The following is a 72,089-nucleotide window of genomic DNA, read 5'->3' as shown; positions in this document are numbered from 1 at the left end:
GGCCATGAGTGCAGGACATGAATTGATGATGATGATCAAACAAGGCTGCAAGTCGACTTGGCATATGCAGGGCAAAGCAATGTTCATGGTCAAGGTTTGTGAGCTACTGCAGGGCGTTTCCATGGCTTCATTGCAACCTCTGATATGGTTTTGGACATAATTATCACTTGCTGCAGATTGAATGCAGGTTTGACATGTGGTTTGGCAAGAATGTGCATGGTGTCGTTACAAGACCATTTGGTGAGTGAAACCTCTGTTGTACACAACTCCTTCCATTCTTCCATGCTAACTGGGACTTTGGTGGTTGCATTTGGCCTGGGCAAGGTTTCATCTAGCAGTAGGCACTTTTTGTAGCACACTCCTCATGCCTTTGTCCAATAGCAGCAAGGCAAAACAAAAAGGCAATGGGGCTAGTGGATCAAACATGTATCGTGAGCTATTTCTTGGTTCAAGCCAAGGGTGATAAGCACTGACATGGTTGGATTGTTAGAGGATTCCTTGGTCATTCGTTAAGGGCAGACCAATGGCAAATGGTTAACGGTCCAAAAGCTACAAAGTCATGGTGCACCATATGTGTTACTTGTAATGGAAGCTACCAAGAAAACATCAATAAACATGAGGATGGGATGTACATTGAAGCAAAAGGGTCATGCCAAGTTTGGATGGGCAAAAGCAAGTGAGGGTTGACTTTGGTCAAAGTTGACCCAAAAGTCAATTGTTGACCAAAGTCAACAAATTGGTCAAAGTTCATTTTTTTTTGTATTTTTCTTGTAAATGGAATTCAATGGACTATTATGGGTGAATTTAGGGTTTAATGAATTTGGGTTGACTTTGGTCAAAGTTGACCAAAAAGTCAACTGTTGACCAAAGTCAACAGTTGGTCAAAAATGCCAAATTTTGTATTTTCTTGTATGGACTCACGTGTAATGGTTTACAATGACATGAAATGGATTGAAATGGATTAACAAATGGTTTGAAGTTGGTTTCTAAATTGTTTTGTCTTATGACTTGAATGTTTGACTTTTGAAAAATAACTTGACTGATAATGCACATGAACAAGGCCATGAAATGACACCATAAGGTCAGGATTTTGACATAGTATCCATGAACCAATAACATGACTAGCAAGTGGCTTGAAACACAAGAAGCTTGATTGTTCAGATGACCAAGACCATATGTGCATTAACAATCACATGAACAAACACCATGACTTTGGACCAAGACCAATCCTCATATAAACCAAAGTAAGGTTAGGCCAAGCATGCTAAACAAACATAAAAATTTAGGACCAAAATCGGGGTATGACACTTTCAAACTTAATTTTTGTTAAAAGTAATGCACCCAATTTAAAATTTGTATCACGAACTACGATGTTTTGATCCCTCATTTTTATGTTGGTATATAGGCACAAGTCCGAAGGTCTTGTCAAACACAAAAATATAATTAATGAATTCTTTTCTCATCCCCCCATTCTATTTGTTTGTAAACATCACTTTGTCCAAAATACATATGCACACAAGAAAGGGCTCCCTAGGAGTACCTAGAACACTTTGGGTGCTAACACCTTCCCTCTGTGTAACCAACCCCCTTACCTATAATCTCTGACATTTTATTAGTTTTGATTTGAAAACTTCTTACTTTTGGGTTTTGTTCGTACTTTTTCCCTTTTTCCTTGGAAACAATAAAAGTGTGGTGGCGACTCTTGTTATTTGATATCTTGTTTATCCATAGCTTGATGATCATGAATTTACCACTACAGATAGAGCGAGAGTGTGAGACGAGACCTTTAAGTCAATATTTTCTATATAACGCAATAGAATCATATTTAGTGCCCAAATTCTACCTAATCCCTTAGGAACACAGTATCCATATTTCGGACTGGTTTTTATCATAATTTTTAAACCGTTAGAAATTAGTATTTTCATTCTCGTTCATAACCTTATAACCTTTAGCCTTAGCTTTGCACTGCAATAATAGATAACATTAGCTTGACCATTAGTCTTTGTGGGTTCGATAATCTTTTAAAACTACACGATAGATTGTGCACTTGCAGTCATCATCTGACAGACACGTCTGAATGGGATCAAGTTTTTGGCGTCGTTGCTGGGAATAATTAGTCAATATTGTGATTCCTCTGTTGCGCAATATAGACTAAGGCAACAAATTTTCTCTTTTTTTCTTTGTCGATTGTATGTCAGACACTCGCTCTCAAAGCAAGGAGTTATAGCAACCAATTGAGGATATCAAACATAATCTTAATCTAAAATTCCGAATCAACAATTTTCATATTAAATACGATCTTCTAGATCCTAATATCCCATTTTCATAACCATAACCAATTATGGCCGAAAGACCACAAAATTGTCCATTGGAGTATTATGTTGTTCCATCGCAAGCAGAACCACATAACAGCATTGTTGCCCCTGCCATTAATTGAAACGATTTTGAGTTGAAATCTTCGTCGTTATCAGCCATTCAACAAAACCAATTCTCAGGTAGTCCTACAGACGACCCTAACTTACATTTATCAGTGTTTGTGCAGTACGCAGTGTCGCATTACGCGAAAAACCGGCGGGAAAACAAGAACAACAGAGTCGCCACCGTGCGTTATTTATCCCAAAAGAGGGAAAGGAAACGCTCAGAGTAAACCTGGAACAGACATGGTCTCGCGACCAAAGAGAATGGGATCGGGAGTCGGTTATGCGAAGGGAAGGTATTAGCACCCCTACGCATCCGTCGTACTCGACGGGATCCATGCACAATAGAAAGGAAAATGGTTGCTAAACACTGCTCACACTCACACACACTGGCTGAAAGAGACACAAGAAAACAGACTGAAACGGACTCGGCAGGATACCGCATCCTGGGCCTACTTAGTCTATCAGGCATAGACATCAGAGTCGAAGTAGTTCGGACTGGGGAAACGACACATGCTCGCTAGGATATCGCATCCTATGCATACGTATCTCCTTGGACGAAGGAGAATCAGAGCATTCGTAGCTCGGCTGACACGCACACAAACAAACACAGGCAAAAGCAAACGTGGAGCCCGAATGCCAATCACTGGACTTACATCAGCATCCGAACCAAAACACACACAGGAAACCAACTGCCAATCGCTGGACTTACGTCGGACTCCAACCAGAACACACACAAGGATGGTTAAGACACAAAGGGTTGACAAAGAAAAAGGGCGCCCGGAGAGATCAGCTCATCTCCTGCCTACGTACCTCATCTGGTATGAGGATCAGGGCGACGTAGTTCCCCTACGCAGGGAAAAAGGACTAGCCTAACCAGATAACAGAGGGAGACACAACACTAGGGAGACTACGACTCGAGCCTAGATGTTGTCATGCAAAATCATCCCTAAGTTAAGGTTTCTAGCTAACTGGCACAGGGAGCCAGCCTATCCTAAACATGACTTGCACAGGAAGCAAGCCACACCTAACCTAACTTGCACAGGAAGCAAGTTTAAACTAAACCTAACTTGCACAGGAAGCAAGTCTAAACTAAATCTAACTTGCACAGGAAGCAAGTCAAACAAACACACAATCACAAGTAGCACACACTATATACAAGCAATGGGCTCAAACAAGGTTAGGTTTTAGTCGAGGGGTCATATCAACCTCAACAAACAAACCACTGGAATCGGGTTAAAAGTGCTCTTAACCTTGCCATTGAGGGGCTAAGGTGAAGCAGATGAAAGGAGATGAGGGGTGTGCCTCATTGCTTTTATCCCTGGTCAGGGAGAGCATTTGAATATCAGAAGGTGTGGGAGTTCAGAAAGTAGGAACTTTATCCACAAGTTAGACTCTATAGATCTTGGGTTCTTACTCACTATGCATCAACACAGGTAGTGTGAGCAAGGTGAGTGACACACAGACTAGCAGGGGATAGATTGCATATCCCTTGGGTTCTGCCAATTGCCTCTTCACTTAGGAGGTCTTTGCATATGTACAAGGACAATTTTAAACAATCAAAAACATTTCCTCTTAAGGAGGACTTCAGACAGTTGCCTGGCCAAGTAACAGGCCAGGTCTTCCAGACTACATGAAGATAGAAAGGTATACCTCAATGCAAATTGCTTATCAAGCAAAGCAAAGCAAAAGTTCACAAGGAACTGAGCAACTAAAAGTACCTGAAACCAGTTAGACAACATTAGTACACAACTTCAAAATTAAAGCAAAAGGAAACAGATATCAACCAGTCAACACAAACAGGCTAAGTGTGCAATGCACAAAGCTCAAGGCATGTGAGCCAAGCAACCTACAAAACAAATGGATTAGTCATGATAAACAAGCATACACAATCAATTTGAATTGGTCTCATTGGATAATTGTTGGTTAACCTGAAAAAATGAGCTCAAATGTGAGTAACAGGACCACTAGGACAAGCCTAGGGTCAAAAGGGGATGAGAAAAGCAAAACAGCAAATGGCAAGTGTCCAAAATCAAGTTCAAACAATCAAGAAACAAACCCAATTGGTTTTACATTCATATCAATCATCATCATCATTTCATGAACAAATTAGGTCAAGGCATGGCATTTAGAAGCTCATAGAAGTCAACAGCAAGACTTGAATCAAAAGCAAACCCAAACATTTCAAAAAATCATCAAATAAATCATGATCAATCACAACCCACAGCATGGTAAGCATGTCAAATTTCAACTCATTTAGACAAGTAGAAAGTGGTCAATGAAAATCAGAAAGGCAAAGCAATTCTAAACATGCTCAAAGAAGTCAAACAAACATACATCAACTTAAAAAAATCATAAATCAGGGATGGCATATGAGAAATGAATGGGACTAAAACCATGGCAAAGCTTAAGATGTCTAGTAATCACATGTCAAATTTCATGTCCATCTAATAAAGTATGAGGATTTCACAAATGAAATGGTAACAAGTGTCACAAAAAGTCAACATATGACCAAACAGGGGAGAAAAATCTCAAACAATTAGGAAATGCCACAAATAAATCCAAGAAAAATCAAATGTAAACTAGACATACTCAAGTGAATTCATGCAAAAAATCAAAGCATTTTGAGGTCAAGAGGCATGGTAATGAAAAATCATCAAGTTGCACATCAATGGTGTGACACAAATTGTCACACCCTACTTCAAAAAATCATAACTCAATGACCAGAGATGATAAATTCATAAACTCTATACCAAAATCACCAGGGATGTGTCTAGTTTATGCACAAAAAATTTGGGAGCCATTGGTCAAAGTTTCATCATTTCACAAATGTTTTGGTAAAAGGTACAAAATATTGTCACATGTCACAAACCCTAATACCAATTAAAATCCACTTATCCAAAAAAATCAGGAAAAAATATGATAATAAACTAGAGATTGTGATGAACACAATGCAAAAATTCCCATGAAATTTGGATTTAAAATGAAAGACTTATGAATTTTGCAAGTTTGTGTATCAAATTGAAATAAACATTGAAAACAAATATGATTTAATGGGTCAAGTGGCACGGGCGATGGCAAATTTGTAAATACCGGACCAACTAATCAAAACGCAGCGCTTCACACATGCAAATGGAATGTTCTGATTGGTTGAGGCAATGGCACAGTAACACGCCCATGCAATGCACGTGAACAGGAAGAAAAATCTGGGAAATTAGGGTTTAACGCTACAGTGCATTCATCATCTTTATCCAAATTCGTGAATTTTTAATGTGCCCAGAAAATCAAATTGGATACATCATTGGACTCAGCAAACATCACACAACACGAATCCATCATTCATTTGCATTGAATCAAGCCAAGCATCAAGAATCGAGCAAAAACAAATATGAACAACAAACTTTAAAACTAGATTTCTCTCAGCATAAGCAACCAAAATGCACGATTCAAAGCTTAATGAAACCAGCAAAGTGAGATCTATTAGAAGCATGTCATGGTTTAGCAAATGGTGGAAATCGAAATCTTACTTGTTTTTGAAGAAAATGTAGAAACAGTTGTTGTTTGGTGATGCAAGCTCAAAACAGATGCACACAAAGCTTCCAAATGCTGAATGGTGAAGGATGTTTAGCTCAGGAAAGCTTGGAATGACTTTAATCCCAATCTGCCATTGATGAGGGCTTCATGTAGCAGTATGCTTTTCTTTGATTACAGCTGGGAAAAGATGCTTGAAATGTGCTCAAAATAGATGTTGAATGATGAAGCAACCAAACAAGAACCTTGCTCCTTTGAGTTTTTTGGTCGAAAATTAAAAATGAAGGAAATGGAGATTTTGAGAGAAATGGATTTCTGTTGGTTTTCAGTGGCTGCTAGGGCTTCAATCAGAAAGAAAATGATCTTATATACTTCTGTCTTAAGTTGGTTAAGCAAGGTTAATGGAAGTTTAATCATGATTTGCTAAAAATGACAACTTTGCTAATTGGTCACTTTTGCTTAAATGGTGAGGTGCAAGGCCAAGGCTGCGAAATTGGGCTTTGTAACATGTCAAAAATGCAAATTCTGATCAATTCCAAATGGCCAAAATGATTGAAAATGGTTATTTCAAAAAGTCAAATTTCACCCTCACTTGAAATTAATTCAAGTAAGTTCAAAAATGCCATTTTGATCTATGATGTTTTGATGAATTATGGTTACATATTTGGAAAGAGGGGATCAAATGTGACTTGTTGCAAAAAACCCCACCCAATTTGGCCAAATGGTTTGAGAGATATGGCCTTTTGAAGTTCAAAAAGTTTTGAGAATGAATTGATCATAACTTGCCAACCATACATGGGAATTGAGTGTTCTTGGACTTTTTGGAAATGGGAGAACAAGATCTTCAACTTTCATGTTGGGCAAAAATTCATTTGAAGCTTGTATCATGATGTAAGTTTAGGATCAAGAAGTTTCCATTTTTGGCAAGTTTCAATTACAGGTCAAGTTTCTATTTTTGGAAATTTCTTGTCTGGCTTCAAATTCTTCCATGATGATGTTTGACATGTTATATGAGGCCTATATGGACATGAAGGAACCCTCTCAAACCAATTCCCACCTCAAAACCATAAAATCAAGCCCAGTTGACCAAGGTTGACTTTTTAGGGTTTCTGGCAAACTGTGCATTGACTGATGACTTCTGAACATCCAATCCTTGACCAAAACACTTCAAGAGGACCCCTAGGTCATATGAACATGTTGGACCAACCCTAGGGCCTTGGCTCAATGAAAATTGTCCTTGATTGCTTGATTGACTGATCTCCTGATCAGTTTGACCTAGTTCTCCTGACTGGCTTGTACTTGAGGCAAAGGGACAATGCAATGCTATGCAGTGGACCATATTATGTTATGACCTAATATGAGAATGTATGTACAATGATAGGTGCAAATTTGAGGTGCTACACGCAGACACAGTGAAAGTAAATGGTGTCAGTCAAGAAGAGATTAGACTATGCCTTTTCCCTTTTTCCTTAAGGGATAGAGCTAGAGCTTGGCTCCAGTCTCTACCTTCAAACTCAGTAACCACATAGGACGAGTTGAAGAAAGTCTTCTTAGCTCGATATTTTCCACCAAGCAAAACAGCTAATGCTAAGAGCTCAAATCAACGGATTTAAGCAAAAAGACAATGAGTCTCTTTCAGATGCTTGAGAGAGATACAAGGACATGACGCGACTTTGTCCATATTATGGACTTGAAGAATGGTTGATTATCCATACTTTCTACAATGGTTTGTTGTATAACACTAAGATGAATTTAAGCGCTGCCGCTGGCGGAGCTCTAATGGACAAACCATATGTCGAAGCTTATGAACTCATAGAGAATATGGCTCAAAATAATTTTCAATGGGGAGGAGAACGTGTTATTATAGAAAAACCAACTTAGAAAGGCGGAATGTACGAAGTTAATGGCATAGACTGCGTCAATGCTAAAGTGGATGCACTTACTCAAAAGATTAAAAGCTTGTCCATAACATCAGCAGCCTCTGTAGCTGCCATAACACCACACTGTGAATTATGTGGAACCCCTGTGCACACTAATGCTGATTGTCAGTTATTGGCTGGTGTTTCCATCGACCAAATAAACTATGCTCAAGGAAAATTCAAACACTTACAATCCTGGTTGGAGAAACCATCTGAATGTTTCCTATAAAAGTAACAATGCTTTGTTTCCACCAAACCCAACATCTGTTATTCCACCTGGCTATCAGAAAGGAGCCTCAGTTGCTCCACAAGCACCTAGAAAGTCAAATCTAGAGATCATGATGGAAAACTTCATAAATGCCCAAGCTCAACAAAATAAAGAGTTTGCAAATCAAAATGCTCATACGAGTGAGCTGATGAAACAATTGTCAAATAAGTTTGATCATATGGATACCTATAACAAAATGTTAGAAACCCAGATCTCCCAAGTATCCCAACAACAAGCCGCATTAGCATCCCCAGCTAGAGCATTTCCTGGTAAACCAAACCCAAAAGGTCACGCTAATGCTATCACACTTCGAAGTGGAACTGAACTAGATGAACCAGTTGACCCCAGAATCCAAAATCCGGTCATGTATCAAAGTTCTGGTAAGGGATCCAAAAAGGTAAATGAACCAACCAATGATGGAAAAGAAGACGAAAGTGGAGACGTAAAAGACAAAGAACCACCTTATGTGCCTCTGCCACCATACAAACCACCAATCCCTTGCCCCTAAAGTCTTGTTAAGTCTAAAATTAAAGTACAATTCAAGAAATTCGTAGGACTTCTGAAGCAACTTAATATAACTATACCATTCACAGAAGCCATTAAGAAAATGCCTTCATATGCTAAACTCCTTAAAGAGATTCTATCCAACAAGAAAAAGATTTAGGATGACGAAACAATTATGCTTACTGCCGAGTGTAGTGCTATTATTCAAAACAAATGTTAGCTGGCAAATTTCGTCCAAAAGAGTGGAAAGCTTGGTCGACCATAAGGGTTGTCGGAGGACGAGATCGACGAGGGAAAAAATCATGGCACAAGGTGGACATAGAAAGAAACATGTCGAAGTCAAAGACCATGATGGAAGTTAAGCATGGGTATCTAAACGTGGGAAGTTACCTGACGTGAGTAGTTACCTCGAAGACGCGTGGGAGGTGCTCCGACACATGTCATCTCGTAAGTAGGTTGTAACCTCCCAGTGGTTATTTTCTACTAGTATTTAAACAAGTTGTAATGGTCATTTTAAGGGGTTGCATCTTTAGCATTGCAGTAGGAGTACACTTGAAGTCTCAAAGAGTTTACGAGAAAAAAGTCATCTTCCTACAAAAAATATACTTTTTCTTCCACTTATATTTACCAGTCATTTAATTTACCAAATTGTCTTTGTTTATTTCTTTTATTTCCACCAAACTCTTGTCTTTTATTGTATTATTTTACTGTATTTTTTAACTTGCTAAAAGTTACGTTCACTGCCTTTAAACATTCCAAATACTTTACCAACAAAATAGCCATATACTCAACACCAAGTTTAGGACTTTGTAGTCGGTCCTGCAAGTAAACCTCTGATAGGAAGGCAAGAGATTGTTGGCAAAAAACAAATTGGCACGCCCGGTGGGACGCGAGGTGTTCTGTATATGAAACTACGATGTGGCAAAATGGTGTCACCTAGACCATACGAAGATACGTCTTCGGCGGGAGACACAGATGCGTCACAAACAGCTAATGTCGGTTCTGGCACGGTTTCAGGGGTTTCGGCGGTGTTTGCGGGGCCAATTCTAACATCATGTCAGCCACAAACGCCGACACCAATAACAATGGGAACTTATGGGCAATACATGCCCAGCTTTACAATCCTAATACACAGGACGTTGGGAATGTCGACTGAGTTTATGCCAACTAAGCACAATCTTGATTCGACTTTTGGCGAAGCATCATCATCGCTATTCCCACGTTACCAGGGGTTAGGACCTTTGGTAACTCAATTTGGTCGACCCCTGGGGTTTGGATTGTCGTCTCAGTCAGTCCCAACTTTCATGTCGAGTTTTGTCGCCGTCATGAGACAGCAGATGGATGAAAGTAATCATGAAATGGTCCATATGTTAACTCAGCAAATATGCACCATACTGAGGCCTTTGATCCAAGATTCAACACAAAGTTACCAGCAACTGGAAACTCAAATGACGAGAATATGAGACTTTTTAGGGGCTTCTAGGGAGCCAGTTCGTCAGAATCCCATGCCTCCTCCTTGACCGGAAACCCCAACCCGACAAGAGGAAATGACGACGACGCGGTCGAATAGGAATATCAGAAGTTCGGACAGGTTCCTAGGGTGGCTCGAAGGCCTCCCATGGTTTTGGTCAACAAAAACCAGATCCCGACTATGTAGTCAGGAAGATTCGACATGAGGTAGCCGTTGGGGAATAAAACGTAGAGGCTATCATCGAATGCGACATAGTACAAAATGGAATAAGATCAGGCCTACAGTGGCCGACTTACTCTTCACCCTTGCCAGACTTTGTCTTACATACAAAACTTCCTAGGGGGTGGAAAGTCCCGAAATATACCAAGTTCGTTGGGGATACTGAGGAGTCCACCGTCGAACACGTTGCCAGGTATCAGACTCAGGTTGGTGACATAACGAATGTCATACCCCAAAATTTGCCCATTAATCTTGCTAAACATTTCTCAGAGCATTCCAACTTATTCTGCAAGGCACTGACCTTCAAGGAACAAAAGCCCAGCTCACAACAGGCCCAATCCAGAAAATGGCCCAAACTGGCCTGCTCGCTAGGCGAGCAAATCCTTCGCCTAGCGAACGTTCGCTACACGCTCGCCTAGCGAAGCTGGCAGATAACAGAAAATTTTGGGCTTCATTCTGAGCCCATTAGGTCACAACAAGAGCATTATAAATAGCCAAGCTTCAGTCACGAAAGGACAAGAAACGAAAAACAGAGGAAGACGGACGGAAACCCTGGCACTGAAACCCTGGAGGCTACTTTAGAGAGTTCCGAGTGAAGAAACCCTGAAGGCCGCTCCTCCGCTCCGAAGCTACCGCCGCCCAACTCCATCCGATACCAAAAGCGATCAGTCTCTTCAACATAGCAGCTTAGTGGCAAGCAGGTTTGCGCATCACTATTGTTTTATGCTTTTAATCGGTAATCTCTATATACATAAAGCATCATGATTGAAGTTTCGAATATGTAATTTGATTTCACATGCGAATTTAAATATGCTTGAATATCATGAATGGTTGTCCATGCTATTCCTGTAATCAAGTGCCATATAAGTTCAGGTTTTCGGAGGTCATGCCGCTGTCAAACTCCAAACCCGTGGCCGTTCGCTAGCACATCGCTAAGCGAGCCTGTAGCGAGCATTCGCTGAGCCTTCGCCAGGCGAAGCAGAGGCGAACGGGACAGTGGCTGCTTTGTTTCTTTTCTATTATGCCTTATGTCTATCTAACCAAGACTTATTATAATTCTACATCATTTGGCCTGAGATTATGACTGGTGTGTTGTAATGCAATTATCAATTGTACTTTACTTTGATGCTCTAACCCGTGTGTTGAATTGTGCAAAGGTTTACATATTCCCGAGGAAACGGCCGGCTAGGTATCCCACTTTATGTGTGGGAGATCCTTATGGAGATTCACCCTGAATTACTCAATTGATTTTAATGTATTCATTTCATGGCGAAGATCTACCCTAATGGCTTAATTGATCTTAATGTATTGATTTTAATATGGACCTAATTACCTAATTGACTTTAAAATATGGCCTTTAAATATGTGATCTTGGACCTCTCTTGTGCCTTACGATATTACGGTATTACGGTCATGTCCCGCGAATGTAGGGATACACTTAGCAATGGCCCTTCAATTAAATCATCATACAATAAATCATAGTCCCTCGGATGCTGCCTTCGAATATATGATTTCGTCCCTCGATGACCCTTCGGTGTAGCCTACGGTTAAATGATGATCGTCCCTTCGAATGCTAAGGTATCCTTACAACTGTTGCCTTCAATGACCAATCGATGACCCTACGATGACCCTTTTACATCCAAAGAATAAAACTACTTACTTCTCAATAGTAAGGACAGTTTTACCCTCATAAGGATAGGAAATGCCCATAACGACCTTAGGGAGGTATAACTCTCAATTACTGGATCATAACCTAAAACATTTTCCACTCCTCACACTTTGCAAGTCCTAGAAAATCACCACTTGGTATACATTCATACTAGAATCATTACCAAGTTATATTTTTCTAAACTGTTTTTCAAAATCAAACGAGATAAATACTTTGTATACATTCATACGAGAATCATTACAAAGTTAAACTCTCTTTTCGAAACATTTTTAAACAATTCACCAACACTTTTCAGACAAAAATATAAGTGATCCAGCAATTAAGAGCCCATGGATAACCATGGATACAAAGAGTGCTAATACCTTCCCTTTCTATAATGTACCTCCCGAACCTAAGAATCTAAATTAAGGTCTTTCCTGTTCTTTTCCACCTTTCCTTATTGGATAAAAGAAAAGTCGGTGGCGACTCTTGCTAACCGTGACATTACGATTAAAAACACAAAAAGTCAGTTCACCGTATGACAGAACTGGCGACTCTGCTGGGGAAACTTTAAAAAGAGAGGTTACCTTAAAAACAAGATCACTTATTTAAAATTGTCTGATTTACTTTTAAGGGATTGCTTGGGTATTCTTGAGTGAAAGATCCTACACCCGGATCTAGTGTGCCTTAGGTAAGTAGCAATAGATCATCGCGACTATCCGGCGTATACTAGAATGGTTAAAATGATGGCTACGGTTAATGTGACACTTTGGATGTCCTGATGTTCCTCATGTTTACTTGAGGAAAAATTTGGCATCTGCGTGGTGTCATTAAAGCATTAACCAGACCTTTAGAACCCTAATTGACTCATCCTGGCCATTAGAAAGTAGTGAGATAACTGACTTCGGTTCCGACTGGGGTTGGTTGAGACTCGATACTACACTCCTTGAGATTGGACTTTAGGGAAGCTTCGGTCAACCACTTGGTGTTGCACTGAAGTGGACTTGAAGGAAGGTCAATGATTGGAGATCCTTCTAGAACCCGGTTACTATTCTAGGACAGGTTGAACCAACCAAACTTCAGTGGGGAGGGTACTTACCTATGGAACTCATGCAAGCCTTAAAACCTAGGAATGATGGTTGTGTGACTTGCTTGTGCTTGTTATTTACTTAACATCATAACATCATAACATCATAACATCATGGCATTGTACTAACCATTTCGAGGACTTAGGGATTTAACTTTGCTCTATTTTGTAAAAAAAAAAAAAAAAAAAAAAAAAAAGTTTCTTTTTTTGGTAGTTTATGCAAAGTTAAATTCCAAAAGTCCTTGAAAACATTCCATACATTGCATAGCATAACATAACATTGCATAGCAGGTACTCTAAAGGGATCAATGTTCTCATGGTTTTCCTCCAAACAGAAAAATGGACCTCGAACAAATTGTCAAAGATCTCCAGGCTCAGAATGCTCAACTCCAGAAGATGATCTTGAACTTATCCAGGGGGCAGGAGGAACTGAAGGCTCTCTTGCTCGAGAAGAAAGAGGACAAGAAACCTGTGAGTTACATTAACTCGGGAAGAAGGCTTAAAGGACAGGCTGCGGGAGTCAAAATCAGAATTCCGAAGGATCAAGAAGAGGAAACAGAGACAGATTCAGAAGATGAGAATGTTGATCTCTTCAACCCTGAGGACGACAATGAGGATTATGAGAATGAACAGTACTCTCCAAGAGATGGCAAATACAAGTTGCTGGAAGAACGTATGCTAGCTATGGAGGCTCAGAAGGCGCCCGGTCTGGATTTCGAAAGCTTGGGTCTGGTCTCTGATGTGGTCATTCCCCGCAAATTCAAGGTCCCCGCTTTCACTAAGTATGATGGGGCATCTTGTCCTCAGATGCACCTGAGAGCTTATGTGAGGAAGATTCAGCCATATACCACCAATAGGAAACTATGGATCCATTTCTTCCAAGAGAGTTTGTCTGGCACACAGTTAGAATGGTACTATCAGCTCGAGAGCTCTGACATCCGCACCTGGACTGATTTAGCGACAGCTTTCTACAAGCACTACCAGTATAATTCTGAATTGGCACCTACTCGGCTACAGTTGCAGAATATGACTATGGGATCTAAAGAAAGCTTCAAAGAATATGCTCAAAAATGGAGAGATTTGGCTGGCAGAGTCAAACCCCCCATGACTGATCGAGAATTAGTGGACATGTTCATGAGCACACTGACCGGCCCGTTCTACAGCCATCTATTGAGAAGTTCCTCATCGGGTTTCACCGAACTTATATTAACTGGTGAATATGTTGAAAGCGGAATTCGAAGTGGAAAGATACAGGCAGCTACCTCTGATCCTCCGGAGACTCCTAATGTCATCATTGCTCCTCTGCCTAATCATGACGAGACTGTCAATGCTGTGGAAGATACTGATAACGATTATGACTTGGATAGCTGGATTTTCCCAACAATTGGTGACGGACTCAATAATTGGAAGGCTGAAGACACTATCCCAATTTCCTGTAGTCAGGAGTAATTGTTATTGCTATTTTAGCATTTTAAAGCATTGTGTCTATACCCGGGGCACAATAGCTAATTTTTTCAAGGGTTTTGTCATTTTCATAAGCATATTCACATTCAATAAATCAATGTACTTTTTGCATTCAAATATTGCGCTCCTTATCTTTCCTGTCATCTTTCAAAAAAAAAGCTATGTTTTCTTGCACACACTCACGTAACAATTTGCCGATCCATATCCACTCTGGATCCTGTTGGTAATAACTCTTCTACTGTTCATTATGACTTTGAAAATTCGATCTACCAAGCCGAGGATGGAAGTGAGGAAGATTGTGAAGTACCTGAGAACTTGCCAGACTACTGCAAGAAGAAAGGACTATTCAGCCGCATGAGGCATTAATCGAAATCGTAAATCTGGACCACGTCGCCCGATTTAGCTCTCATTTGACCGCTACTTGCAAATCCATCTTCAAATTACTGAGACAAAATCAAGGAGCACCTCCAAGAACCTCCATTTCTGATACCATCAGTTGAAGGAAGACCTCTAATCATGTCTTTGACCGTGTTAGAAAAATTCAATGGGGTGTGTACTGTCACAACATGACGAGTCTGGTCGAAAAGAGCATGCAATATACCACCTTAGCAAAAAGGTACCGACTGTGAAACAAGATACTCACAGCTCGAGAAAGCTTGCTGCGCTTTGGCCTGGGTTGCTCGCCGACTAAGACAGTATATGTTGAACCATACCGCTTTATTGATTTCTAAGATGGATCTTATCAAATATACATTTGAGAAACCTGCTGTCTCCTGAAAGAGCTATCACTGATAATGGTGCTAATCTGAACAACAAGATGATCACTGAACTCTGCACGCAGTTCAGAATAAAACACCATAATTCCGAAATGGCGACTTGGTAATAAAGCGTATCATTCTACCACAAGGTGATCCCCGAGGCAAGTGGACTCCCACATACGAAGGACCATTTGTAGTTAAGAAAGTATTCTCTGGTGGAGCCATGATACTAGCTACAATGGACGGCGAAGACTTCCCGCATCCCGTGAACGCAGACATAGTCAAAAAATACTACGCATAAAAGAGACCTGCTAGGTCGACGTACCTAGGCAAAAGTAAGGGCATCCCGGCGAACCAAAAAGGTTCGGGCAAAATTAGGGATAAACATAAAAAATGTACACCCGGCAAGTCGAAAACCTGAAAAGGCGGCTTGGGCAAAAAAGGGTATCCTGGTGGACTGAAAACCTGAAAAGGCGGTCCAGGCAAAATTAGGGATTAAAGCGTATGACTATGTCCCGTTCTCTGTCAGCTTCAACCAAGTTCAAGGGACTGAACAAGCCAATCACTTCTATCCGACAGCAGGAAATGAGATGCTTGAAGACATAATGACAGTAGTGGAATTAGAATCGATAGGACTTTTTCTGCATAGCTTTCTCTTTGTTTGCCTGACAATTTCCTCTTACTAGGATTTCTGTCTCCTTGTACATAAATTGCCTGTTTATAGGCCCTCTTTTAAATCAATATAATTTTGTTTCCAAAAAGATGATTTCATTTTTACTTTTCTGTTTTGTTTGCGTAAACGTCCATTGATTTAATTTGAATTGATTTATGCATTTGAATATGATCAAGGTTTACAAAAAAAATTGCATGCCTAAAATAGAAATAGCAATCATTACAAGACTTCAGGATCGAGGAAAAGGTCTAACCATGCTTTCCAATGAATCCGTTGCTAATCCTATTCCCCAGCAAAGCCAGTCATTTCCAGAAGAGAGTGGCATTACCAGACAAATGGTTCAATAATCTTCCACCCCCAGCCAGGCTTCTGTTGAACATTTCTACCATCAGACGAAAATCAAGCATCCCCGGCTAAGAAAGGGTCATCGATACCAGTATCTCCCAACCAGAAGATTGAGATTTATTTTCCCCAGTAGAGTCCTCTGGAAGGACTTTTCAGATGCATAATTCATTCATTACATCATTTCACAGCATACGCATGCATACATCGTTCGCAGTTATTTTCGAAAGCATAAAACATCTCATGCATCATGACATGGCATGAAGCTAACTTTATTTTTCAGGTTAATTATCTTCCTGATACAGTCAAGATAGAGGACCATTCAGACGGACATCTTCATCGATTACGTTCAGATTCAAATACATCTTTCAGATACACTCCATGTCAACATTCATCCTGACGTCCTCCTAGTGATGGCATCTATAAGCCCATCCCAGACATTTATTGCAAATACAACATATACAAATACTATCAGATATAGCCTAGCGTATGGTTCATTCTGATTCAGCTCCACATATGACTCTTTCAACTCAGATGCGATCTAACGTACGATCCATTCCGACCTTCAACAACTCCAATACGGTCCAGCATACGACCCATTTGGACCTTCAAGGCCTCGGATGCTACCTAGCGTACGGTACATTCTGAAGTGTAGTCTGGCGTATGACTACCCCTTTATTATCAGATGCCGCCTAACGGACGGCTCGTTCTGCTCAGAGACGGTCTAATGTACGACCCAGTTAGACCTTCAAGTCCTCAGATGCTACCTAGCGTACGGTACATTTCTGAAGCGTAGTCTAGCGTACGACTACCCCTTTATCATCAGATCCAGCCTAACGGACGGCTCGTTCTGCTCAAATACAGTCTAATGTACGACCCAGTTAGACCTTCAAGTCCTCAGATGCTACCTAGCGTACGGTACATTTCTGAAGCGTAGTCTAGCGTATGACTACCCCTTTATCATCAGATCCAGCCTAACGGACGGTTCGTTCTGCTCAAATACAGTCTAATGTACGACCCAGTTAGACCTTCAAGTCCTCAGATGCTACCAAGTATGCGATCTAGCGTACGATCCATTCTGACCTCTCATCCTCAAGTACAGCCTAACGGACGGTTTATTCTGCAACTCAGAGACGATCTAGCGTACGATCCATTCTGATCCCTTATCCCCAGCGGTATATAACACACTCTGACTCCCCAACGAAGTCGACAGCCTAATGGGCGACTCACTATACGGTCTAACGTACGACCCGGTATGACACCCATGTCTTCAGATATCGCCTAACGTACGACACCATCTGAAGCTCTCATCATCAAACTTCCGGGATGGCATCTTTAAGCCCATCTCCATCAAGACTAACCTTTGATTAACAAGTGCAAATTTTTGGGGCATTCTAGTGTTCAACAATCTTCCACCTCCAGACCACGAATGGCACACTCGCCGTCCTAACTCTCTCGGTTCAAGAATATTGAACAGGGGCAGCTGTCATACCCCAAAATTTGCCCATTAATCTTGATAAACATTTCTCAGAGCATTCCAACTTATTCTGCAAGGCACTGACCTTCAAGGAACAAAAGCCCAGCTCACAACAGGCCCAATCCAGAAAATGGCCCAAACTGGCCTGCTCGCTAGGCGAGCAAATCCTTCGCCTAGCGAACGTTCGCTACACGCTCGCCTAGCGAAGCTGGCAGATAACATAAAATTCTGGGCTTCATTTTGAGCCCATTAGGTCACAACAAGAGCATTATAAATAGCCAAGCTTCAGTCACGAAAGGACAAGAAACGAAAAACAGAGGAAGACGGACGGAAACCCTGGCACTGAAACCCTGGAGGCTACTTTAGAGAGTTCCGAGTGAAGAAACCCTGAAGGCCGCTCCTCCGCTCCGAAGCTACCGCCGCCCAACTCCATCCGATACCAAAAGCGATCAGTCTCTTCAACATAGCAGCTTAGTGGCAAGCAGGTTTGCGCATCACTATTGTTTTATGCTTTTAATCGGTAATCTCTATATACATAAAGCATCATGATTGAAGTTTCGAATATGTAATTTGATTTCACATGCGAATTTAAATATGCTTGAATATCATGAATGGTTGTCCATGCTATTCCTGTAATCAAGTGCCATACAAGTTCAGGTTTTCGGAGGTCATGCCGCTGTCAAACTCCAAACCCGTGGCCGCTCGCTAGCACATCGCTAAGCGAGCCTGTAGCGAGCATTCGCTGAGCCTTCGCCAGGCGAAGCAGAGGCGAACGGGACAGTGGCTGCTTTGTTTCTTTTCTATTATGCCTTATGTCTATCTAACCAAGACTTATTATAATTCTACATCATTTGGCCTGAGATTATGACTGGTGTGTTGTAATGCAATTATCAATTGTACTTTACTTTGATGCTCTAACCCGTGTGTTGAATTGTGCAAAGGTTTACATATTCCCGAGGAAACGGCCGGCTAGGTATCCCACTTTATGTGTGGGAGATCCTTATGGAGATTCACCCTGAATTACTCAATTGATTTTAATGTATTCATTTCATGGCGAAGATCTACCCTAATGGCTTAATTGATCTTAATATATTGATTTTAATATGGACCTAATTACCTAATTGACTTTAAAATATGGCCTTTAAATATGTGATCTTGGACCTCTCTTGTGCCTTACGATATTACGGTATTACGGTCATGTCCCGCGAATGTAGGGATACACTTAGCAATGGCCCTTCAATTAAATCATCATAAAATAAATCATAGTCCCTCGGATGCTGCCTTCGAATATATGATTTCGTCCCTCGATGACCCTTCGGTGTAGCCTACGGTTAAATGATGATCGTCCCTTCGAATGCTAAGGTATCCTTACAACTGTTGCCTTCAATGACCAATCGATGACCCTACGATGACCCTTTTACATCCAAAGGATAAAACTACTTACTTCTCAATAGTAAGGACAGTTTTACCCTCATAAGGATAGGAAATGCCCATAACGACCTTAGGGAGGTATAACTCTCAATTACTGGATCATAACCTAAAACATTTTCCACTCCTCACACTTTGCAAGTCCTAGAAAATCACCACTTGGTATACATTCATACTAGAATCATTACCAAGTTATATTTTTCTAAACTGTTTTTCAAAATCAAACGAGATAAATACTTTGTATACATTCATACGAGAATCATTACAAAGTTAAACTCTCTTTTCGAAACATTTTTAAACAATTCACCAACACTTTTTAGACAAAAATATAAGTGATCCAGCAATTAAGAGCCCATGGATAACCATGGATACAAAGGGTGCTAATACCTTCCCTTTGTATAATGTACCTCCCGAACCTAAGAATCTAAATTAAGGTCTTTCCTGTTCTTTTCCACCTTTCCTTATTGGATAAAAGAAAAGTCGGTGGCGACTCTTGCTAACCGTGACATTACGATTAAAAACACAAAAAGTCAGTTCACCGTATGACAATGAATAATGAGGATTTGAAGTTAAAATACTTACCAAGTTCTCTTACAAAAAACAAGTTCACATGGTTCACAATGCTACCTCCACAATCGATCCAAACGTGGACGCAATTGGAGAGATTGTTCCATGAATAATTTTACATGGGGCAGTCGAAGATTATCCTTAAAGAACTAGTCAGCATCAAACGAAAGACTGCTGAGTCAATTTATTAGTACTTAAACAGGTTTAGACTGTTGAAAGCGCGATGCTTTACTCAAGTCCATAAGCATGAGTTAGTTGAGATAGCGGTTGGGGGTTTAGATTATTCTATAAGGAAAAAACGGGATACTCAGTATCTTAGAGATATGACAGAATTGACTGACAGTGTTCGACGTATCGAACGCCTGAAAGCTGAGAAGAGCAAAATTGGTCGATATCATAAGAAAGAAAAAGTATCCTATATCGCAGTCGAAGGATGCTCTTCCGACGATGAAGAGTTAACCGACAGAAGCGAGGTTAACATGGCGGAACTTAAGCTCGGACCTCCATATACGTGTAAGGTTTTAAAGCCCTCGAATGGGAAAAACCCCACCGAAGCTGAAAAAACAGATAAATACGTAGCTAAGACTTACACGTTCGACGTGTCTAAGTGCGACGAGATTTTCGATTTATTAGTTAAAGACGGTAAAATTATCGTCCCTCAAGGTTTAAAGGATCCCCCTCTAGAACAAAAGAAGAAAAATGGATTTTGTAAATTTCATAATTTCCTTGGTCATAAAACTCATCAGTATGTTCTTTTCAGGGATTTGGTGCAAAAGGCTTTGAAAGAATGAAGGCTTCAATTTGGCGAAAGGACAAAGATGCAAGTGGACTCTGACCCTCTGAAAGTGAAAGAAGCTTTGTATTCGGAACCTCTCGAATGTATAATGGTTGAGACTACTGATGGTCTCAAAGAGTCTTCCGATGTGGCATCCTTAGCTGATTCCTTTAAAGTATTGATGGTTAAAACTACTGATGGTTTCGATAACAAGGCAGAAAATGGATCGGAGTCGGCCTATCCTTAACCATACGAAAGCTTATCAGACTTCCAAGAGAAGTGTAGGGTAAATGGGTCAAAATCTCTGCTATGTCCTAAGTGCAGCGTGGTGCTCGGCGGGAAGACTGCCGAAAGATTGGAGTCTGACGACAACGCACTGAGAGAAGAGAAACTTGTCGTCCCACGATTCTTGTTCGACAAACATGGAGCACCTCGACAGAATGAAGAATACAGGAGGCAGTTTCAACATTCCCGACCAAAGACTTTCATTCTGTCGATGAATGTTCCACAGGAGAAGTGGGTAGAGTCAGTCAGCCAGGAAGGGGGCAAGAAACCACAGTGGAGAGTGGTGGAAAAAGAAACAGCGTCTCCGGGGAAGAAGATGGGCTATGTGGCCTCTCCCAACTACAAAGGAAAGAACCCAATGACCAGAATATAATGGAGGTGTTACCAGCGAAACAAAAAAGCTGGGAAGAATGTCACAAGTCCACATTTGAAACTTGTGGAAACCTCTAGACAAAAGAGGCAGATGCCAAAGGCAGTGGGGGTGGGACAAGAAAAAATGGTGGCTAATCAAACAATGGCCATGACTGTCGATCCGACGGGGAAGAAAGTAGTAGTAACTTCCCAAAGTATGAAGTGTTCAACTGAGTTTAAAAAACAGCCAGGGGACGTAGGTGAACCAAAGGAGGAAGAACCTGAGTACTCCCCTCATCCAGAGGAAGGAGAGCCTGAATACTCCCCTCAATCCGATGGGGAGTTCAACAAAGACATGTATGAAGAAACCAATGATGACATCTATGGTGATGACTTTGTTGTAAACTGCGGCATTGTATCTATATTGTCGGACAAATATGACATGGTATTTGAAGTCTTTGAAATGGAGTAAGATTTTATGCCAGATGAAATGGTTGGAGGGAAATCAATGTGCTACTACGTCATGAATATCGATGTAGTGGAGGAACAGAAGGCCATGTTCGAAAGATCCATCCCATGGATGATGTATCATCTGAAGCCTTTATTTATAAGGGTGAAGGTTGATTGAGTGGTAGTAAACAAGGTATTCATCGACAGGGGCGTAACTGTCAATTCACTACCTTATACTCTATTTAAGAAAACGGGGAAGGGAGACGACAATCTCCGACAACACAACATGGTTCTATCAAACTATGAAGGAAAAACTAGCAATATAATGGGTGTTGTCCAAGTCGATCTAGCTGTGTGCACAACAACACGCTCAACATTGTTCATGGTAATAGATTCCAAAGCTAATTTCAATTTACTCTTGTGTCGAGAGTGGATCCATGGGATAGGAGCGGTACCTTCAACGGTATATTAGAGACTTATAATCTGGCGTAAAGACGGCATCATGGAAAACATTTGAAGAGATCCTTCGACCAACATTTGAAGAATCGATGATAGGGGCCCGAAGAGACCCTTCGACCAACATTTGAAGAATCAGGTTCTTATACTTTAGTCAACACCAGTCGCGTATTGAACCTATATCTGATCATGGTTTCATATGGGATGTTGAGAAGCAGACGGAGTCAGAGACAGTGATTCCACCTACGAGGTGGCCTGCAGTCGATGAAGATGATTGTTGATTCAGAAATTTTGGCTCGAAATTCGGCCTATCTAGCTGAAAACAAGAGAAAGTCGATTCTGGAAAAGGAGAGGCTTCAAGACTTGGCCTGTGAGGCCAAAGAAGTGGAAGATGGTCGACAAGACCAAATAACAGCTTCAAAAAGCCAGAGGCTTGATTGCATCTATGACAATGAGCCTTTGGGGTTTGAGAAGAACTCATCGAATGAGTTGCAGAAGATGCAAGCACAAGACCCCCTAGAAGAAATCGATCTAGGGGATGGGGTCACAAAAAGAACAACATACATAAGTACCAAGGTTGGGTCAAAAATGAAGGCGAAGCTGATTGAAGTATTGACAGAATACAAGGACTGTTTTGCCTCGGATTATAATGAAATGTCTGGTTTAAATCAAAGTGTTGTGGAGCATCGACTGCCTATCCAACCTGGGAAAAACCCAGTGAGGCAACACCCCCGATGATTTGCTCCGGAGATCACCCTGAAAATTAAGCAGAAGATTGAAAGAATCCTCAAAAGTCGTTTCATTAAGACTGTGAGGTACATCGAATGGTTAGATAATATAGTGCATGTCATTAAGAAAAATAGAACTCTTAGAATCTGTATAGATTTTAGATATTTAAATAACTCCACGCCAAAGGATGAATACTCGATGCCCGTGGTAGAAATACTGGTTGATTCGGCCGCAGGTTTTGAATATTTGAGCATGCTTGATGGCTATCGTACTACTTAGAGTGTCGTCGTGCCTATGTTTCAGACATTGTGTTTAATCGTTTATCATGTGCGTCGGGTGATTGCTTGAGGACAAGCAACGATTTAAGTATGGGGGAATTTGATAACGAGAAATCGTATCGTGTTTTTAGGCTTATTTCAAATGTCATGCGTCTATGTTTTTATGCATTTTATCTCCTTTTACTTTCGTTTTATTTTTTTTGTAGTTGCTATCCGATTTCATTGGAGTTTTGGAAGCATCGCGAAAAAGAAGCGAAAAAGGAGCAAAATAGTTAATTTTAGCCAGTCTAAGCAAATGGCGTTCGCCACCTGCTAGACGATGTTCGCCATCTCCACTTCCCGTTGTTATTTAATGAGCAAAACAATGGTGTTCACCATTGCCCTAATGGTGTTCACCATCTTCACGCAGAAATAGAACTGCGCTAGTGGGGCAGTTTCTTAGTAGTTTTCAACCACCCCTCCCTCCACTAATGCAGCACGTCCAAGGAAGTTGTCAGTCATATGAACTCTATATATAAAGCCATTTTTGGAGTGTTGGAGATCGAATTGAACCCGCGCGGAAGCTCTGTCAAAACTCCGTCTTAGTTTTAGGCAGAAAATTACCTGTAAAGTGGCAATAAGTCACATCGAGGGATTGTCACACCATTTTATTTTCTGTGTCGTTTGCACTTTGGATCAAGAACAAGCTTGTCGTTATTTTCAAGTTCAAATTAATTCAAGTTTTACTTTATGCAATTTCAGGTTTTCTTTTTACCGCTTTTAATTGTTGTATGTTTTTACTGTTTTTATTACTTACATCCCATGATATTCTTAGTTATAAATGCCTTAATCATGTCTCTCGCAATTAATACCATGCCTTGCTAAATTACCTTGAGTCTGGCGAATAAGAACCTTCGTTACCGACGGGACTCGGTAAAAATGATAGGCGCGGATATATGATTTAATTATTGTCGCATTACGCGAAAAACCGGCGGGAAAACAAGAACAACAGAGCCGCCACCGTGCGTTATTTATCCCAAAAGAGGGAAAGGAAACGCTCGAAGTAAACCTAGGAAAGAACATGGTCTCGCGACCAAAGAGAATGGGATCGGGAGTCGGTTATGCGAAGGGAAGGTATTAGCACCCCTACGCATCCGTCGTACTCGACGGGATCCACGCACAAAAAGAAAGTATAAAATGGTTGCTAAACACTACTCTCACGCACACACACTGGCTGAAAGAGACGCAAGAAACTGACTGAAACTGACTCGGCAGGATATTGCATCCTGGGCCTACTTAGTCTATCAGGCATAGACATCAGAGTCGAAGTAGTTCGGACTGGGGAAACGACACATGCTCGCTAGGATATCGCATCCTATGCATACGTATCTCCTCGGACGAAGGAGAATCAGAGCATTCGTAGCTCGGCTAACACACACACAAACAAGCACAGGCAAAGGCAAACGTGGAGCCTGAATGCCAATCACTGGGCTTACATCAGCATCCGAACCAGAAAACACACACAGGAAACCAACTGCCAATCGCTGGACTTATGTCGGACTCCAACCAGAACACACGCAAGGGTGGTTAAGACACAAAGGGTTGAAAAAGAAAAAGGGCGGAAAAAGAAAAACAAGCGCCCGGAGAGATCAGCTCATCTCCTGCCTACGTACCTCATCTGGTATGAGGATCAGGGCGACGTAGTTCCCCTACGCAGGGAAAAAGGACTAGCCTAACCAGATAACAGAGGGAGACACAACACTAGGGAGACTACGACTCGAGCCTAGATGTTGTCATGCAAAGTCGTCCCTAAGTTAAGGTTTCTAGCTAACTTGCACAGGAGGCAAGCCTATCCTAAACATGACTTGCACAGGAAGCAAGCCACACCTAACCTAACTTGCACAGGAAGCAAGGGTCTCGATTGCAACTAGGGAAAGAGAAAGGGGAGGTCTCAATCGCAACGAGGGCGAGAGAAGAGAATTAGTGTTAGTTGTTAGTCAAACTCTACAAGACATCGCATCTCGTGCCTACGTATCTCATCTGGACATGAGAATCAGAGTTGTCGTAGTTCGGCTAAACTATTTCTGTTGGTTTGTGTTTTTTAAGTGGACAACGTCACTGCACAATCTACCTGATGCTCGACCTTTGGAGACTTACTCATCTGTAGTAGAAGGAGTTAACGTATCCTTAAGAGGGGATAATGTTTGTTTGTGTTTTAGGAAAGCGCAAGCAAGAAAGGAAGTCCTATACGAAGGAACCGTGCTACCTTAATTGACATGCAAACGAGACTACGCGGAGTCTAGCAAACCTAGGGGATACAATCACACCACACAAGCACATACAGCATGAAATAAACACACCAACAAGGGGGCTCAAACATCAAGGCTAGGTTTTAGTCGAGGGGTCATATCAACCTCAACAAACAAACCTCTGGAATGGGGTGAATGTTGCTCTTAACCTTGCCATTGAGGGGCTAAGGTGAAGCAGATGAAAGGTGAGTGAAGATAAGACTTCACAGCTCTTATCCCTGGCCTGGGATAGCTTAAGACAAGAATGTGTGGGTTTAGAAAGTGGGAACCCTTCTACACATTTGAAACTAACTCAACTGTACAATTGTACAAGATCTTGGGTTTGTATCTGCAATGCATCAACACAGTGGTGTGAGCAAAGCAGATGACACACAGAATAGCAGGGGATAGGTTGCATATCCCTTGGGTTCTGCCATTTGCCTCTTCACTTAGGAGGTCTTTGACTATGTACAGGGACAAATTGTAAACATACACAAACATTGCCTCTTAAGGAGGACTTCAGACAGTTGCCTGGCCAAGTAACAGGCCAAGTCTTCCAGACTACATGAAGAAGAAAGGATTATACCTCAAAGCAAGTTGCTATTTAAAGCAAAGCAAAGCAATTTCAAAGAACTAAGCAACTAAATGGTACCTGAAATAGTCAAACAAATCAGTACGCAATTCAAGAATTAAAGCAACAGGAAGTAAGAATCAACAGTCAAAACAAACAGACAAATGAGCCAAGCACAAAGCTCAAGGCATATGAGCCAAGCCACCTACAAAACACACAAGTTAGTCAATGATATTCAAGTAAGCTCAATCAAAAAAGAAATGGTCTCATTGGAGCATTTGTAGCTTCACCTGAAAACAAGAACTCAAACATAAGTCACAGGACCACTAGGACAAGCCTAGGGTCAAAAATGAATGAGAAAGTCAAAACAGCAAGCAATGTCCAATCAAAATCAAATTCAAACATTTAGGAAGCAAACCCAATTGGTTTCATGTTCATATCATGCATCATCATCATTTCATAAGCAAAAGAAGTCAAAGCATGGCAAATGAGAGCTCATAGGAGTCAACAGAAAAACTTGCATCAAAAGCAAACTCAAACATTTCCAAAAATCACCAAATAAATCATGATCAATCCTAACACATAGCATGGTAAGCATGTCAAATTTCATCACATTTGGACAAGTGGAAGGCAGTTAATGAAAATCAGAAAGTCAAAGCAATTTTGAACATGCTCAAAGAAGTCAACCAAACATGCATCAACTTGAAAAATTCATAAATCAGAGATGGCATATGATAAATGAATGGGACTAAAACCATGGCAAAGCTTAGGATGTCTAGTTATCTCATGCAAAATTTCATGTCCATCTAATAAAATATGAGCATTTCACAAAACAAATGGCAACATGCATCACATAAGGTCAACATTTTGGTCAAACAGGGGAGAAAATCTCAAACAAATGGAAAATGGCACAAACAAATCCACAACAAATCATATGCAAACTAGACATACAAGAGTAGGTTCATGCAAAAATTCAGATCAATTGGAGGTCAAGAAGCATGGATACAAAAATCAACAAGTTGCACATCAATGGTGTGACACAAATTGTCACACCCTACTTCAAAAATTCACAACTCACAATCCAGATAAGAGAAATTCACAAACTTTACATCAAAATAAACATGAATGTGTCTAGTTTGAGCACACAAAAAATTCAGGGTCATTGGATAATGCATCACAATTTCACAAAGGATTTGGCAAGATGTACAAAAATTGGACACATGAACAAAACCCTAATGCCAGTTAAAATCTATCCATCCAAAAAATCAGCAAAAATCATGATAAAAAAGTAGAGATTCATATGAACACAATGCCACAAGTCCCATGAATTTTGGATTTGAAATGGAGATGTTATGATTTTTGTAAAATTGAGTAACAAAGTGAAATAATCATTGAAACAAATAAATGATTTAAATAAAATAAAAACCGGGAATGGCAAACTTGTAAATAGGGGTTCACTAATACAAAACGCGGCGTTTTGAGCCACGGAATGAAATGTTTTCATTGGCCAGTATGGTGAAACAGTAGCATGCACGTGAGAATCAGAAAAAATCTGGGCAATGCATGAAGATCAACTAGGGTTTATGTACAGTATGCATGCTCATCTTCCCCAAATCGAGTTTCAACAAAAATTTCCCAGAAATGGCAATTGAATACACAGAAATGATCAACAAAGCATGACTAACATGAATCAATCATTGGTTTTCACTAAAACATCATACAAGTCATGAATCGAGCAGAAATACAATTCATCACCAAACTTCATTTCATCACAACTCAAGAAATAACCAACCATTTTGAAAAGTAAGACCATCACAAAGCTCAGCATGGAGAGATCTTTCTAAAGCATGTATTGATTTGATGAAATAATGAGATCGAAATTTTACCAGTTCTGAAGTGCAGCTGAGATTCAGTTGTTATTTGGCTTCAAATCTTCGAAACAAGTGAAGCTCCTAGTCCCAAATGATGAATGCTTGGAACAGTTCAAACCCAACTCTGCCATGGATGATGCTTTGAAAAACCAGTCCAGCAAAACAGCCTTACAGTTGGAGAATGGTGGTGGAAACAAGCTCACAATGCTGTTTAGATGGTGGATCGAGCAAGGCAAGGTCAAGTTCTCTTGAGGTTTTTGAAGATTTCGAAAATGGCAAGAAAATGAAGTTTTGAGAGAGTGAGTGAATTTTTGTGTTTGTGTGGCTGCTAGGGTTGGAATTGACAGAAAATGAGCCTTATATTAGCTGTTTAGTGTTGGCTAAGTGGAATGCTAAACATAATTATCTCAAATGAATCATTTTGGTCATTTTGCTAAATTTCACCAACTTGGCAAATGGGGTGTGTGCTGCACGAATTGGGCTTGGCAAACATGTCCCAAATGACATTTCTGAACTATCTCAATTGGCAAAAGGTGTTAGAATTGGTTATTTGGAAAAGTCAAAATTCAACCTCACTTGAAATTAATTAAAGCAAGTTCAAAAAGGCCATTTTGCATGGTGATGTTTTGATGCATGATGATGACATTTTTGGAAAGAGGGGATCAAATATGACTTGTAGGAAAAAACCCCACCCAATTTGGCCAAATGGTTTGAGAGATATGGCCTTTTGAAGTTCAAAAATTTTTGAGATTGAATTGATCATAACTTGCCAACCATACATGGGAATTGAGTGTTCTTGGACTTTTTGGAAATGGGAGAACAAGATCTTCAACTTTCATGTTGGGCAAAAATTCATTTGAAGCTTGTATCATGATGTAAGTTTAGGCTCAAGAAGTTTCCATTTTTGGCAGTTAAAATTACAGGTCCAGTTTCTATTTTTGGAAATTTCTGATTTGGCTTCAAATTCTTCAATGATGTCGTTTGCCATGATATATGAGGCCTATTTGGACATGAATGAACTCTCTCAAACCAAATCTATCCATTAAAACCATAAAATCAGTCACAATTGACCAAGTTTGACTTTCTAGGGTTTCTGACTGATTGTGCATTGACTAATGACCTCTGAGCCTCCAATCTTTGACCTAAACACTTCAAATGGACCCCCAAGTCATGTGAACATGTTGGACCAACCCTAGGGCCTTGGCTCAATGAAAAACACACTTGCTTGCTTGGTTGACTGATCTCCTGATCAGTTTGACCTAATTCTCCTGATGATCTTGCACTTGGGCAAAAGGGACAATGCAATGTTATGCAGTGGACCATGTTATGTTATGACCTAATATGAGAATGTATGTACAATGATAGGTGCAAATTTGAGGTGCTACAATTATGTCATGGCTTTAGTTCCCAATTGTATGTTTTATTGTTTTGGCATAAGAGTGTGGAAGAAATCAAGGTTCAGTCTGATAGTGCGAGAGTGTGAGGAAGGAATCAGATAGTGGAAACTAGGCATCGATCCTAAAAACAGCGAGAGCGCTTTAGGCATCATTTAGGATCTCATTTACTTTCAAAAATACGCTTTCTAATTAGAACGAGCGAGCGAGAGCAAAATCCTGTGGTTATGAGGTGTGATCTTTATCGATAGCGCGAGAGTGTGAGACGGGACCTTTAAATCGACATTTTCTACATAACACAATAGAATCATATTTTGTGCTCAAATTCTACCTAAGCCCTTAGGAACACGGAATCCATATTTCGGACTCATTTTTATCATAACTTTTAAACTGTTAGAAATTAGTATTTTCATTCCCGTTCATAACCTTATAACCTTTAGCCTTAGCTTTGCACTGCAACAATAGATAACATTAGCTTGACCATTAGTCTCTGTGGGTTCGGTAATCTTTTAAAACTACACGATAGACTGTGCACTTGCAGTTATCATCTGACAGCCACGTCTGGACGCGATCAGTTTGCTAGTACAATTTTTTAAAAAGAAAATGATATATTAGGAAGTTTGGTGGTAGTTTATTTTAATGGATAGATATTTGATTTGGATACCATCTTACGTATCCATAACAAGTAGTAACATCAAATTCTAGACTGAAATAAGAAAGTGACAATAGAACATGTCGACTTACAAATTCCATGGCTACGGAGTGGAGGAATTTCCCTTATTTTTTCCTTTATTGTTTCAAATTATATGTTCTCAAAGTTTTGACTTGTCTTTCTTCTTAAAGACAAAATAGGCAGCTATAAAATGATGCTCTAGCTAAGAAGGATATCCCATAAATACTCATTCATCTTCTGAGGTAGCAACTACGACGACTCCAAAGGAGGATTGTTCCTTGGGAAATCTTGACGCTTTATCTTTCCTAACACGTCCTTATCCAGAACGGTCGGAGACGCGGGGTCCATTCATCCAACCTTTAGGTGAGGATGTCATGGGGTTATCATCAAGATGAATATGTGAATGTTCACATATGAGAGGTGTTGATAGGGTTCCTTCGAACGATGAGTATGTTTTCAAAAGGCATTGGAGCGGGCATCTAAGTTCGGGGAGGTCGGGTAATGGGAAAAACTCACTACCAAACCTAATGAACCTGTCTTCATTGTTCCTTGATTGTCCAAGTCCTCGTATAGCTAGGGAGCTTCGATATTTTGTCTCTGAGGAGGACTATGTGTATTTCGCAGGAAAGACCAAAAATGTTCTTCAAGAAGACATGGCAAAGATTTTGTATCCGATGTGCAAGGTGTCTGTTATCTTGGATTTCGAAGTTATAAGTAAATGTGACATCTTGGTGCCTGAATTCCTTCAAAAGGAAAAAAGAAAGGCTTGGAGAAAATATTGGTGCCCTTATTATCAAGAGGCACCAAATTCTGAGTAAGCTCACAGGGTCGGATAAGATATTGAGGAAAATGCAATATGAGGTAAAATTATTTAGGTATCCTCCCTTATTGGTTGAGAAAATGCATGTGTTGACTTTGGGGATAAAAGAGAGGGATACTTTACTAACATTAATATAGAATGTGTTGTTCGACATATAGACAACTCTTACCAACGTGAACAAATCTTTTAATTCTTCTCACAAGATGAAAAGAGAACTGGATAAGTCCTTGGGTGAAACACAAGAAGATTTAAAGAAGCTTCAAGATGATATGCGGAAGATGCGTTATAAGAATGTTCACTTGTCTAAAGAGTATATGAAGGCTATGGAGTTTTGTTACTCTATTATATATGTGGATTTCAAGAATGCCTTAAAGCATGCAGAAATTTATACTCCTCTTCCTTGCCCCAAAGTTTATACTTGGTTCGAGGTTGGTGTAATGGGGTTTCACCTCATACGTTATAGAGTGACTAGCTACCAAGAGGGGCTAAGCTCATACCACCATCTGTATTTTCGATATTCATTATCCTTGTTTGAGAAAATTACGTTATATGGGTTGATTCCTTTTAGTCGTACACTCATGGTGTTTATGACGATGCCCATTTTGCTTTAGTCATACTTGTCTTTGCATGATAACAGAGAATTCATGGTAAAATTCATTTATTTTCTAAAATTCGAAATATTACATAGTAAAGTAAGCCTTTACATATACTAGTAAAACTACATAATAAAAAATACTAAGTTGTTGATTTATTGGCCTAGGTAGTGTCTCCTTGGTGATGAATTTATTCTCATTGGAGTCTCTTGGGTCAGTTATTATGGCGGAACTTTAGGCTATCTAAATATCGTTCCTTGGCTATTTTTTTGGGATAAATATTGTGTTACCCTCTCATTGTTTTCTCCTGCATTCATCAAGTTAGGATACTTCATATTGTACCTATTATGGGACATCGATGCTCATCATGGTGATTCACTAGAATTGTCTCCAAGCGCTTCCTGAGGTTGGTGTTGTTAACTTCTAAGACGCTTTTCTTCTTTTGCATGTCTGATATTGTCATACCCCAAAATTTACCCTCCTTTTTCCTTTTTTTGCATAACTCATTTGCATACAGCAAATCATATCATGCATTACCATTGCATTTGGTCATGAGATCACAAGCATGGCCACATTGTTGGTTTGTATCTTAACATTAGGGTTTCATCTTGTTTTTTCTTGTCAACTAACCCCAACTTCAGTAATAGATGGTACTTGTTTATTCTTATGGTGTATATAGGTGATCATGCTCCAAATCAAGGCAAGACAAAGGTCTTTGGTCAAGGGAAATGCAAGTTTACTCCATGTGATTCAAAGGTGGTTCATGTGTTTATTTCCATGCCACATCACTCAATCCTCAAGCTTTTATCAAGATCACTCAAGCCCTAATAAATTTTTCATCAAGACTTGCTCATTATATCATCACTGTGACTTGGGATGCAAGAAAACATCAAGTTTGCACAAAAGGGGTACAAGTTGGTTTGACCTAATTCGCAAGTATGCCATGCCTTTGTTCCAAACTCCATAACTTCAATTTTTATCCAATTTCCAGGTTTCTTTGAGCCAAATGTGCCTTTTGAGTCCCTGTACAAATTTTCTTCAAGGTTCAAACACCAATTCAATCATTAAAGACCTCATTTGTGCAAAGGACCAAGTTGCCAAAATGGGCCAAAACCTTATCATTACCCTTACTTTCCACCCTGGCCATTTTCAGCTCAAGTACCATTTTGATCCCATTCCTTTTGCATATTGTTAAGATTATGTCAAAGATCATTTGGCCTAAGTTTTACTCAAAATGCATGAGGGAATCAAAAGTTATGGTGTCATCAACTTGGGACCTCAAAATGACGAAACATGCCTTAAGATGCTTGACTAATTGCCCAACCTAAATTCCAGGTCACGGCCTCTACTTCCCAAGCATGTAACTTCCACCTCAAACATACTTTGGACTTGGTTCTTTTTGCATTGTATTATACTCCATGAAAGGATCATTCAGCTCAAAGAAAATTGGAAAATGCACGAGTGGATTGGATATGGCATAAGCATGAACATGGTGACCTAAACTTTGTTTTGCACCGTGACATATAATGTGGAGTCATGCAAAAATCAACTTGGGACCACTTATCACACGTGAAAACTTATTTCTCATGACCAAAAGCATCTGACCATAACACAAAATGACTTGAAAAGCGCCAAAATCACGAGTTTTATGCCAATTTTTGACATGGTTTGAATCTTAGATTTTCATATTGGATTCACACGTTTGGGATCCAATCTTACACGAACCTTGACCTCATTTCATTCCCTATATATAGATCAACGTTTTGCCTCATTTTCAAAGCTTCAAGATCCAAGAAATCCCTGTCTCACTGAAACTCAAAAGCACCCCAAAACCAGTTTATGGTTCCATCGATTCAAGCTTTTACCTTCGAGTTTCTTTGCCCAGAAAGCTTCACCGGCATTCTCTGAACCTTCTCCAACTGGAACCAAGCTTCGAGATTGCCTAAGTTGCCCTAAATGTTTCCACCATCTTCAACCTTCGACCTCGACTTGGACAAGGTATTTACAAGTGAAATTACACTTCAAACAAGTTACCATTCTCTTCGTGTTGTTTCACTGATTGAAAGCCCTCATATCTCTTTGATTTATCTTCTGATTTGGTCATTAATTTAACTTTAAAGTTTTAGAGTTATTCACGAGTTTGAGAAAATTCTCTCTACTTAGAGCAAATTAATTGCTCTGATGCAGAGAGATAGGGACGATGATGGTAGTAAAACCTTGCACGTATAATGTTTGAGCTCAAAACTCTCAGTTCCTAAATTTGCAAAATCAAAAATCTGGAGGTTGAAGACAAAGTGCTTTGCACGCTTCAGAGGAAAATTTGAATCCTTTGGCCAATCAGAATGTGCTACCTTCATAGTGTTACATTTAAATGTTTTCTTTTTCTATTTTATTTCTTTTTATTTCTTTTTCTTTAAAAAATCATTTTAACTAGCTCCTTTATTATTTTTAGTCCAAATTTTCTTCACAATTTCATAAAATTATTCTCTACCATATACAATTTTTCCATATTTTTTAAAACTATTTTTTCATTTAATTCATATTTTCTTTTATTTTTCATTTAATTTCTATTTAACTTTTTTATTTTAATTATTTTAGAACATTTTTCACCCCAACTTTTGAGGTCAAATTACTTATAATTTTGTTGACCTCCTCCATTTTTCTTGGACTTTTATTTGGTGTTTTGATACCCTTTTGACATTTTCTCTTTTATTTTCTTTTATTAATCATTATTATCTTTTTTTTAATCATTTTTTGTTATTCACTTGATGTTTTGACCTAAGTTGATTGCTTGGTTGATGAGGTCTTCCACATCTCAAATCATTGATAGATGGACTTGGGGTTGATTCAACCTTCTTTGATTCAAAACTGTTGATAGATGATCATGAATCATCTTCAATACTTTGCATCATTGATAGGATATCCCTTGATGCATCATATTTTGAGTCATTTGATTTGTGGATAGATTGATCCCTATGTGATCGCCTTAGTGAAGCTAGTGGAAATGTACCTGAACGCATCGCACGCTCGAACATACAACAGAGTCGTCATCAAACTTTATTTATTCCCGAAGGAAAGGGAAAACATCGATAAAACCTGGGGAAAGAGAAATTGGCTAAGGAAGTCGGTTATGCAAGGGGGAGGTATCAGCACCCCTAACATCCATGGTACTCCATGGGAACCGTTTTGATTATTCTAGCTCGAATGGGTGTTATATCTAAGGAATACTCGCAAAAGAATAAGGGAAAAAGAAAAGAAATAGATAGAGTGCTCGGTGAGGATTATGGCCCTCATGCCTACATATCCTTATAGTGCAATAAGGAATTCAGAGCTCTGTAGTTCATGGAACTAGTGTGGGAGATGAAAAGAATTTTGATCAAGGTATGGTTTGAACTAAAGGATTGTATGATTTAAACTCCAACAAAGGAAGAAATTTGAACCCAAGAGTAAAAATGGCATTGACCAATATGTGGGCTAGCCTAAAGCGTCTGCCACTATATGGTATAGCCGAAAACAAAGAGAATTAAGTGTTTGTGTACAAGAGAAACAACTCTTGGTTCACAAGGTGACACAAGAATGGAGCTCAAAGAGATAGTGTATTTGGCTCGAAGATAACGGTATATCACATGGAGTGAATGAATGTAGTATTATGAATGCATCATGGAGATGGATGGGGAGAAATAAATAAATATGCTCGCGGAGGATTTGAACCCTCGTGCCTGTGTATTCTTATTGTGCAATGAGAAAATCAGAGCATTCGTAGTTCAACCCACTACGGCTGAAACAAAGGAAGGTAGATTGATTGCCAGGGTACACAAATCTTAGAGGAAGAAAAAGAAGTGTCAAGGTTCACAACCTGTTAGGCAAGGTATCACTACCAGAGTTTATAATTCTGAAGGCAAAGAACTGAACTGCCAAGGTCTATAACCCCAAAAGGCAAAGGGAAAGGATGCCAGAGTCCATAACTCTCAAGGCAAAGGAAAGCACTGCCAAGGTCCACAACCTGATAGGCAAGGGGATTTCCAAGAGTCAATAACTATACAAGACTACTCAAAGAGATTGTCAAGGTATATTACCAAGTGCCAAAGTCTATAACTCCATAGAAACAGAAAGAGTTTGCCAAGGTCCACCACCTCATGGGGGAAAAGAAAGATTGCCAAGGCCTATTACCTTATAGGTAAGAACAGGTTGCCAATGTCCACCACCTCACAAGGCAAAAAAGTTTGAATTGCCTGGGTCCATAACCCTACAAGGAAAATGGAATGCAAATGTCTATCACCTCATAGGCAAGGAAGATTGAATGAAATAGGGTGTACAACCACAAGGTGTTAATAGCAAAAATGCTCCATTATTGAAGTGTTGAATGATTGATGCTTGCTTTAATAAGACTTGTCAATTGTATGATTCAAATTACACTAAAGTCTATGAACAAAGGTGAATACCTTGAGCAACTGGTTCATTCATCCCGCACCTAAGAATATTCTAGACAAGGATAGGAATTCTCCACTCTCATCATTCTTTGTCACTCAAGGCTCATGGCATATAACTCGAATTAGAATTGACAAGTTGTTGATAAGAGATCCTGATGGTTGATCTTGATGATACAGTGTTTATTGTAGAAGAATACTTAACAATCATTTTATTTGAATTGTGTAAAGTCTATTAATATAGGTGAATACGATGAGCAACTGGATCATTCGTCCTGTACCCAAAGATATTTAGAATGAGTTAATGGAATTCTCCAATCTCATTCATTCTCTATTTCTTAAGGCTCATGCCACACAATCTGAATTATGATTGACAAGTGTTGATACCTTTGTTGTGCTTGAGAAGTAATCCATTTTGCTAGTTATGCTTGACTGATGTTGACTTGAAGTCTTGATCTTGTGTTTGAACCTTGAGGTGTTGAGCTCCTGAGATTCAGCATATCCAAAATAGCTTAAGCACAATGGACTTTCCGTATCAAGCGATAAGAGTTTTTTTATCACTTGAATAGGCTTGGGAATTATACAGCACAATACGAAGGATTTGGTTGACCAAACTGTCCTTTAGTCAACATTAATCAGTGGGATTGAAAATATTAGTTGGACTATGTACAATAATAAACCTATTGAATTGATCAACTAAATAAAAACAGAAAAATCTAATTAAGGCTCTAAAATAAGGGAACACGTATTAAAATCAAGATTTTTAAGCCTTAAGGGCACAACGGTCATTATGTTAAAAAAGAAATAATTAGGAGAATGGTCTCTCATAATCAATTTTTTTGTCAAACACTAATCCTAATTATCTAATTATTCTAAAAATGGCCTAATTAAAATTTTATCATTGATTAAATTCTAAAAAAAGTAATTAAACCCTAAATTCTTAATCTAACATGGAAATTCTAATTAAACTAATTAAAATTCTAATTAGTATAATTAACCATGATTAATCCTAATTATCCTAAAGTTGCTAAATCCTAAAATTTAACTAGTCAGATTAACTTGAATTAAATCCTAATCTTAAAACCTAATTAAACTAATTAATTATAATCAAATAACTAAGGGATCAAAGGGGTACAACAACCTGTATTTGGTGGTGCATCCACCAACCCACTGTTTGGGCCCAAGAACAGCACCATTCAGCCTAATATGCATGGCTTGGAGCGCTTGGGAAGTGCAGGGTCTAATAATCCATTAGCCAAGAACAAAAGAACATTTCCATAGCAAAACGCTTGGGCTAGCGTTCTTGGGCCCATTAATCACAATGTTGATATTATCGTAAACGAAAATCTACTATATCCACTTTCCTTTAACAACGAGTATCACATCACCAATCTCCACCGTTCATAATGTACCTTTATGAGTGCTGAATGTTATGACCAAAAATCAAGACGATCCGATAGTTGGATTGTGAGAAAACTTCGATCTTGTGGGACTGCTCTGTGCTGAATTGGGACTGTGGAAATTTCACTCTTCTTTCAAATTTTCTTTTGTTATTTCTCACCTTATGAATTGTTGACCTAATTCTCTTTATTTTAAAATAAAAAAGGCTTACACGCACATGGGATACTAACCCATATTCATTTGGATCACTCCAAATAGGAGGGATAACCCAACAAATTCCTCCAATCGACTAGTTGGAGGGCAACACCAATCCGGCTACCGTGCAACAAAACTCAAACTTTCTCATAGGCAGTACCTTCGTCAACATATCTGAACCATTGTAATTTGTGTGAATCTTCTCAATCTCCATCAACTTGGAATCTAATGCATCAGGAATCTAATGATAACGAACATCAATATGCTTCGACCTCGAATGAAAGGAGAAATTCTTTGATAAGTGAATGACACTTTGATTATCAAAAAACAAGACATACTTTCTTTGTTTCACACCATGTTCTATTGCAAATTTCCTCAACCATAACAACTCTTTTAAATCTTCCACGACAATTATAAACTCGGCTTCGCTAGTAGAAAGTGCAACACACTTTTGTAACTTTGATTGCCAAGCCACGACTCCCCCGACAAAAGTCACCATATACCCCAAAGTAGATTTTCGATCATCCAAGCTTCCGGTTAGATCCAAATCCGTATACCCAACCAACATAGGTTTCCTACATCCCAAGGTTACCTTTAAATTCTACGAGCCACGCAAATATCTCATTACCCACTTCACGGTCTCTCAATGATCTTTTTCGGGATTTGAGAGATAATGACTCACTATTTCCACGACATGAGAAATATCGGGTCTTGTACAAACCATAACGTACATCCAACTACCAACGGCCGACGAGTACGGAATGTTCTTCATCCGTAGATGGACCTAGTTTATGACTAAGCTTGAAACGAGAAGCAAGTGGAATGCTCACCGCTTTAGCCTTATCCATACTAAAACGCCAAAGAACTTTCTCCATATACATTTTTTGTGACAAGTACAACTTTTTATCATTTCAATCTCGAACAATTTCAAACACAAGAATTTTTCGAGTCTCTCCTAAATCCTTCATAGCAAAATATTCACTCAAAGTTTTCTTCAACTCTTCCATTCTTAAAATATCATTTCCAACAATTAGCATATCATCCACATAAAGAAAGAGAATAATGAAATCTCAATATGAAGAGCTTGTCAAGCACATGTTTATCTTGCCAACTTATCTCAAAAGTTCTAATAAAGGAAAAATAACCACAGCATCTCCCACTATTATAACACATCAATGAAGAACATCATCTAATGGGAGAAAAAAAAACAGTCAATATCAATGAAGAACCACTGTCATCCTGAAGGGCTGCAACCACATCATCTTCCACTATTATAGCACATAAAAATCTTGATAAAAAGTGCATCTTGAAGTAATGATATCCAATTTTAAGTAATGAAGATTAAATTAACACATTTAACAACAAATAAAGTTTGACACAACTTGCATCTAGTACTTGATTATGCAGTGGTTAAAAATGTTGATGCAATTGGCATAAGAAAATACACATTGGTCATCATAATACATTTTGTATAGCATTATATTTAGGAATATATTTTATAAAAAGCTGGATATCAATGGCTATTTCAGTCAATAATGTGATCACACTCAAATAACACCACCAACAACAGCAAGAATCAAACAATATATTCTACAAACAAGCACAACATCCAAAAGCTGTTGAGGTAACAACTCTAAAACAAAATTCACCCATATACATTAACAACCGAACTATCCAGACACACCGGTTCTACACACTCATAAAATCAACCATGTAGTTACAATATCATGATCAATACACTTACAATAAGTAATGACCAAGAAATGAATAAAGCTACATAAAACTCAAATTTGAGCGAACTTCTTTCGAGTGGAATCGACGTCATAGAATACTGTTTAGGTAAACGATTGAACCGCAGAAGACGTGGTGACTAAACTTGACAAGAGACCAACTATGACAGCACTGTTATACGTGCTTGGTTCCGCTTGCATAGAATTGTTCCGAGAGTCGATGTAAGTGTCATTTAAGAAAGGTCCGCCAACAAGTGCTCCGGTAGCTACATTGGGATTTGGATCAGATGAATCCAGATATTTGAAGCCGTCTTTGCAACCAACTTTTGCATTCGCCGGAATTGATGCGCCCCTGTGATGAACGAATTGCGGGAATTTGTCTCCATATCCCACCAGATAACTCATATGCAGAGGATTCTTGCCCAACACGTAATCAGCCTGGAAGTATTAGGAAACAGATTTTCACTTTAGACACGAGTAACTCGAAGCTGATATTCTGCGAAAATGATAACATGGATGCATACCTGAGATCTGGCAAAGTTTCGAAGATCTCTTGGGGTGTAGGAATCTGAATCGCAATTTATTTTGGGAGTTTGCGATGTAAGCATATAGTCGCTGTAAACAGAAGCTAAGAATGCCGATGCAACAGGCTGCTGCAAAGAGTTCCATTCGCTCACCCATATCAAACCATCTGTATCAAAGAAAAATAAAAATCTAATTAGAAAACATATAGCAGTTAAAATATATTACTAAAACTGGAATCTCGGCAGTTAACATTACTATCGGTTCTGCTCGTTGTGGCCGTTGGAGAATTTGGAAGAAGGCCGCACATTACAGCCTCGGCAGATTTCCGGTATTTTTGAAGGCCAGAACCATATGAACTTGAAACACCCTTTGTTTTGAAGAAGCTTATTCTAGATAACAAAACCTGCATTAAGAAGGTTTATTAAAGCAAATACATACATAAAAGCAAAGTTGGAGAAAAGATTCGAATGTTCTTCATACCTGAGTTCCGGCGAGCTTGTTGTCCCAACTGAACCAGCTTGGGCTTCCGAATTCAGCATACTCGTCTCCAGTTTGGCCAGTCACATACTCAAGGTAAGAATCATCGCCGGTAGCGTGATAGAGCCAGGTAGCTGCCCATAAAAGCTCATCACCAAATCCAGTTGAGTTATAATATGTTGCGACTTCAGGTATACTCACGCTGTAAATCTCCTTGTAATTGTCCGCAAAACTAAATAGCTGTTTTGCATGCTTGAGGAGAGTGCTTGAATAGGTAGGATCTGTCTTTTTGAAGACCAAAGACGCCGATGCCATGGCTGCTGCAGTTTCGGCTGCAACATCTGATCCGGGAGAGGATGTGTTCACTTGTAAGAGGGGTCGGGCCTCGGTCATTGACTCAGGTCTATCCCAACACTTGTGATCGGCAACAGGATCTCCGACCTGCCGCGTCGATTTTGATAAATGAAACTTGATAGGAAACAAATTCTGGAAGAACATCAATATAGTATTCACACTAACTAACCTGAATATACAGAACATTCTCGGAAGGGTGAGCATTGACGAGAAAATCAGTGATCCACTTGAGCGAATCTTGAGCTGGTTCCAATTGTCCAACCGCATCCATTTGATCTCCATATTCCAAAATCGCCCATGATAGTACCGAGGCAGTAAAAGCCATTGGAAAACCAAACTTCATGTGATCCCCGGCATCATACATTCCTTTTGAAAGATCTATATTTGCTTCTTTTCCATCCTTAAGAGACGAATCCCCTCTCCAACTTATTTTATTGTTCTCTAACTTGCCAGCTACATGACATGACATGAATCAAACATACGACGGTTAACTCGACTAAAATATGCAAAACATGTACACCATTAACATGCCAGAGATCAGACACGCCGAATTAAATGTCTCATATATTCTCATTACGATCTAAAAACGACGAGCATAAAAAGCAATGTTCTAAAAACCAAACCAAACCAAATCCGGCGATTCAATTCAACTAGTTGAACCCTAAACCCACCCATACTACGGTTCAATTATTTTAGCAATTTGGTAACAGTTTTGTCTCAGTTCAAGCTGTTTAACGCAGATGAACCATGATCCCAAATCGACCGCACGAAAGACCATCCATACCCTAATAACTAACTATCTATTATCATTAGCATATTTAGTCATTGAAGCTAGAACATCTAACAGATAAAGATACAGACAAAAAAAAATGAACAGAAACAAAACAAAGGTATCCAATTAATGACATCAATAATAAACCAACAACATTGTAAAATGCAAAAAAAGAAAAAACATTATTACATTTTTGTATATCGAAGAATTGCATTGCCGTTTTGAGAGCAGAAGCATATTTCTGTTCAATGGCACCAGGAGGACCCGGAACCGGAGCTGGTTTATCAGAATCGTTATCAGTTTTCTTCTTAATAGCATAAACAACAGCGCCAACAACAAGAGCCAGAATCACAAGCGCAATAAACCAACCACAACATCCTCCTTTCGACCTCTTTTCCCCCATTATGCAAAAAAAAAAGCGCGTTTCAAAAAAGCGAAAACCACAAACTCAGAATCAGAGTTTGGGTAGTTTGGGGCTTAGATCTAAACTTTTTCTATATTAAATTTAAATCCCAAACAAACACATTGTTGTTTTTTGGTTGCTTAAAAACTCAATGTAGCAACTTCCTTAAACGGAACATAGAAAATTGTTTTTATTACAGCTAAACGACAACGAATGACAACGACAATGGCTATGTTTGGAAATATGTTTTGTAATTGTATGAATTCAGTTTTGGATCGTCTAAACGGAACAAAGAAGGATCAACAACAACAACCTAGTACAGTGTTTGGTTGGGTTTAAGAAAACGGATCTAACCCGACCCGGTTACGGAGAGAATGCAGTTGAAAACGGTGGTTACGGCTACGATCGATCTCGCGGGAGAATATTTCTGGAAGTATCTGAAGTAGGTGAGTATACCAAATATTGAATGACGGTAATGCCCTTGATGAAGTTATGTGATTTTGGGATTTGTCGGTGGGTTTGAAGGGTATAAAAGGAAAGTAGGGAGTCAAGAGATTGACTGATGCTAGCATTGTCGGTGGGATTGTAATTGATCTGGACCGTTGATTTGCTGGCTGTTGAGAAAAGGGAGGAGAGGTTGAGTGAAAATAACCCTTTACCTTGACTATTTATTTTACTTCAACTTTAATTAAATTTTTGATGTGTTTGTGTCTCTAACGTGGAGGATTTTAGCTTTTTATTTATTTTAGTGTTGTTGTTATAGTCTTTTTAATTTGTTTTTGTTTCTTGTTGATAACGTTGAGCATACTAACAAAAAGAAGAATAACATCAATAATGTAAACCGTTGGTCTTTCTTATTCCCACCCCTAATCATCCCTTAATGAAATTAGTATTTGAGTAAATTTCCATCTTTAAAGCATATGATATTTGAATTAATTCTAATATGGATTAGTGATACTTATGATAGGTAAATCATTATGATAGGCGGATGAATCACGATAGAGATATAAAATAAGTAGTTTGCTAAGAGTGTGTAAGAGATGGTTAGGAATTAGTTTCAAGTGAGATATGTTTTATAACTAATTTAACGATGTATGTTAAATTCTTTTGAGGGAGAGTTTTTCCATCCATTGAGGTCCTACTCGACTCGAGAAATTATTCTCTGCAATTTTGCACAGAGGATACCCGATTTCTACCTACAAAAATTAATGTGGGATCCACTCATTATATAATAAGTAAGAAGTCATTTGAATATAGTATGGAAAAATGAAGTGTTACACACTCAATTTTAATATGGTATCAATCACTTAGATCATTCACCTTCAACATTTTACTCCAAGAGCTTCAAAGAAGTTATATTGTTTTCAATATTTTTCAAGATCTTTAGAGAAGTTTCCTTTTTTTTCACAAAGTTTTAGAGAAGCTTTAGTAAATTAGTCATTCTCAGCTTCATAAAATCTCAAATCTTCATCCTCATCGCATCGAGCTCTTCTTCTCAACAATTATATGGCTCAAATTGATCATTCTGATCAAGATTCGCAATAATCTCTACAACTTTCCCAAAACTTCATTTTCTTATTTGCTCATTCAAATTCCTTAAGTAGTAACGTCTTTGGCCAAAAAAAATTCATTAAAACCCATAATAACAACTTCCTCTTGTGGAATCAGTGGGTGCAAGCATAAACCTCGCCACAAAATGCACAAATTTGTGGTTAACCCTCAAACTCATCACAAATTCAAAGCTAAAGGTAATCATCAAGATAGAATCACCTTTGACGAGTATGAGGCGTGGATTGTACAAGATCAAACTTTGTTCATTTGGTTGTTCTCCACCATCTCTAGAGCAGTTCTTTCTGGGATTTTTTTTTTGCAAACATGCATTTAAAGTGTGAGGCATAGTCCATAAACACTTTGACGCAAGGATGAAGTCCAATTCACAAACTTCAATTGAAAGTCAAGTCTACAAAGAAAACAAATATGCCAATTCTAGAGTATGCACTCAAAATTAAAGCCATTATGAATTCTCTTCTTGCAATTGGTGACATGGTCACCGAAGAAGCACAAACCAATACAATTTTGGATGGTCTTCTTGAGGAATACAACCCATTTGTGGTGCAGATCTATGGTAAACCTGGATCTCTTACTCTTTATGATGTAGAAACATTGTTGTGTTCTCAAGAGGCTCAATTGGATAAATTTAGACAAGAATCGTCATTATTGACTATTTTTTGCAAATCTTGCACTTTTCAATTTGAAACAAGATGGTTATGCTAATAGGGATGGATACTCTCACACCAGAGCTCAAGCACATGACCTTCGTGGTTAGGGAAAGGGTCATGGCTCTCAATTGTTATTGGGAACAAACTACATGTCAATTATATGGAAAATATGGATAAGTCATTCTAAACTTTTGGCATCAATTTTATGAGGAGTTTATTCTAACTATTTCTAGCTATCAAGCTTCTCCATTTGCAGTTTGTAGCCAAGGTGCTTCAACTTCCACAAAGTCTCAGAACAATGACTAAATTTAACACGTTTTTTACTGCTCTTTTAGTTACTCATAATTCACCTGACTTCGCTCGAGAATTGTGTGTCTTCAGATCTTGATTCTCAGGTGTGGTTCGTAAATTCAGACACCTCACATTATCTTACTTAATACAATGCACATTTAAAAAAATAGTCATTCTTAAATTGACCTAAACAAAGTATGTGTAGGAAATAGGTAGAACTTAGATATATACTTATTAGTTCTTCTCACTTTTACTCCACAATTGTGCCATACGTTGCACTAAAACCTAGGGATATGTTTCTAGTTCCTCCAATAACAAATAATTTTCTATTTGTTTCTAAATTTTCTAAAGTTAAAAAGATTATTTTTAATTTCATTCTGATTGTTGCTATGTAAATCTTAGGCATCTAAGGTTGTCTTATTAGAGGAATTTCTTGACACAAATGACCTGTTTAATTTTCCAACTTTGTCCTTGAAATCCTCAACACCTAAAGCTCAAGTTGTAAATCAAGTTTCTTGTCTCATTGTGAATAATGTTGTTACAAATAAGTCAGCCACCAATGCGCGTTTTGTTTCTCCAATATTCTCTACATGACATTCTAGGCCAGGACATGTCAACTTTAGTTCAATTAGGACTGCATTGAATTTATGCAACATTTCTATACCAAATAAAGGCTCTTATGACTTCTTTAATTCATGCAGTCTAGGAAAATTACATAGACTGCAATCACCTTTATCAAATATAGTGTGTCATTATCCTTTTGATGTAATACATACAAATTCATGGGGAGGCTACGACTTTTCCTTCTAGTTGTGGTTATCGATTTTGTATTGCTTTTCTGGATGCATTTACAAATTATACTTGGACTTATTCTCATAAGAAGAAGTATGATACTCTTACTATATTCAAGTTGTTTCATTCCTAAGTTAAAACAAAACTTAGTGCTAACATAAAGTCAATACAATATGATTATGGGGGAGAATTTAGGTCACTCACCAAATACCTAGATGTGTTAGGCATCACTCAAAAGTTAACATATCCTCATACCTCTCATCAAAATGGAAATATAGAGAGGAAGCATAGGCATATAGTAGAAATAGGACTAACTTTACTTGCTCATACCCATATCCTATTACATTGGAATCACAGTTTTAACATTTGTGTATCAATAGACCTCCTACAAAGGGACTAAGTGAATCCACCTTTCTCTTTCATGCTCTACACACTATTTTTTGTGATTATAAGTTCATCAAAACCTTTGGACGTGTCTGAATTGCTTCTCCCAAGTCCTATAATCATAATAAGTTTCAATTCAGAAGCTCTGGGTGTGTGTTTTTGAGTGAAGGTGAGAAAAATATACATAAAAATGAGGGGTTTAATTGTGTATATGAAAGTTTACTTCTTTTTCTTAAACCTATTTCAGAACCTAAGATGTCAAGCTCAGATTCTGATCCAAGTAAGAGGTTGAATCAGATCAGATCCTGACATCAGAGTTTATTACATAACAGAATGTAAAATCAGAAGTAAATAAGTAGACACACAATATACCTTGGTTCCTCTCAACCCGAGAGTAGTCCAATCCATTTGCATCACAAGAGCTTTTTACTATAATCAATCAAATTACAATTACTTATGACAACTGCTCAAGACTTCCTACTCAATCAAACCCTGAAAGAGACTTCTTGCTTAAATCCACGATTCAAGACTTCCTACTCAATCTAACCAGAAAGAGTCTTCTTTTCTTAAACCATCGGTTCAAGACTTCCTGCTCAAGCACTTGTGCAAAAGACTTATTTTCTCAATCTAACCATAAAGACACTTCTTGCTTAAACACACAGTTTAAGACTTCTTATGCTCAAACACTCAGCTTGAGACTTTGCTTGCTCAAACACAAAGTCTGGGACTTTTACATATTCTAAAAGCAATTTAGGATAGTAAATACAAATGCTCTTGATACTCTTATCAATGATACACATTTAGAACGCATATTCTAATGTCTTTAAGATTTCTAAGATAAATAAATATAATAAATCTTAAGACCCTACAAGCTAACAAATATACAAATATATTCTTGCTTGTATCAGATGCTTTTTGTGTTGTGTGGTTCTGCTGACAACTTATTCAAAGACAACCACATTATTTGAATCTTGAGCCCTTTCAGAGATTTCAACAATAACCAATAAACCAACATTGATCATCTTAACCAACTACTTATTCATATCCTTGAACTTCCTTTCATAAGTTCAGGAAAATAGCCATTTGAGGTAGATTGTTTGAAGAGATTAAGAACTAGTTCCAAGGAAAATTTAGAGTTGTCGCAAGATTGATATTTTAATCATATTTTGTATCCATTCTATTTGAAACGGTAACCATAACAGTTGGAACTAGGTAGCCATGGGTATGGGCGAACAACTTAAGAAGCATGGCGATAAATCAACTTTCTTGAGCCATGCGTATTTAATGCAGAGTTGACAAGTCTAGAAATTTAGGGCTTTGATAAGATAAGATTGATTTGGTACAATGTACGGATTCATATGCACTCCATGCCTTCAGAGGCGATGAACTAGTTCAGATTCTGGTCAATCAGAATCAGACTTAGAAATACTTCTCCACATATCCTTTAAATCAGGATATATTTTATGCTTGTGATCTTGCACATTTAAACAACTATTATCAAACCATATTGTTCTTTAAATACACCGATATCGTCAAAAACTTTTAAGGGAAAAAGCAAATCTTGTTCCAAAAATCTCCCCTTTTTTGATGATGAAAAACAAATGTATTTAAAAACAAGGGTTGTTAATAATCTTAATAGTGTATGATATCAGGGTATCAGGTTTTTAAGCTCCCCCTGAATTTGACAGTCCTTAGATTGAGGTTTGTAAGCCCCGCCTTAGTCCTTTTTCTATGTAATTTTATCTTTTAATTTAATTAACAAATTTTAACATCAGGATCTGAGGTTTGTAAGCTCCCCATGAGTTTGACAGACCTTAGGTTGAGGTTTGTAAGCTCTTCCTTTAGTCTGATAGTTCTTAAGTTGAGGTTTGTAAGCTTCCCTTAAGTCTTATCTATGTTAATTAAATCTCTCACTAAGCACAATGAGATTAAATTCATTCAGAATTTAAATAACAATAACTCAGAACCTGAGAGTTCGGGTTTTAGATGTATTAAAATACATCTACCTGTCATACCCTAAATTTTATCCTATGTGCATCATAGTTCATTCAGTCGTTCAGTAAAAGGCGACAGTCACTAGGAGAAAAAATAAACAACTAAACAACATCATGAGAAAAAGAAGTTGAAAACAAAAGTATGAGAACAATAAAAAAAGATGAGCTCGCTGATATTGAAAATGACTAAACGCTTATGCTCGGAGAACCACCATGTGCAACTTTAGAATACAACACCACCGAAGTCATACCGGAAAGCCACCATTAGTGACCAATCGCTCCTCCACACATGCGAACTACCACGACCAACCGCTTCTCCACCACCGTCATTTTCGGAAAATCGCATTGTCGCGACTCTCTCATTTCCGGTAATCTTTTATGTTAACTTTGAACTTGTTTTCATTCATTGCTTATGTGTTGTTTTTGTTTTGATTGTTATTTGTGTTTATTCTTTCAAAGTTTGTTTCAATGGAAGAACGAGTGAGAAAAATGAATAACAGTGAGAGAGAGAGAGAGAGAGAGATGAGAGTTGTACTTCCACTAATGAATATTTATGGTGTCGGGAAAGAGAGAGGTGAGTAGCGTACCACTGTCTCCGCAGGGTTGGCCGGTCAGCCACGCTTGCAGTATCAGCGTGTGCTTTCTGGGATAGAAGGGTGAGTTTTTGAAAAACTCTATGTATATAAGCTGGGGTTGATGTAAAATCCATAACTCCCACATGCAAGATTCAAATGGTGTCAAATTTGTGACCAAATAGAAGAGTAATGAAAGAGCTACAACTTCGATGAAGAAACCATATTAATTTGAAGCTCATAGCAAAAGTTATTCAAGGTGGAAAAGGTGATCATTTGACTTTATACTTAAAAAAAATTCAACTATGTTTGATTTCTCGAAATTCCACCTCAAAATTCATCATGATCCAAGCTCTAAATAGAAAAGTGTTCAACAACAAAGTTGTTCCCCTTCATGTTATCTTTCCAAAGAGTCCAAGATCATGACATTTGAAGCATTTTTCAAGGACTTGCGCATGGTTACATTGCATGGCCCCATTTGGATGATTCTCTTGACCAACTTTCAAATGCATTTGCATGGCCTCATGTTAAGCTTTCATCATCACTCATGCATAATTTTGGATCTTTTCTAATCATTTCATGGGCCTATCACACACCCATGCAAGCATGCACATGAGAATTGCTATTTTTGGACAAATTATGGAAGTGTGTGGAAATCAATTGCCAAGCCTATAAATAGAACTCATCCTGCTCAGAATCAAACACCTTGCCCAAGCTTTGCTCCTGCAACCTTCCCACCCTCAATTGATAGGATAATCTTGAAGATTTCATTAGAAATTGAGTTTCAATTTCACTTATGTTTTGAAGTTGAAACTCCAAGAGTCCAAACCATTTGAGCATCCAAATCATCTCCTGCAAGCTAGTGGAAGCAAGCCCAAGCAAATTGAGATCCAGATCGAGCTTCATCACTGCAAACAGAAGGTGAATTTTGTGAAACTTTATCTCTTCAATTCTCTCTCAACTCTCCATCATTTCACTTGATTTTTGGTTGGTTGAAGTCCTACCAATGTAGGCAACAAGATTGAGTTGCTTTGAGGCCAAATCGAAGCAACTCAGGTTATACTCATTAAATTTTAAATTCATGTATCTTTCAATATATGTGGAATTGGAAGAAATTGAGGTCAGATTTGGACTCGTGAGGATTTTTCCTTCAAATTAGTGTATTCACTTTCCACTTTTATGGAGGTTGGTGGTGGACCAGTCTGGTGAGGTCCACTGGAGAAGAAGACCGGAGCTAGGGCTCCGGTGGTGTGTTAGCACCCTTCCAATTATCTAATCGTGTTTGAATGTTTTAATCATGGTCATTGGTTCAGATTACCATTGTTGCAGCGCGTTAACTAGATTCCGTCATGGACACCACACGTGTGGCCATCAGATCTGTCACCTCAATTAACGAGGGAGATCTCATGGCCTTGTTTTTTCTAATTTCTTTTTAATTTCTGATTTTTCTTTTAATCCGCCTATTTTAATTAATTCATAATAAATTCATTTTTAATCCAAAAAATATGGGAATTTCACCAAAAATCTTTAAATATTTTCCTCTTCCATATTTTGAATTAAAATCATAGTTTTGATTAATTTTGATATTTTTTGTGAATTAATTTATTTTTGACTTGTTTTTAAATATTTTAAAATACTTCTAACTTTCCAAAAATTCTAAAAAAAATTGTCTAAGGTCCTTTGACCTTGTTTGACCTAGGATAAATCCCTTGACCATTTATTTAGTGATTTGAAGGGATTTGAGGTTTTGTCCATTTAAAAATGCATTTTAATTCATTTTAAAATTGATTATTAATTGATTAATTATTTTAAAAAAAATGTTGAGCCATTTAATTGATCTTGTGGTGTTTGGCTTTCTGTTTGGCCTTAGTCATGGTTGATTTGACTTTTATTTGACCAATACTATTGGATTTAGGGGGTTGATGAAACGTACATTTCATCCCCCAAAATGATTTGATAGTATTTATCAAATGAATTTCCTTCTGTGATCAATTTGGGTTTCTATTTTCCCTTCCCTCTTCATCTTCATCCCTATTCTTCCCCAATCCCTCATTGACCAGTGAATTCTCTTCAAGTCAAATGCTAGTTGATTCATCAATGACCTTGTGTCAGATGAATCAACATGAGTCTGACTGAGATAGGTCTTTCCCACTTTATTTATGTGGGTGGCATGTTTTAGGAGTTTGGTTCTTTGTATCAAGTCTCTAACATGCATTAACACCAATATATTTATTGCTCGGCCTCAGATAGTTGTGACTTCTACATAAGTCCAATTACGATTGCTTAACATAGAGTTAAATATGTCCCAAAAGGCGTAACATTCTTGTAAGTGAGATTGTAAGTCTCCATTCTTCATGGAATTGCATGAATACTTGACCTTTTTGCCGTTCATGAGAGTTATTGGCATACTTGTTGATTTATCCAAGTTGGAGCCCTTCTCATGGATGTTGTTGTGGTTCATGTATTCATACTTGTGAATGAATGGTTGAGTGTTCTCCAAAGAATGATTTAAACAATCAAAACTCTTCACTAACCTTTGACTAACTCTTTATTAATGTTACTTTACTTTTAAGTTATTTACTTAATACAATTTAAATTTCAGTACCTTTACCATTCATTGCCATTTACATTTCATGCAACTTGTTTATGTTTCAGTCTTTTTCACTTTGCTCACTTGAGCCATATCTTGTGACTGTATATATTGTGTACTTATGATTTTGTTTTGTTTATGGTCTTAGGACCTTAAAATACCTAAAAACAACAAAATCCCTAAAAAATATCTTGATGGACTGTTGGGCTTGATATGAACTTTTGGACTTAGAGTAGACAATTTCCCTATGCTTTAAGGACTTGACCAATGACACTATCTGAGACTGAGTTATCCTTGATTGTTCCTTTCATATGATGTAAACCTTGGGCGCTTCTGGTTCATCTGTCACCTTGCCTCTGTGCTTGATTATTGTACTGTTATTATTGTTGATGTCTGATGATTGTTTTTGAGTTCACCACAAGGAATATTTTCATCTGATACATTGGAAGATATTGAAGACTGCTAGCTATTGGAGTGATTGCTTGGATATTATGGCTATCTTTATTTGATGTCTTGGTCTTCATATGGTTTGCTTGGATATTGCTTATGCTTGTTGCTTGCTTAAAAGTCCAAATAAAAATGGGTTTCTATCTGACATTCTTGTCTTATGGATTACATCTCATTGGTCAGATCTTTTCAACTCTTAACTTTTAATTTTTGTCTAGGATAGTCCCTTCATCTCCTCCCACTTCTTTAATTTCAAAATCTCTCCCTCTTTTTAAAACCTCCTTTGATTGTGTTTTTCAACTTAGACATGTTTTAATGATTAGAAACTTTGGCCTTATGCCATTGAATTTTTTAAACTTTTTCTTAAATCAAACTTGTAAATGAACTTAACCATATTGACTTTAATTTTAAAAAGATAAAAAGAACTAGCAAACCCATTCAATTCTTCGGCCTTTTGTGCCTTTTCCTATGAAACTTTTGATAAAAATTAATTCACCAACTTCTTTGAAACTTTTACCATGAACTACGGGGTTTTAATCCCTCATTTTTATGTTGGTACGTAAGTATAAGACGGAAGGTCTTATCAAATACAAAAATATAATTAATGAATTATTTTCTCATCCCCTCACTCTATATTTTATCAAACATCCTTTTGATCAAAACACTTGCACACACAAAATGGCTCCCTAGGAGTACCTAGAACACTTTGGGTGTTAATACCTTCCATCTATGTAACCAACCCTCTTACCTGTAATCTCTGACATTTTATTAGTTTTGATTTGAAAATTTCTTATATTTGGGTTTTGTTCGTACTTTTGCCATTTTCCTTTAGAAACAATAAAAGCGCGGTGGAGACTCTAGTTTTATTGACATCAAGTTTATCCATAGCTTGATGTCATGAATTTACCGCTACAAAAATTCAGTCGAGACTCTGTTGGGGACTAGTCCTTAGTGGGTTTAGCCTACTTTTTTGTGTGTATATATTTGTATATTTGATGTTGTTTGTATATTGTTGTGTGATACTATGTCTGTTGTGTTGGTGATCTTTGTGTATTGAGATAAGTTCTAACCCGAACTTGAGTGCAGTCTAAGATAGAAGGGTGGTATAGTCATGTTGGCTTTGAAAGAGTAGTCCAAAAAGAGTTGACATGAGATCCCCCACTCAGTGGAGACCTCTTTGGAGTTACTGATATCACACGAGTAAGTCGTAGATAGGCATTACTTTCTCTAATTTGAGGGTCCGACAAGCTGAGAACCGTAGAAGATTTAACCCAACTTGGCCTATTTAGGACGTAGTGCAGAGACTGTTCAAGTGTAGACTTGATAACAGTTGTTACGTGATACTACACTCAGACAAGTTTCTCTTGAGAATACTATAGGTTGATGAGTCAGCCATCCTAACCTATAGTATTCGATAGATAGGATCAAGACTCTGGGAACTTTTTTAGAACATGATCTACAGATTTTATCCTTAGTACACTCCTTTGGGATGGTTCTTAACCCGACTTCGTGCTCATGACTCACACCAAACCCTTTAATTCTTGGTTGATCTGATCAGTCTCATCAATATCAATGGAACTTGGGTGTTGATAAGGTGAAGAACCTAAATCCACCAAAATAGATGATTGATCTTGATGATGACTTGATCCATCCTTTGACCTTTGTTTGTGTTTGCCTTGTGTGTGATCCCTTGTGTGTGATTGTTGCATTCATGCATACATGCGCATCATAGCATTCATCATAGAATATAAAATTTTCAAGGGAACTAAGGTCTTATTTGAAAATATTTTCAAACCATGGATTGTGGACGAAGGAACACTAAGAAGTACAGTTTCAGATATCCTGACTTGAAATAGTTAAGGAAGTTGTCATCCTTTGTATTAGATCCCTTGGACTTCAAGAAACATCATGGAAAGATCTTGTCTGTATTATCTACTAATGTGGTTGAAGGACTTCTGAGTGTCTTGGTGCAGTTTTATGACCCTTTCTATCGGTGTTTTACTTTTCCTGATTATCAGCTTGTGCACATGTTGGAGGAGTATGCACATCTCTTGGGTATGCCCATATCTAACAAGGTACCTTTCAGTGGATTGGAGGAGATCTCGAGATCTCATGTCATAGCTGAAGCTCTACATCTGAAGAAATCTGAGATTGATGCCAACATGGTGAAGAAAGGAAGGATTCTAGGATTGACTTCTGATTTTCTCATTGGTAGAGCTACTGTTTTTGCTCAAGCAGGTAGCATGGACGCTTTTGAATCCATCTTTGTATTGCTCATCCATGGTTTAGCTTTGTCCCTAACATTGACGGTTTTGTTGATGTTAACGCCATTAGAATCTTCTTGATTGGGAATCATGTTCTGACTATGTTGTGTGACATGTATTTCTCTTTGAGTTTGAGGAATTCTAAGGGTGGTGGAACCATTGTGTGTTGTGTTCCTCTTCTATATAAGTGGTTTATTTGCACTTGCCTCAGACACCCGCTTTCTTGGAGAACCGACAATGTCTACGGTGGTCCCAGAGACTTACGTCTCTCACTAATGATGATATTGTTTGGTATGATTCTGCATTGGGTAGCATGGATATTATTGACAGTTACGGTGAGTTCTCTAATGTTCCTCTCATTGGTACACAAGGAGGAATTAACTATAACCCAGCATTGGCATGTCATCAGCTTGGGTTCCCCTTGAGAAATAAGCCTAATAACCTTTAGTTAGATGGTTTATTCTATCAGGAGCGTAAAGATCCCCAACTTTTGAAGATTAGAATGGTGCGTACTTGGCACAATGTGCATAGGAAAGGAAGATCCGAGCTTGGTTCATGCAACTGTGTAGCTTTGGAAGCTTACACTATTTGGGTGAAAAAGAGAACTTTGGAGCTCAAGATGTCATACGCTTGTGAGAGACCTATGTCCGTGATTATGGTTGAGCCATCAACTCTCCCTAACCAAGATGTAGAGGAGTTGGAAGACGCACTTGCCAAGATGAAGCAAGAGAGAGACTTGTGGGAAGAGCGGTTCCATGCTTTGAACAGAAAGCATGAGGAGTTGCGACTTGAGTCGAAAGACAAAGATGCACTCATTGAGATTCTTGAGGAGCATGCAATGAAGAGACAGAGAGAGTCAAAGGATTTATTTTCCTCTAGTATGCCTCAACCTTCTAGTGCTTGGAAGAAAATTGTTGACCTACTTGTCCTCGAGAAAGCTCATACGTAGACGTCTTTTGAGGCAGATATTCGACGCATCCGAAGGAAGTACACTCCCTTGGCCAGATCATCTGATGCAGTTGTTAGGGATCCTTAGGATGATAGTTTCCTTCTCTCTTGTATTTATATTTTGGTTTCTAAAATTGTACTCGGTGTAATCCTTCCAAATTTTATGAATAAAAATAGATTTTATAGTTAATTGAATTATTATTATTGTTGATTATTATTATTACTAATTGAAAATATTTGCAAGTGAGACTTCATATGTTCTTTGAAATTAAAAGCAATAAAAAACATTATATTTCACGCATCATTTGCATAACAGGTTTCTTCAGCCATCTGTCTTATAGTTCTTCTTCTGTGTATCAGCCAAACTTACTCATCACTATAACACCTGAGATAATCGTCTGAGAAGAATGGAGAATCTTGAACAAGAGAACAAAGAGCTTAAGGATTAGATTGTCAGACTAACTGCCTTGATGGAGTATGTGATTGCTGATCAAAACCAACCATATCCACCTCCTACAACTCCTCCTCCTCATAGGACTATTATTTTAGAGGTTACTTCAGCATCTGTGGCTATGGTCGCTAGCCAGTCTGCCCCCGCCATACCTTCTATATGTGTGTATGTATATGTGTGTGTGTGTCTATTTGTGTGTGTGTGTGTGTGTGTGTCTGTTTGTGTGTGTGTGTGTGTATGTGTGTGTGTGCGTGTGTGTGTGTGTGTGTGTGAGCGTGTGTGTGTGTGTGAAGCAAAAGAAATGCAAAAGGAATGAAAAAAATGCAAATTTTCAAGATTTTTAATGTATGTGTCGACCTATGCAAGTCATGTGTCGGCACATACGATGCATGTGTCGACCTGTAGATGCGACATATCAAACAAAAGCTTACATGCTTTAAAAATGAGTTACATGTGTCGACCTGAAGCTCGTATGTCTCGACCTATAGAAAAAAAATTCTTCTATGTGTCGACCTATAATACGTATGTGTCGACACATAGACTGGTTTTCGTATAAAAATCAGTTTTTGATGCGTGAAACCTTTTCTTTGAAGCATGAACCTTTTCTAAACCTTTTACAACATGTTGTTATACTTCCTAATGCTAAGATGCCCAGTTAGACTCAGAGGATAACGTCCAATATACATAAACGTTAAAATATCCTAGTTTTGACATCATACGAAATACATCCAACGGAAAGTTGCACACATATACTCCCCCTTTTTTATGATGGAAAAACTTGAGACGATGCATTTCGTGTCTTCATGAAGGCTCCCCCTGAATGTATGCATCATAGCTTCATAGTCGCATATGCTTCTCCCCTTTTGACAACATCAAAAAGAGATAAACCAAGTCATTAGCAGTATCACATAGATACAACATATCACATATACAATATACCATACAAATGTGCTTGCAAATAAGTAATGCTCACTCACATACAAAACATACATAAAGATACACAAATAGAATTTAACACAACATAAATAGAAACACACCATTACAATAATATTAATAAAGGCAATACACATTGCATATCCATTGTCTCAAATTTAAACAAATAGTAACATTGTCAAGACATAACTAAAAGAAAAACAAACCAACAAAAAACAATGCATGATGACTCAACAAGAAATGTGACTTAAAGACATAACAACCCAACATTTCATCCTCATCCATGGCTCCTAGACATTATCCTCACTCCACAATGCCAACCTTGTGCATCATTACCAAACTGATGATCTAAGAAATCACACATTTCTCGGTAGAATTGAGCATAATTGTAATGATTCTCATTCTGAGCAGATATCATATGATTAGTCCTAGTAATCGTAGATGTATGATTTGCATCCATCTCATTACGGATAGACACAAGACTCTCTATCAGATAAGAAGCAAAGGCTTCAAATTTGGCATCTTGTGCAGTCATGTGCTCTTGCATTAGACGAAATCTCTCCAGTTGAGCAGCCTCAAGAGCATCTTGCCTCTGACAATCTTCCTCATAATTCTCATCTTGCCTAAGTTGCATGTTTTGGAGCATAGTCATGATGGAAGACAAATCACCAAATCCAACACTAAAGTTATTACCATGAGCATCCTCATGAGTAGCATCTTGCATAAAAGCATCACCTTGAGAAACATCATAAGAAATACCAATTGGTTGATCATTAACCACATGTATCTTAGAAGCATCATCATCAAACTCAGCGGGGTCATCGAAATTATATATCTTTATATCATTCTTGCCCATACGGAAGTAGTACACCCAATGATTTTCATCCCAAAAGTATCCCATATTGGTTAGGGTACGTTGGGAGAATTATTGAGCCTGACTTGGAGATCTATACTAAAGATTCGACATCCCAGTGTTGAAATAGTTCAAGATCTTGGCAATCATGGAGACATAATAGAATGAAGTTCCTTTGTTGCAGTCTTTGTTGGTGTAAGCCCTAGAGGCCAATACTTTTGGTACTTGTATCGAATTATTTATTAATAATAAAAGGCTTTTTCTTTATTATGTTTGTTTAATAAAGTCCCTAGAATAGCTAGTCCGTTTAATGTATCAAGTATGACTTAATCATGAGATCACATTAAACATAAGGACACTATTCTTAAAGTATCTGTAGTCGAGCTTTATTGTGAAGTGGGATAACATTAAAGCATTAAGACTATTATGTATATAGACTGATGATCACATCTCATGGATCATGGATAAGAAGTTATCAAGTCTTAAACATAGGTATGAATATTAAGAGTAATATTTATACCAGATTGACCCGCTATGAGAATACTATATAGAAAGTTATGCAAAGTGTCATAAGTTATTCTCATGGTGATAATGGTGTATACCACTCTTCGACCTGAAACCACTATGGACCCTAGATGTAGATTCGAGTGCTTTATTGCTGGTCAAACGTTGTCCGTGACTGGATAACCATAAAGACAGTTGATGGGTACTCCACGAAGCATGCTGAGGGACATGAGTGACCTAGATGGAATTTGCCCATCCTGCGTAACAAGATAAATGTTTATGGGCCCAATATTGAACTGGACAAGGATGACACGGTCTATGCCTTGTGTTCAATATAGATATAAGGGCAAAAGGGTAATTATACGCATAAGTATTATCACAGAAGGAATTGTCAGATCACATGATATTTTCGTGTCTTAGGTAGCAGTGATGTGTTGCTAGATACCGCTCACGGTTTATTATGTTAAATACGTGATTTAATATAATTGTCAATGTCGCGAAAACTTACAGGGTCACACACAAAGGACGGATTGATGAGAGATAGAGTAACTAAGGAACACCGTAAGGTACGTTGCACTTAAGTGAGTTGTAGAACATCGTAAGATACGATGTACTTAAGTAGAAAACGAAATATGGTAAGGTACCATGGGCTTAAGTGATTTTGGGCATATTATAAGATATGGGCCAAAATACACTTAAGTGGGCTTTTTAGCTTGAAGCCCACACAAGTGGTTCTATAAATAGAACCCTTGTGCAGAAGCATTCATTGCGGTTGCATTATTTTCGTTTTCTCTCTCTCTCTCTCTCTCTCTCTCTCTCTCTCTCTCTCTCTCTCTCTCTCAAAGTCTTCATTCATACCAGCTAGCACTAAGATTGAAGGAATCTGTTCGTGTGGACTGAGTAGAGATGTTGTCATCGTTCAACGTTCGTGATCGCTCCGTGGATCTACATCAAAGGTTTTGATCGTCACAAGAGATCTGCACCAAAGGTTTCAATCGTCACAAGAGGTAAATATTCTATCACTGATCATGACCATTCGTAAGGATCTCTAAAGGAGAAAACTTTAATTTCCGCTGCGTTTTGGATCGCAATTCTCCTTCAGTCTTTAATGGAGAATATTTGAGATACAAAGTAATTTGCCCAATTAATCTTAATCTTGTTCAAAGGGATATAGACCAGATGAATTTCAACATTGTCTATTCTTGAGAGTCCACCATTCTTTGGGCGTAACACGTGAGAAACCAGCCACAACAAAATCCTAGGAATCATCTTCAATTAAGCAGTTGTTATAGGATCATAGCAATCATCGGAACGATGAGCCTTAATTAACTGATTCAGATGAATGTTTCACTTAAAGTCATGATGAAGGTTGGTATCTGTCACTAACGGTTCAACATCAACACCAATAATAGTAATACCAAACAAAGACTTCCAAATATCATCCGTAAACTCATAAACAATGTTACCTATGGTAAACTTGAATGATGAACCATGTCTATCATGTAGCCCAGAGTAGAACACACGAATGAGGTCTTCAATATACTCGTGTGAAAGCTTCAGAAAGTAATCAATTTGTTGATGTTCAACAAGACTAACAACATCTCGAATATCCAAACAGCCAACCACAACAGGCTTCCAAACGTATTGCTTCACAACAAGTCGGTGCTGATGTTTTTCCTCAAATTCCTAAACATACCTAGTTGAAACCAATGAAAATGGAGTTTTCAGAACTGTAGATGATGTGGCGGCCTTACCCTTACCTTTGGAATCCCCCTTGGTTCTTGCAAGCTTAGGTGCTATGGAAAATTGTTCAAACAAAGTTCACACACCAGTGTTCGATGGAATGTGTGAACGAGAAGTGAAGATGTTTGATAGATAAATGATTACCCATAAACATGAATCAGAGAAATAGATACAACAACACACAAATATGTGAAGGAAAACCAAAAATGAGTGCAAGTTTGGAATTTTTGGAGAATTTGGGTGAATGAGGGTTTTAGAAGATGAGATGGGAAAAATGAATGAAAATGCTTAATGGTTTGTTGGAGATTTGAATGTGGATGATATATGGTGAATGAATCTAAGAGGAGTTAATGTCAATTTTATGGTTTACAAGACTCAAGATGAATTGAAAAGTTGAGAAGATGAATTGTATGTAAAAGGAGAGAATGAGAAATGAAGTGAAACAACACAAAAATGCCTTATGTGTCGACCTCTTTGAATCATGTGCCGATTTGAAAAGGTCATGAGTCGACACATACTAAAACAAGTTTGAAAATTCTAGGAAAAATAGTTCTATGAGCCAACCTATACAAACATGAGTCAACACATACTGAACCAAATTTGAAAATTTATGAAAATTAATTTCATGTGCCGACCTATACGAAACATGAGTCGACACATGAGGTCCAAAAACTGAAAAATTTGACAAATATGATTTTGGTTTGACTATGGAAAACTCAAATTGACACATGCATAACTAGTGTATGAGAGACACATGCAAATTATTGTTTTTCGTGATTTGTTAGCCAATAACATGCAAACACGCAAATGTAAGCATTAAATATTAAAAGATATAGAGCACATGTGAAGATATTTAGAATGAGGCCACTATAAATATGTTAAGTGAAACAGACAATGGTTATCTCTTGAAATTTTTGGAAATGAACACTCATAACATGTATCACAGACACAATATATCACATACCTTTGAAGAATAAACAGGTAAAAGAAATTACTTACTTACAAAGCGGAAAATGAAACGATATTACCTCACCGTGTGAATGGCGGAGGATGCACTTGTCTTTTACAAGGAACTCTCGAACGAAAGTTGAAATCAATGTAAAACGGGCCACAAAATCTTTTGACATCAACATTATTACCATTTTTCATTTTGACAAAGTACCAGATAGTGTGATTTGTAATGTATCGAAAAACGTTTTTGATTTGATGATCATCCCTTTGATTGGACTTTCACTCTTGTCATTTTCATGATAGTTATTTCGCTCCTCCTCATGTCACATCGTCTTAGGTTGATCAATCCCTTATTCGATGTTCTTGAGTATGTATTTTGAAGATGTACCTACATCATGAAACAAAATACCTTTTCCGACACTTCTCAGATAGGAAACATTAAACATAATCTACACATTTTTACCAATTAAGGAACACTAGTTATTGACTACTTTGGTCACTCAATCTCTTTCATGTCACAAAGTCAACGAAATAGGGAGATGTCACATGTTATATGTCTTGAGCATCCACAAACGATATATCATACTCTCTTCATAGAGCCAAGACACTTATCCTGCAAGATCAACAAAAAGTGATAGGTACCCAATCTTCATTAAGGCCTTGAGGATGAGTGAAACCTTGGTTGCATTTAGGCAACCATTGAAAAGCACATCTAGGAAAAAAAAAGATTCATAAACTTTCATTTTTCAATAGTGATATTTCTTACAACAATAATGACAAGTTAAATTGTGAGAAGAGTGACTGCGGAAATATTCCGGAGATACAGCACCAGAATAAAAATAACTCAATTTATAAAGCACCATTCAAAATGATATGCGCTGAGTGTATAATAAATACGTCCAGAGATGGATATCTAAAAATTTGGAACATCTTAATATTTTCGCAAGATGTCCAAGAAACATATAGTATGTAAATTGGGGGCATTTCTGGCAGGTTAATTGATTTACTCAAAGCACCAACCATGCACTCGACTGATGCAGCAGAGGCAGCATTCACTTAACTTTAAAATGTTATGACAGAATTACCAGTTTTAACATTTCCTGATTTCTCTCTACCTTCGCCGTTCTCTCTCAACAGGGATAATGTTAAAGAAGAATGGCTTCGTGTATCAGTTAAAGATGATAATGACACCTGACAGAGTTGCATTTTTAATACAGATCTATGCCTAAATATGCCATCTTCTCTCGATCATTATTTTTCTCCAGCAACAATAACAGAGGGATCAATGTCTAGCTTGTAATGTTGATCTCGCTATACATCATAGTATCAACATGGTTTGTTGAAATTAAAGGACACATTGTAACATATATCCAAACATTTGAAATTTCATTTCCAACCAAACCAAACCACTTCACAATAAGTTATATAATGACAGCTAGATTTCTAGTGTTATTTTTGTCAGTATTGTTATCCAATCCGGAAAAAATTCTATGAAGTAAACAATGATCCCATAAAGGGATTTGCAAAAGATTAAATTACAAACCCATTCTTATATTTTCCAGAAACAATACAAATTTAAATTCAGCTTCTCCTCTGACGGGGCTTGAAGCAACCCGTGTCGATGATATGATAGTGCTGAACATTCCAAAAAAGAGACCCATGAAAACTGAATGGATGATTTTCGAGCCTCTTCAACAAAAACCATTTTGCTGGATTAAATGGTCATATCATATGTCTTGATGTTGTAACTATGTCCTGCATCTGTAGAAATTCAACATTTCTTCCTCCAGAGGATGGGTCTTGCCTGTTATGACAAGGCAATGTAAAGGCGCTCCAAAATCAATCAACTGTAACTGCTTCATTGTACCAGCAACTACCATCTGATCTTCACTTCCAATCCGAGCAAGCCCAACACACTCGGTATCTTCGGTGTAGGCTGCAAGGCAAAATGAGATACTACTATTAATTTGATGAATATGATTCTTGTAAGAAATAAAACACTCATTTATGAAACAATTGAATTAACACAGTGAAAACTGTATGTCTCCTAATCAGATAGTACTGTAAATAAACACATGGTTTGCTTCTTTTTTCCTGGGGAGGGACTCCCATTGTTCAATAGCATAATATTTTTATAAACCCTGAAAATGTGCTTATTTATTACCGACATTTTCTGCCAGGCAACATGAATTACATACCAAATTTCAAATATGTATCAATTAGTACAATCAAGAAACACATAATTCAGACTTGAAATTCATTAGAGTAATGTAAATGTTCATAGAACTTACTGGAATCTTCACGTGCTTGTGCAATCTCCAATAACTGCTCAATGGCTGTGTTGATTGTCATATATCTGGGTGGTTCATAGGCTTTTTTTCCTCTTAAAAGACAAAGATAAATAACAAACAATTAATAGGAAGGCATAGAGAAAACCAATGAATAAGAAAAAATCACTGTGTCATATGAATGATTTCCAAAGAACTTGGTAACCCATACTTAATGATCACTTAAGAAATTACATAATCAACCGAAAATACAGGACCACTTAGAAAACCAACCTGCACAAAGATTCCAATGTAGGCTCCTTCACCCGAATATCTGTAACCATAGCAAAGTAAAAATTATGTTAGTTTTTCTCATTAGACAAAAAGTAATGACCTTTAGTACCCTTTCCAAAGAACCAAGAATCCCCTCTAATACTATCATCTTCTTAGGCCAGTGCAATCACTCAACATAAAATAAGAAAATAATTCAATGGTCAACCATCTTTAAAATATTCACATGATATATTTTTCTTAGGGAATTAGCATAACATAAATCAATTCCAAATAGCCTATAGCATAACATAATTCCAACAAATTTCTGTTATTTTGTGATATGTTATTTAGTTCAAAGTGTTGATGTCGATTAGCGACTATCGTGGCTAATTTACGCTATCTAACACGGTTCAAAATACAAGTATTGTGTTTTGAGTTTATCAACACAAGCAGGAACAAACCCTTCAAACACAATCATCCTACTTTGTTTTAGCACCTACATGGTGATCAAATTGCCTTATGTTTGGTTATTTTAAAACGAACAGAGTGGAGCAGAATGGAACGGAGCTAAATAGATATATCCTATTCCATTGTTTGGATATTTTAAGATAGAATCAAACAAAATTGTTATTCTGCCCAATTAGGAAGGTACAAAATTGTTTGATATTTATGTATGTTGTGTATGTGAGTGAGCGTTACTTATTTACAAAACCATCCATTCCATCCTCTTTCTACCAATCCCAACTATGAAACATAACCTTATTACATTCAACTTGCCTCCACTTCATCATATTCCATCAATCCTAAAGATATAATAATCATTCCATAATCAATCAAAGTGATACAGGCACAAAAATTCAAATCAATTGAGCATGAGTTGAGACTAAAAATACCATACAGTAACCTAACCTAACAAGCAAAGTGTGTGAAGTCCCAAGTTCCGATTTTGTTGAATCTTTTCATAGAAGCTATCAGGTCTCCATGTCTCGGTAAAGAACGGTATGGAAACAGTTTCTCCATAACGATATAGCTGCAAACCACAAATCCCAATAGCATTCATAACCGATGCATTATGCACAATTTTCACCTCGATCCCCATCTCCTTGGCTCGAACAACAAGATCAGTATGAGTTGTAGCCCTGCAGAAAACAAAAACAAAAAACTGAACTAAAACAATACAATTGCTGAAGCTGAATCACATAAATAGATACATACTAGTATAAGAGAAGCTGCATACCCGAAAGGATCGCCAACAACGAGAAAAGCAACATGAGAAAGTTGAGCTTGGGAGAGAAAATCATGTGCTTTTTCTTCAACCATTTCTCTGTCAGCAAGAATAATGGGTTTACCGTAAAGGTTTTCGAGATTGGAGAGACCGTTTGAGGAGAGACCAAAGGAGAGGAGAGAAGTGTATGCTTCCATGTAAACCTTGTCGCATTTTTTAATTGCTTCTAAACCTTTGAGTGTGATGTCTTTCTCGTCGCCTAACCCTAATCCGATTATGTATAGCATTTTGCTACTTGAATAATTTTTGCTACTGAACCGTGCTCCTTCTTCTTTCACCCTCGCTCCCGTGCTCGTGGCGAAACCCTAAAGCGGAACGGGGACGGTAGATGACGGTGGCGGCGTGCAGTGTGTATGTGAAGGGAAAGTGACTGTGTCACGAGATGAGTCCGACCCAAGTCAAGTCTATGGGTTCAAGTCTATGGGTTCAAATACTGATGGGCTTTTCTATGAGTTACTCCCTCCTTTTGTATGGGTTTGTTTGTTTCAAATTTAGAAGTAATATTCATTGGAATTTTATCCTCTATCGTTATTATTATTTGGAATAATATTCATATCTAAGTGTTTGGCAAAAAATTAAATTTTTTAGGAATGTTTATAATATTTATTTAATTTAAAAATAATAAATAAAATAAATAAATATGAGTAGTAATGGGGAATTGTAATTAGTTGAACTTTATTCTCATGGGAATGTTGGATTCCCACCCTTTAAACATTGGAATAAAAATAAAAGAATCATGTGTAAATAAAGTTCCTAAAAATAAAATATGCCTTCGAATAATTTTTAAAACCTTGAAACAAACACACCCTTATAAATGTCATTTTTTTGAAAAAAAAAATATTTTTTTTTAATTGCCACTGACAAAGTTCAAGGTAGTATTAATTATTCTTTTGTCAAAATTACCCCTAAATAATTATTACAAAAAGAAAAAAAATAAATGAATATAATAAATAATTAAGGGTATTATAGGTAAACGAAAAATAATTGTTTGAAAAGTATCAATAATGATTAGCTTTCTTGGTATATGTAAAAAGTAAAAAAAAAATTACACTTATAAAGGTACGGAGGGAGTTCATGACAAGTCTAAGAATTCTTTTTTTTTAATATCCACTTTTTTTAAGAATAATACAAAAATAATCACAATTTCAAAGTATTTATGAATATAATCATTTTTCAAAAAAAAAGAATCAATACGTTATTTGTTATGGCGCATGCATTGATCAATTTAAGAGCATGTGTTACTCTAATTGACGTATGGAAAATATAGAAGCATGTGACACTGTAATTGACGTATGCATGTAAAATATAGAAGCATGCGCCACTATTATTAGCGCATGCATATGACTACTCTTTATTATTTTAAATGCACATACCAATTGCAGTGGCGCATACTCCTACATTTTACATGCATTCATCAATTATTGCATGCCCCTGATTTTACATGGATGCGTCAATTGTAATGGTGCATACTCCTACATTTTACATGCATGTGCCAATTGTAGTGACGCGTGCTCCAACAAACATGATTAATTTGGTAAATAAATTGAAAATATAGTTATTTTACTATATAATTTGAAAAGGTTGGTTATTTCAAAAAAAAAACAAGTCTAACATAATTTAAAATTTAATTCGATTACTAAAACATTGAATTGAATTAGATTAATGAATCAAATGAACTGAATATGAAAAAGAAAAACTAAATCAGTTAATTAAATAAGTTGAATTTGGACTATATATAATTCGACTCGGTAGGTTAATGAATCAACTCAATTATATATAAAAAGTGTTATATTAACGTTAAAAATATATTTAAAAACTTACTCCAAATTTTAACTCTCTATTTGATTTAAATCTAACGATTTTAATTGATCATTTATATTCTCAAATAAGCAAAATATTTCTAAAAAAATTATACAAATAAAATCAACATCATATAAAAAAAATTATATACAATGATTAAAATTAAACTTCTTTATTAAATAAAATTATTATATCAAATAAAAATATCTAAATTTTTTTAGAAAAGGTTAAATTCCAATCTTATAACTTTTATTTTATTTAAATATTTTCTTTTAAAAAATATTAATTTAAAAAGTTAAATATATAAAAATATATAAACTTTAAAAATAATAACTTTTAAGTCCGTAAAACAATCAAGATGAACCTAACGAGTCGAATCAAGTTGTTCGTGAACTTAAAATGAGCCGAATTTAAACTTATAAAAAATTTGGATCGAACTCGAGTTAAATTTTGAGTTGAACCAATTTTTATCGAGTCGCGTCGAGCTGAGACAAGTTTGACTCAACTCGACTCATTTTCAACCCTAGTTTGAAAAATAAAATCCCCACGCACTCATTTTTTAATAAAATTACTTTATCAAACAACCACCTAATTATTTTAAAAAATATTTGGATTTCAAATTTTGGATATTTCCTATTAAAAATTGAAAATTGAAAATTGAAGAAACCTTTAAACAATTTCACTATTTTTTGAGTGTTTATTTTATAACAACAAGGTGAATTTGAATTTCAAAATTTGAATAAACCCGAAGACAATATTTGCATTATTTAATAGAAACTTTGAAGAAATTATTCATTATTAATAAATCATACATTATAAGTCATTTATAAATCATACCCACAATAAATTATACACATTAGTTATTCATTAGTAAAATTAAATTGTTAGATAAAATGATGGTAAACCATACATCAGTGTTCATAAAATACAACAAAATATATAAAGTTTTAAAATATTGATATCAAAATACAAATTAAAATACAATTATTTGGTCTATATAACGTCTTTTATCCTCCTCTTCCTCTTATACTGCAATGCATGTTGTGCCTCTACTGAAATTGTATGTAGAATGACCATCTAAGGTGTGCCTTCCTGACACTCTCCTCTAGTTATGTCATATCTTCCAAAGGAAAAATACGGTAACATATAGGCAATAAATCCACGACATTGTCTACCCTTGCTTATTCCTCTTCTAGTATATCGTGATAAGTTAGTCTAAGAGGGTCTCATTCTGTCTTAGGTCGGCCGAATGGTCCAAAAAGCAAATGTCGAATAGCAAAGCAAGAAGCTACCACGTGAAGGATATGTAAACTTCTCTCTCTACTGAAATTGTATGTAGAATGACCATCTAAGGTGTGCCTTCCTGACACTCTCCTCTAGTTATGTCATATCTTCCAAAGGCAAAATACGGTAACATATAGGCAATAAATCCATGACATTGTCTGCCCTTGCTTATTCCTCTTCTAGTATATCGTGATAGGTTGGTCTAAGAGGGTCTCATTCTGTCTTAGGTCGGCCGAATGGTCCAAAAATTAAATGTCGAATAGCAAAGCAAGAAGCTACCACGTGAAGGATATGTAACCCCCCCCCCCCTCGTATCATAGAGTATCCATTTCGAGGATACTGTGTCAATCTCTTAAATCAATCCAACGGTTGGTTGCATTCTTGTTACCTAGAATTTTTTACACGAGTCTTTATTAAGATTTAATAATTTTGAAGATTGTTTAATTACTTAGGTATTTAACTTAGGTTGAAATGGTCATTCGACCATGAAGTCAGGTAAGCATTCTTCATTGAGACGTCTCTATTGATTGATATTATTGTCCTTGGTCGAGATTCCAATTTGTCAGTTGAAGACTAAGGATTTTAGTTTGGGACTTTGTGAAATTTAGAGTACCCAAAATGCTTATTCTCCACATTCGAATGAGGTGTAAGTGGATAAGATCAGACAATTATCTAAGAACACGTGGAAGTTTGCCGAAGATGAGGGATGCATAGAGACGAAGACGTGGCATAATTTGTTTAATCGACTGTTGTAGACGGTTAAGTTAGGACTAGTATATAAGTAGCGTTCACTTATAGTTTTAAAGGTCCGCAATTGTACACAAATTTTGTAAACTAAACGTATCTATGTTTGGTGAGAAAAGAGTATCTATGTTTGGTGAGAAAAGAGTTGTGAGAATGTATGTATATGTGTTCCATTTTATGAATTAAAGTATTTATTTTCAAGTCATTTATCACTTTCCTAATTATTTTTACATTTTCTTTAAATTTCGACTTTGGTGTCTAATTCTTTTTAAACTTATGATTTTCACACAATATGTCATGGGATCTTTTTTATTTTAATCCCTTAAGTGAAATCAAACTTTTTTTTGTTTACCAAATTTCACAGTAAACAAATTGACACACCTAGTGGGACTGTTTTGTGTGAAAATTTACATTTTTTCTCTCTAAATTTTTTTCTGCATAAGTTCTTCATTTATGAAATTCTAAAATTTGTGAGTGTGCATGAGATTGAGGAGTAGTAAGATAACCAAAAAAGACTTTAGAAAGCAAACAAGGAGATATGTTAGGAGAATGGTTAATCCCATAAACAACAATGGAGAACAACCATCCAACGACACGGGAGCAAGCACGGGAGCTGCAAGTCCGGCTGAACCAATCGCCTCCATAGCCAGCACGATGGCCATATCGTCAACGACGGTCGTACGTTAGATTGCGCAAGAAGGGGTAGTTTTCTCCCCCTCAATGACACAGAGTCACCCATTGACTCATATACCGACTATGGCAAGTAACTTCAGGATTTTTGCCACAAGTTTCACAATGTTTATTCCTGGTCATGAACAAACTTATGGTATGCCAACATCGATGATGGAAAACCTGCATATGAATGCTTTCACTTTTTTTTTACAAAGCAGTGACTGCATATTCACCACTGTTGGCATCAGGATCGACTATAGGTAACCCTGGTCAAACCATCAAACCCTGATTAGGGATGGGATTTGGTTCCCAATCGATGTTGACATTCACCATAAATATGTGATGGTAATGAGACAGCAAATGGACGAAACTAATTACGATATGGTTAACATGCTTACCCGACACCCGACAGATGAGTACAATATTTAACCATTTGATTCAAAATACGAATCAGAGTTACCAACAATTGGCAACTCAAATGAATCGAATTGCTTATTTCTTTAGCACCCCTAAAGCGCAAGTTCGACCAATAGTACAGTTCCAATTGGCTAGGCCAATTCAAAACGAGGGAATAGTCCTTGAGGAAAACACAGTTAATCAGGGCCAACAATTTATACCCCATTTAGTCGAACAAGAAAGGTATAGAGAAGTTGATCGCCCACCAGTCTTTTAATGGTTAATCGAAATTAGGACGCCGACTAAGTGGTCCATCAAGTCTGATAGGAAAACCTAGTTGGATAGAATAATCTTGCAGTCATACTCAAAAGAATAATGGTGTAAAATAGGGTGAACATGGGTCTACAAAGACCAAATTACACATCTTCATTGTCAGAGAACATGTTGCAAACGGAACTCCCAAGGGGATGGAAAGTCCCTAAGTTCACCAAATTAGTTGGTGATACAAATAAGTTCATAGTCGAACATATTTCTCGATATTTGACTGAAGCAAGGGACATAACAAATAATGAGAATTTGAGGATGATATATTTTCCTAGTTCTCTTAAAAAAAACGTGTTACGCAGTTGTCATACCCCAAAATTTGCCCATCAATATTTCAAGACATTTTTCAAGGCATTCCGAATCATTTTTATGACACTGATCTCAAATGGACAAAAGCCCAGCTCGCGAACGGCCCGATCCAGAAAATGGCCCAAAACTGGCCTGTTCGCTACGCGTTCGCTACCAGCTCGCCTAGCGAACGTTCGCTACCAGCTCGCCTAGCGAACGTTCGCTACCAGCTCGCCTAGCGAAGCAAACGTTCGCTACCAGCTCGCCTAGCGAGGCTGACAGACAACAAAAAATTTCGGGCTTCGTTCTGAGCCCATTAGGTCATGAAAAATGGCATTATAAATACCAGCACTTCAGTAACGAAAGGGAGGACGAAAAAAAACAGAGGAAGACGGACGGAAACCCTGGCACGGAAACCCTGGAGGCTACTTTAGAGAGTTCCGAGTGAAGAAACCCTGAAGGCCACTTCCCCGCCCCGAAGCTACCGCCGCCCAACTCCATCCGGCTCGCCAATTCAAGGTTGCAATTCGATTGCAAACAGGTTTGCATTACTATTATCGTGTTATTTTCTAATTTGCATGTGATACCGCTTTATGTTCTTAACTTGCATGTGATAATATAATTGAATTCATAAACATATTTGAGGTTTTGCATGTGAATTTAAGTGTGCCTGGATATTGTGAATGCTGAACCATATAATTATGTGTTGGATGCCATAAGCCATGCCGCAGGTTGAAGTCATACTATTCTGAAATTCAAAACCCGCAGCCGCTCGCTAGCATATCGCTAAGCGAGCACGCAGCGAGTGTTCGCTAGACCTTCGCTAGGCGAAGCAGAGGCGAACAAGGGCAGCCGCCAATATTTTGTTTGTTATGTCTTATGCGTATCTGGTCGATTCTATGTTAATTATACACTGTTTTCTTGCTGCTGTTTTTCTTTTACGGTGTAATCCTCGATTGCACCCGGAGTTGGTATGCTAACCCGTTTGTTGAATTTTGCAAAGGTTCATATGTCCCAGAAAAAAGATCGCCGTTTAGGTCTTCCACTTTATTTGTGGGATACCCTTGTGGAGGCTCACCCTAAATTGCTTAATTAATTTTAATGTGTTAATTTTAATAATTAATTTTAATAATTAATTTTAATGTATTAATTTTAATGTATTATTTTTAATGTATTGATTTTAATGTGGAGATTCATCATAATCACCTAATTAACTTTAAAATGCGGCCTTTAAATATGTGATCTTGGACCTCTCTTTTGCCTTATGATATTACGGTATAACGGTCATGTCCCGCGAATGTGGGGATACACTTAGCAATGGCCCTTCGATTAAATCATCATAAAATAAATCATAGTCCCTCGGATGTTGCCTTCGAAAATACGATTTTGTCCCTCGATGACCCTTCGGTGTAGCCTACGGTTAAATGATGATAGTCCCTTCGAATGCTAAGGTATCCTTACAACTGTTGCCTTCAATGACCAATCGATGACCCTACGATGACCCTTAAACATCCAAAGGATAAAACTACTTACTTCTCAATAGTAAGGACAGTTTTACCCTCATAAGGATAGGAAATGCCCATAACGACCTCAGGAAGGTATAACTCTCAATTACTGGATCATAACCTAAAACATTTTCCACCCCTCACACTTTACACTTTACAAATCCTAGAAAATCACCACTTGGTATACATTCATACTAGAATCATTACCGAGTTATATTTTTCTAAACCATTTTCAAAATCAAATGAGATAAATACTTTGTATACATTCATACGAGAATCATTACAAAGTTAAACTCTCTTTCAAACATTTTTTAAGCAATTCACCGACACTTTTCAGACAAAAATATAAGTGATCCAGTAATTAAGAGCCCATGGATAACCATGGATACAAAGGGTGCTAACACCTTCCCTTTGTATAATGTACCTCCCGAACCCAAAATCTATTGAGGTCTTTCCTGTTCTTTTCCACCTTTCCTTATTGGATAAAAGAAAAGTCGGTGGCGACTCTTGCTATCCGCGACATTGCGATAAAAAGCAAAACACCCCAAGTCAGTTCACCGTATGACAGAACTGGCGACTCTGCTGGGGACGATTACAAGAGAGGTTACCTTAAAAAACAAGATCACTTATTTAAAATTGTCTGATTTACTTTTAAGGGATTGCTTGGGTATTCTTGAGTGAAAGATCCTACACCCGGATCTAGTGTACCTTAGGTAAGTAGCAATAGATCATCGCGACTATCCGGCGTATACTGGAATGGTCAAAATGATGGCTACGGTTAATGTGACACTTTGGTTGTCCTGATGTTCCTCATGTTACTTGAGGAAAAATTTGGCTTCCGCGTGGTGTCATCAAAGCATTAACCAGACCTTTAGAACCCTAATTGACTCATCCTAGCCATTAGAAAGTAGTGAGATAACTGGCTTCGGTTCCGACTGAGGTTGGTTGAGACTCGATACTACACTCTTTGAGATTGGACTTTAGGGAAGCTTTGGTCAACCACTTGGTGTTGCACTGAAGTGGACTTAAAGGAAGGTCGATGATCTGAGATCCTTCTAGAACCCGGTTCATGCAAGCCTTAAAACCTAGGAATGATGGTTGTGTGACTTGCTTGTGCTTGTTATTTATTTAACCTCATAACATCATAACATCATAACATTGTACTAACTATTTCAAGGACTTAGGGATTTAACTTTGCTTTGTTTTGTATAAAAAAAATATAAAAAAACAAAAAAAAAACAAAAAAAAAAAAAGTTTCCCTTTTCGGTAGTTTATGCAAAGTTAAATTCCAAAAGGCCTTGAAAACATTTCATGCATTGCATAGCATAACATAGCATAACAGGTACGCTAAAGGGATCAATGTTCTCACGGTTTTCCTCCAAACAGAAAAATGGACCTCGAACAAGTTGTTAAAGGTCTCCAGACTCAGAATGCTCAATTCAAGGAGATGATGCTAAGCTTATCCAAGGGGCGGGAGGAACTGAAGGCTCTTTTGGTTGAAAAGAAGAAAGACAAGGAAGCTGTGAGTTTCATTAACCCGGGAAGAAGGCGTAAAGGACAGGCTACGGGAATCAAATTTGGAATCCCGAATGGTCCAGAAGAGGGGGCGGAGAATGACTCAGAGGAAGAGAATGCTGATTTCTCCAACCCTGAGGATGACGATGAGGACTATGAAAATGAACAGTACTCTCCAAGAGATGATAAGTACAAATTGCTGGAAGAACGCATGCTAGCCATGGAGGGTC

At 37.7% G+C, this 72,089-nt stretch overlaps 3 protein-coding genes across 4 annotated transcripts; 1 reads left to right on the top strand and 2 right to left on the bottom strand.

The window, feature by feature from the left end:
• Positions 1–19,754: 19,754 nt before the first annotated feature.
• On the top strand, positions 19,755–20,564 carry LOC127078583 (uncharacterized). Its single transcript, XM_051019025.1, has 2 exons — positions 19,755–19,819; positions 19,976–20,564. The coding sequence occupies exons 1-2, from the start codon at positions 19,755–19,757 to the stop codon at positions 20,562–20,564; spliced, it is 654 nt and encodes a 217-aa protein (XP_050874982.1).
• An 18,310-nt stretch (positions 20,565–38,874) lies between these two features.
• On the bottom strand, positions 38,875–41,990 carry LOC127082888 (endoglucanase 2). The gene is made up of 6 exons (XM_051023115.1): positions 41,357–41,990; positions 40,565–40,848; positions 40,045–40,482; positions 39,820–39,967; positions 39,564–39,730; positions 38,875–39,477 (listed from the first exon to the last, which is right to left on the bottom strand). The coding sequence occupies exons 1-6, from the start codon at positions 41,568–41,570 to the stop codon at positions 39,145–39,147; spliced, it is 1,584 nt and encodes a 527-aa protein (XP_050879072.1). The 5' UTR covers positions 41,571–41,990; the 3' UTR covers positions 38,875–39,144.
• An 18,881-nt stretch (positions 41,991–60,871) lies between these two features.
• LOC127083950 (probable diphthine methyl ester synthase) lies at positions 60,872–63,798 on the bottom strand. Of its 2 annotated transcripts, none has more exons than XM_051024314.1 (5): positions 63,262–63,798; positions 62,956–63,208; positions 62,068–62,107; positions 61,798–61,889; positions 60,872–61,442 (listed from the first exon to the last, which is right to left on the bottom strand). In XM_051024314.1, exons 1-5 carry the CDS (start codon positions 63,556–63,558, stop codon positions 61,255–61,257), a joined length of 870 nt encoding a protein of 289 aa, XP_050880271.1. In that variant the 5' UTR covers positions 63,559–63,798; the 3' UTR covers positions 60,872–61,254. The 2 variants fall into 2 exon arrangements, with proteins under 2 accessions (XP_050880271.1, XP_050880273.1); XM_051024316.1 differs by having other exon boundaries at positions 62,956–63,185; positions 63,284–63,798.
• Positions 63,799–72,089: the final 8,291 nt, after the last annotated feature.

Source organism: Lathyrus oleraceus, chromosome 5 (genome assembly GCF_024323335.1).
Source record: "Lathyrus oleraceus cultivar Zhongwan6 chromosome 5, CAAS_Psat_ZW6_1.0, whole genome shotgun sequence".
In the NCBI taxonomy this organism is placed as follows: Eukaryota; Viridiplantae; Streptophyta; class Magnoliopsida; order Fabales; family Fabaceae; genus Lathyrus; species Lathyrus oleraceus.
This window is presented reverse-complemented; position numbering and strand designations above follow the sequence as displayed.

Coding starts and splice junctions, on each gene's coding strand:
- LOC127083950 (XM_051024314.1), bottom strand. CDS start 63,558: ATGCTATACATAATCGGATTAGGGTTAGGCGACGAGAAAGACATCACA. Junction 61,890..62,067: donor ACATTGGAATCTTTGTGCAG/GTTGGTTTTCTA, acceptor TTGTCTTTTAAG/AGGAAAAAAAGCCTATGAAC. Junction 61,443..61,797: donor ACAAGCACGTGAAGATTCCA/GTAAGTTCTATG, acceptor TTTGCCTTGCAG/CCTACACCGAAGATACCGAG.
- LOC127082888 (XM_051023115.1), bottom strand. CDS start 41,570: ATGGGGGAAAAGAGGTCGAAAGGAGGATGTTGTGGTTGGTTTATTGCG. Junction 40,483..40,564: donor AGAATGTTCTGTATATTCAG/GTTAGTTAGTGT, acceptor TCGACGCGGCAG/GTCGGAGATCCTGTTGCCGA. Junction 39,731..39,819: donor CACAACGAGCAGAACCGATA/GTAATGTTAACT, acceptor TCTTTGATACAG/ATGGTTTGATATGGGTGAGC.
- LOC127078583 (XM_051019025.1), top strand. CDS start 19,755: ATGAATAATGAGGATTTGAAGTTAAAATACTTACCAAGTTCTCTTACA. Junction 19,820..19,975: donor ACAAAAAACAAGTTCACATG/GTTCACAATGCT, acceptor GTACTTAAACAG/GTTTAGACTGTTGAAAGCGC.